General features: G+C 45.6%; 1 protein-coding gene across 3 annotated transcripts; it reads left to right on the top strand.

Moving 5' to 3' along the window:
- The first annotated feature begins 11,310 nt into the window (after positions 1 to 11,310).
- Positions 11,311 to 58,696, top strand: LOC138303594 (olfactory receptor 5V1-like). 3 transcript variants are annotated; one of them, XM_069242871.1, is made up of 3 exons: positions 11,311 to 11,665; positions 26,841 to 26,932; positions 57,668 to 58,696. In XM_069242871.1, exon 3 carries the CDS (start codon positions 57,701 to 57,703, stop codon positions 58,625 to 58,627), a length of 927 nt encoding a protein of 308 aa, XP_069098972.1. In that variant the 5' UTR covers positions 11,311 to 11,665; positions 26,841 to 26,932; positions 57,668 to 57,700; the 3' UTR covers positions 58,628 to 58,696. The 3 variants fall into 3 exon arrangements, 2 of the variants coding, with proteins under 2 accessions (XP_069098972.1, XP_069098971.1); XR_011205420.1 differs by lacking the exons at positions 26,841 to 26,932; positions 57,668 to 58,696 and adding an exon at positions 12,214 to 12,357; XM_069242870.1 differs by lacking the exons at positions 11,311 to 11,665; positions 26,841 to 26,932 and adding an exon at positions 55,633 to 55,845.
- The last annotated feature ends 13,393 nt before the right edge of the window (positions 58,697 to 72,089 follow it).

Consider the following 72,089-nt stretch of genomic DNA (forward strand, 5'->3'; position numbering starts at 1 on the left):
GCACTACCCCTCCTTTCCTATCATTCTCTATGTCCCCACCCCTATAGAAATAAAACGTTAGTAAACATAGTTTATTGTTTTATTTTTAAAGGTTTGCAGCTGCTGTTTCTGGCTGGAGGGGCAACGCTCCTCCTCTATGGCGGAGGATGCGCCACACTGTGTGGGTTAATCCCTGGATAGGTCAGATAAGCAGAGATAAAATCAGTCTTATATGTGAGTGCCACCGCTCCAGTCTAAAGCCTTTCCAGGTGTAGCCTGATGTGAAATATAGATTGGTGAATTAAACAACCTTCTACAAAAACATAGAGCCCTCATTAGGTGCCTGATTAATAAAGATATGTATGCTAACCTCTGTTACCAACAAATTGTTTTTATGAGTTGTGGTATAAGCAATGCCGGGTCCAACCTACCTGGGGAGAAATAGTCGGTATTTACTGGAAAATTGCAGCAAATTTCAATACAGTAGAGTCTGCCTTTATCAAGTGTGATAAATATCACACCGATTACCAGGCCAATCATACTAAGAGCGTTAATATAGAGAACCCAAGTTGTGGTCTTGATAAGATATTGTATTAATTTATTGTCCCTGCTTTGGAGGTATGTAACTTTAATTTCAATAGTTTGAACCTCAAATGACCGAGTAGAACGGCTGCTTTACAAGATTCTCTCAGTTACAAAGAAAATCTAGATAAATCATTAAGGGCGAACAGGACTGCGTTTCATCTCTCAGAACTGACTATTATTGGTGGCTTCATCCAGGCAGCTGAAGCTTTTTGTGATTTTGTGTGCTGTAATCTAAGGTCTATGAAGGATAAAGACAATAAGAGGCATATTTCCAAGCCCCTTGCACCGCTTAGCGCCACAAATAGCGTAATTGTTTTGAAGCTAAGGTGGTGCTAAGGTGGCCTTTCCCCCACACCAGATTTACAAAGTGGCAAAAGGCATGCGTTGCTCCACTTTGCAACTCCTTGTGCCACATTATGCCTGCACCAGGCATAATGTATGCAAGGGGGGCGTTTACCCACAGGGAGGCCCGAATAAATGGTGCAGTGAAATTCACTAGATTTCACTGTGCCATTTTTAGCATTATTTTTAAAGCCTACTCAAAGCAGGCGTTAAAACAACACACCCATTATAATCAATAGGACTCCTTGTGCGTTGCTGCACTAGAGTCAACATTTTTAAAGTTAATGCTGCAAAGCGCTACAAAAGCATCGAAAATTCTGACGCTATTTTGCTAACGACTGCTATGGTGCACCGAAATGAAAATATGGCGCAACCATGGTGTTGTTAGGTGGAGCAAGAGGGTTACAAGAAAAGTAGCGCATAAGGACCGATGCACCACTTTCTTGTAAATATGCACCTCAATGTGATTAGGTTTTAATTGGATTTATTGGCTCCTTTGAAAATATTCCTCTATTTTTAGAAAAACATTTCTATTTATGACACAAGAATTGCTGTTTCGATATCCTTTGCAACTGATATATTGAACAGCAAATAATTGATGAATATATGTGGAACTATGAACTCTAGATGTGACAGATCATATATCACGTGTTAAGCATGTACAAGTATTCCTCCTGCTTCCTGTCAGAATCTCATAGAATGTTACATGTAGATCCAAGTTCAAAAGCAGTAATAAGGACACTAAACCACACTGCTGTCTTCAAACGTTTGTGTAACTGCTTGTGACTGTGATAGTCGAATGAAGACATCAAGCTGCTAGGACTACTTAGGAGGAAATCCAGCTAAAAAACATAATGGAATTTAAGTCTCCAATGCAAACTTCCCTAATTATCAAGTTGTTGAATAGCCAACAGGTAACTTTCCTATGGCTATGAGGCAAGACAAGTAAAGGTCATATCACCAAGCTTAGAGCACTTGTTGAAGCATAAGAGCAGTAACAAAACGTACAGAGCTTGACCTGAGTTTGGGGGGAGGAAGGAAGTGATGTCAAGAACACCTGGCATGAAAACATTTAGGACTCTGCTCATAAAAGGCTGATCAGCTACCCAATAGGAAGCTGGAAAACATCAGAGGCCCATTGAAACTTATGAAGGCTAAAATATCAACCTAAGCATAATATTATATGTCGGCTGCAATCTCTGAATCACATCAGAAGGTGAGCCCCAAGTAGAAAGCATCAACTTAGTTAGGTATTAGTAGAATTGCAGCTCCAACCAGAAGAGCAAGCAGATGTTGAGGAATGAAGAGAAGGATCTTTTGGAATAGTCATGTCTGCTGGAGACATGCAGAGGTCATAGGCGGCATGTGTTCCCTAAAGCCAGCAACATATCAAAGCAAGATCCAAGGTTTGTTTGTTAATTCTTTAAAGTTTGATGCCTCTGGAATCACAATTTTAAATTCTCACTGATGGTGACGTTGAATCTTAAATTGCAATTCTGAAAATGTAACTTTTCGAAAGTTGTCATTTCTTTGCCTTAGACATTTGGTGCCTGCAGCCCGTCTCTGGTCACATGACTAGATGTAGTTGGCAGTTGGTTTTGTATATTCCTACTAGACACCCACACACAATGGGAGTTTAGGTGTGACTAGATGGGCCATCTGGGGCAGAATGGGAAAGAGTAGCTGGACACAATTATGCCTGAATAGGCTGTGTCCTGTCCAGATACAAAGGGCCTAATAACCCTTTATTTTCATTTCAGCCAGCTTGGAGCCACGACAGAGGGAAGCAGAGAATTATCTTGCACTTCAAAGCTACTGCCTAGAAGTTTTTACCACTTTCTAGAAAAAGAACACCAACCTCTAAATACAGGACATCTGATGCCACCACTTGATCACACTTCTGGACCTTTGGATACTCTACTGGGAAGAAAGGCTGCTGTGCTACTTGATGACTGCCACTCTCCCTAACTGCACTCTGCTGAACTCCTCCTTTGCTGACCTGGAGCCTGCTGCCTGAAGACTCTTTTACCCTTTCTGTTGGGCAGTGGCCATACAGTTATTTGAAAGGAAGTCACTTCTATATTATGATCTCACCATCACATTCCAAGTCCTTGGCAGTGGAATAATGGCTGTCACACTTCTTTACAGAACCCTTGTACGTGTAGCAGAACCTGTGGCTCTCACACATCTGTACCAACCCACAAATACCAACCACAGTGTTTAACTGCCCTGACACCTTGTAGCAGAAGACCACTCACTTCTGTGCTATATTGTCAATATCTGGTTCTGCTTTTCTCCCTTCCAATCAGGCTCCTGCAGCAAAGAAAACTATCCTGATGCTGCACCGCAAAACTCTTCTGGCTCCACTTGCAGGCTCCCAGCCTGCCCTGTGGCCAATCCTAATGCTGCTCTCATTATGTTGGCAGCATGAAAGCAGGGTTGGGATTGGCCGGAGCAACGTTGTTTTGGCGTTCCCAGGCAGACTGGGTGCCTGGGCCTGCTGTCGCAAACCCGGCAGCACAGTGCCGGGTTGGGGAGAGCTCAGTGCGCATGTGTGTTTGGCCGGCCCAAGATGGCTGGCCAAACACACATGTACACTGAGGGGAGTGCACAGCACTACCCCTCCTTTCCTATCATTCTCTATGTCCCCACCCCTATAGAAATAAAACGTTAGTAAACATAGTTTATTGTTTTATTTTTAAAGGTTTGCAGCTGCTGTTTCTGGCTGGAGGGGCAACGCTCCTCCTCCATGGCGGAGGATGCATCGCACTGAGTAGGTTAATCCCTGGATAGGTCAGATAAGCAGGGATAAAATCAGTCTTATATTTGAGTAGCACCGCTCCAGTCTAAAGCCTTTCCAGGGGTAGCCTGATGTGAAATATATACTGGTGAATTAAACAACCTTATACAAAAACCATTACATAGAGCCCTCATTAGGTACATGATTAATAAAGATATGTATGCTAACCTCTGTTACCAACAAATTGTTTTTACGAGTTGTGGTGTAAGCAATGCCGGGTCCAACCTACCTGGGGGGAAATAGTCGGTATTTACTGGAAAACTGCAGCAAATTTCAATACAGTAGAGTCTGCCTTTATCAAGTGTGATAAATATCCCACCGATAACCAGGCCAATCATACTAAGAGCGTTAATATAGAGAACCCAAGTTGTGGTCTTGATAAGATATTGTATTAATTTATTGTCCCTGCTTTGGAGGTACATAACTTTAATTTCAATAGTTTGAACCTCAAATGACCGAGTAGAACGGCTGCTTTACAAGATTCTCTCAGTTAAAAAGATAATCTAGATAAATCATTAAGGGCGAACAGGACTGCGTTTCATCTCTTAGAACTGACTATTATTTGTGGCTTCATCCAGGCAGCTGAAGCTTTTTGTGATTTTGTGTGCTGTAACCTAAGGTCTACGAAGGATAAAGACAATAAGAGGCATATTTCCAAACCCCTTGCACCGCTTAGGACCACAAATAGCGTAATTGTTTTGAAGCTAAAGTGGTGCTAAGGTGGCCTTTCCCCCACACCAGATTTACAAAGTGGCAAAAGGCATGCATTGCTCCACTTTGCAACTCCTTGCGCCACATTATGCCTGCACCAGGCATAATGTATGCAAAGGGGGCGTTTCCCCACAGGGAGGCCCGAAAAAATGGTGCAGTGAAATTTACTAGATTTCGCTCTGCCATTTTTAGCATCATTTTTAAAGCCTGCTCAAGGCAGGCGTTAAAACAACACACCCATAATAATCAATAGTACTCCCTGTGCCTTGCTGCACTTGAGTCAACATTTTTGATGCTAATGCAGCAAAGCGCTACAACAGCCTCGAAAACTCTAACGCTATTTTGCTAACGACCGCCATCGTGCACCGAAATGAAAATACGGTGCAACCATGGTGTTGTTAGGTGGAGCAAGAGGGGTACAAGAAAAGTAGCGCATAAGAACCGATTCACCACTTTCTTGTAAATATGCACCTAAATGTGATTAGTTTTTAATTGCATTTATTGACTCCTTTGAAAATATGCCTCTGTTTTTTTAAAAACATTTATGTTTATGACACAAGAATTGGTGTTTTGATATCCTTTGCAACTGATATATTGAACAGCAAATAATTGATGAACATATGTGAAACTATGAACTCTAGATGTAACAGATAATAAATCATGTGTTAAGCATGTACAAGTATTCCTCCTGCTTCCTGTCAGAACCTCATAGAATGGTACATGTAATCCAAGTTAGAAAGCAGGAATAAGGACACTAAACCACACTGGTGTCTTCAAACGTTTGTGTAACTGTTTGTGACTGTGTGTAACTGTTTGTGACTGTGATAGTCGAATGAAGACATCAAGCTGCTAGGACTACTTAGGAGGAAATGCTAAAAAACACAATGGAATTTAAGTCCCCAATGCAAACTTCCCTAATTATCAAGTTGTTGAATAGCCAACAGGTAACTTTCCTAAAGCTCAGGGGCAAGAAGAGTAAAGGTCATATCACCAAGCTTAGAGCACTTGTTGAAACATAAGAGCAGGAACAAAACGCACAGAGCTTGACCTGAGTTTGGGGGGAGGAAGGAAGTGATGTCAAGAAAGTCTGGCATGAAAACACTTAGGACTCTGCTCATAAAAGGCTACTGATCAGCTGCCCAATAGGAAGCTGGGCAACATCAGAGGCCCATTGAAACTTATGAAGGCTACAATATCAACCTAAGCATAATATTATATGTCGGCTGCAATCTCTGAATCATCTCAGAAGGTGAGCCCCAAGTAGAAAGCATCAACTTAGTTAGGTGTTAGTAGAATTGCTGCTCCAACCAGAAGAGCAAGCAGATGTTGAGGAATGAAGAGAAAGATCTTTTGGAATAGTCACGTCTGCTGAAGACAAGCAGAGGTCACAGAGGGCACGTGTTCCCTAAAGGCAGCAACATATCAAAGCAAGATCCAAGGTTTGTTAACTTTGGGACTGATGAAAAAGAACTACTGATCTTATTGGACAAAATTCCTGGTTTCACAGCCTTTTCTGGCCAAAAATCATACCTCGATCTTGTTACCACTGAGCTTCTATAGGTTACTACTCATTCACACCGGATTTACAGAAAGGCAGGAGTGGAGAAAGTATTGAAAACAGACAGAGGCCAGTCAAAGCATAGGATATGCTGAGTGTTATCAGCAAAGGGGGGGGTCATGCTTAAAGATGTGATAAAAACTCTCAGATGTTGAATTTAGACATTAGATGAGATGGTAGGAAGAGAAGAGCCAGTAGAACCTGCAAAGAGAACAGTGACTGTTTGCAATGTAATGGTGGGAGCACCGATACAGTCTCTGACTAGAAAGACAACCGAGGCAGAGCCACCTTATGTAGGCCTACTGACACCACACTGTGAATAAAAATGGAATGACCCTTGATGTCACTTGATTGATAGAATGGCACAGCTCTGCATTAAGCCTATTTTTTTCAAATCACTTTATTGGAGATATACAAAACTGAAGTGTGGTAAAAACACATTGGGCCTCATTCTGACCCTGGCGGACGGCGGAGGCCGTCCGCCAGGGTACCGCCGCTGAATGACCGCACCGCGGTCAAAAGACCGTGGCGGCCATTCAGACATTTCCTCTGGGCCGGCGGGCGCTCTCCAAAAGAGCGCCCGCCGGCCCAGAGGAAATGCCCCTGCAACGAGGACGCCGGCTCAGAATTGAGCCGGCGTAGTTGCAGGGGTGCGACGGGTGCAGTTGCACCTGTCGCGTATTTCAGTGTCTGCTTAGCAGACACTGAAATACTTTTCGGGGCCCTCTTACGGGGGCCCCTGCCGTGCCCATGCCACTGGCATGGGCACGGCAGGGGCCCCCAGGGGCCCCGCGGCACCCCCTACCGCCACCCTGTTCCTGGCGGGCGAACCGCCTGCAACAGGATGGCGGTAGGGGGGGTCAGAATCCCCCATGGCGGCGCAGCAAGCTGCGCCGCCATGGGGGATTCTAAGGGCAGCGGTAAACCGGCGGGAGACCGCCGGTTTGCCTCTTCTGACCGCGGCCGAACCGCCGCGATCAGAATGCCCTGCGGGGCACCGCCGGCCTGTCGGCGGTGCTCCCGCCGACCCTGGCCCCGGCGGTCTTAGACCGCCGGGGTCAGAATGACCCCCATTATGTCTGGGATGAAGCCCCCACATTATCAACTGTGCTGGAGCCACAAATGATGGGGCAGAACACTCCTATGGGCAGAGGTCCTACTTCAACTTTCAGTACAGAAAGATAACCAGAGCATATGGGATTCGAATCTGCCTGACTTCGGACTGGAACTTGGCGCCAGTTGCCAGCATCCCGTGTGGGTAGATAAATCTCTTTCTCGCAGCTGACGGGAGTCATCAGCTTGCAGACCCTAGAAAGATGAAGCTGTAAATAGTTTCTCACACGGTGAAGTATTTGTTTTGCTTTGCATTCAATATCTTATAAATATAACCTGCTGTGTACATTGCAACTGTGTTTTAATTGAACGTGTGCTTGAAATCTATTGATTCGTCTCTTACAAAATTGCGGTTGGGGAAGAATTAACAACAATGAAAGTCTTCTTTGAACTCAGAAGTGCATTCTAGATATGTTATGTAAGTGCTGAAAACGAGATAAGTAACAGAAGCACTACAACTTCTCAACAAGGTCACTATACTTTTAATGACTTATCACCTGTACTTTGTATCAGGCCTAGTATAATTTTAGTTGGACACTAGAAACAACGCTCAATAGAGCTACAATATGTACCATTAAATGGTACTGGCCTTTCTTTGCTGGGTTGTCATATGTGTATTATGCAATGCAGTGATGCTGAAAGGTCTACTTTACATTTTATTAAACATTACAGGTGATTTGCAACAGGACTGTTATACTTTATTGGAACAGTCACAACACAGCTCCACACAGCTGGCTTCAATGGGACATTGCAGGGAACTATTAGGCAATGGGACACTTTCAATGGAACAGTATCAATACTTACCTGAAGCAACCATATTCAGCAGGACATTTCTACCTCAAATAGAACAGTGTAACTCTATCACAGTGGAATTGTCTGACTACTTCTAAGCAGGGGATTTCATACATTTAATAGGAGATGGCTGAGACCTCCTAAGAGAGTGTATATTCTCCTCAGTAGTTTTTTCATTTTTCTCAGGTAAAGGCAATCAGAATTTCTGCAATGGATATTTCCTGGAGACTCAGCATTTCTTGTGAACAGATAACTCTATGCTGGGCTTTGTCCCTAAACGGTGTTGGCTGCATTTGCTGTAGTGGACATCTTTCCAGGGTAAGGAGTGGTTGCCTAGTAGAAGCCGTCCCTGCCATTTGATTTTCCTGGATAAAGAAGTGTTACATACTTCAGTCTGTCCTCGTCAGCCACTGTTGGTCGTACTACCTCTTTTAGATAAACAGAGCCAGTGTTGCTGTTTTTGTTCTTTTCAAGTATCATTTTCTACTTAGCAAAGTGAGGAGTAAAAGGTGATCACACACCATTTTCTAACTTCTACAATTTATGAGTCATCTTCATCGATACCTGATCACACTCTCATAAGACATCTCAAGAATGATGAATCTTTTAAAAGCTGCTAAATTGCTAAATATCGCCTTCTGTTTTAGCCAGTGTGTGTCGGCTGAACCAATTATTATGTATCATGCTATGATTTCTATTTACATCTAATGATTTTAATTAATCGAACAATAATTAAATACATATTCATAAGGCATCGATAACGTATTTCTCTGACCCGTACTGTGTAGGAGAAGAATGTAGACTGAATGTAGACTGAGCTCCAATGAAATGTTGTCTTGCTGTGTGCTTACATGAAGTTAAGGGTTAAGGTGTTTCCGACCTGGTGTGCTCTTTCCAATTACATTGATTTTGTTGTACTTTATATCAGTCACAAACTCTGACAGCTAAAATGTTTCTGAAGTAAAATTCAGAAGCGTGAGAGTACAGGTGAGGACTATTAGGAGGAGAGGGGCATGTGGAGAGAGAAAGAAGGGACGAGGGGGCTAGTGGGAGAAGAAGGAGAATGAGTGAGTCGGAGAGACAAATGAGAGGCAGGTGATTCTAAGAAAACACAGAGACTTGAAAGGGAAAGAAGACAAAAGGAAAGAAAGCAAGTGAAGGATAAATTGAGACAGGAAGATAGCAACGTTCTAGAGAGAGAGTAAAGGAGTAAGAGAAAAAGAAGGTAGGCATAAGGAAGAAGGAAATAGATAACATAAACATATATTTGGAACCGAAGAAAAGAGAGAGGACGCAGCTGGTGAAGTATGGGGGAGTGTACGTGATGTAGTAGAAGGAGAGAAACAAATTATGATGGAAAGCGTTGGAGAGTGAATGGGAGGAAAGAGAGATAGAATGAGAGATAGAATGAAAGAAAATTAATTACATGAGGGAGAGCAGGAGAAACTGAAAGGGAAAGAGAGGCATTTGCAGTGGAAAGCAGAGAGGATTAGCTTCATGAGGGACCCTCCGCCCCCTCGTATTACCTTTGGCAGTCTTGCTACGAAGTATTGGTGTTGTCGCTGAAAAGTAAACCTGATATGTTGAGAAATAGTGGTCCTATAATAATGGATGTCTAATTTGGATTAGAACTTGGCATCATACTGCCTCACACCATGACTTCTGATCATGGCCTTCACAGTTCACACGTCTCATCTTGGTAGTCAGTTTCACCATGCAAAAATGTATGTGTCCCTCCAAGCACAGTTTGCTGCCTAAGGGATACCTCCTTGAAGGATCTGATGGATTCCAGCTCGAGGGGTCTTTGCAAGGAGCCAGTTGTTTAAGAATGAGAGCGGGGTCTAGTTTGGTGGTAGCGAGATCCTTTTCCAAATACAAGCAGCAGTAAAGTGATGGTGAGAACTAGCATACAGCAAGATCCTGGATCATAACTGTGGATGTCCTACTCAATAGCTCAGTCTCTGGACAGGGATTCTGCCTGGCCACTTCTGTTCCATGCCTGGAGATGAAACTAGTGTCCCTGCCCATGCCACAAACCTCAAACAGACCCGTTCCAGGCTCTCACAGTGACATACCCCTATCATGTTTAACTAGTTTGCTGCTAGCTGCCCAGGAAGGTCTCATGTTGTGCAGCCTCCTATTACACAAGCTCCTTGTAACTAATGGGACATGCCTATGTTGACTATGTGCCCTTTTTTCAAACCAGCATGTAAAATGCGAGTCAGGAACCTTCACTCATCGCTAATGTGGCAGAAACTTCCCAGACCATGCCCAGGCTGACGTTTATGCCATACAGTCCTCAGCCGGTGGTGATTTGCCTCTGCCGAATTCCCACACGCAGATGGAAAGAATTCCTCCACCACAAGACCATTGAATGCTGAAGGCAAGTAACCACCACCTCGGATGAGCTTTTGGTTTGGTTTGGTTTAGGTGATGGTGGAGGCATCAAGGAACAGCTGTAGAGTGGTTTAAGTCAGCTGCTTAACTTGCAGCCCTGAACAACTTCAGGAATATTTTCCCACTACTAAAAGCATTGCTCAACATTTCTTTTTACTAAGAAATACAAGAAACCTATCAGCAAAGAATGTACACAAAGGTGCGAGACAGACGACTTCACAGCTTTACACACCTCCAGTTTAAAATCATCATATTGTGTATACATTTTAATAGACTGCTTCATAAGGTAGAATTATTGAAAAAGGCCTTATCATTTCCTCTGACTAGAGTAGGACCAATAATTTGTAGTGTGCTTTAAGGTCTAAACATGTTGACCTATTCTCTCCACAAATATCATTGTAATAATCTGCTCCTATTATTCTTTTTTAGTCCTGTCATTACCTTTTTTGCCTTGTCATTACTTGGGGCCAATCCCTCCTGAAAACTACACTCCTAACTACAGGCCTATTGGACAACTGGCACCTTTGATCAACACCACTAAAATTCCTTGTCAAAGGGTGTGTCAATTCAGAGTTGAGACTAGTGAGTGTGTGTGTGTGTCCTCTTAACCTCCTATTAGCTACGTCACCAACAGCAACTCCGGCCACTTCTTAGATTGGTCTAGTAGCTTTTAGATGTTTGCTCACTTGGTCAGAAAAAGTAAAGATGTTCTTAGACAGTTGATCAACACCTGGTTAGCTAGAACTAAAGGGAAAACTAATATTGGCCAGTGTGAAACTTCACTAAAATATTTTGGGTTGTATCATCTTGCAAATGTTCTTTTTAGCTGGCTACATCCCATTTACTTGTAGGATGCTTGGACGTTATCAAGAAAACGGTACAAAAAATAATTCAATAGGTGTCTTGAAAGAAATACTATACCTCTGACTGTCTGCAGTTTTAAAAAATATATTTTAAATATCTCTTAGTCCTGTGATATTCACAATTCAGACATGTGACGGGCTGGCCATATCCCGCCCGCACATGAGCCTGACTTGTGCTGACATTGCCGGGGCTGCACAGGAACATCCCAGCGTCACCACCAAGGAGCGGCAAGCTTCCGACACGTCGCAGGAAGGAGGAAAGTTAAAAGGGTCGGTGTCAGCGGAGGTAGAGGAGGAGGAAGACTGCGCGATAGAGGACTGGAGGAACGAAGGACGAGACGGCGAAAGGACGGAGGACGAGGAGACCCATCGAGACGAGAGGATTTGGATGCCGGGAGAGCGGTTCCTTCCCAACCGACGGGAAGTGATCAACCCAGCGGCAGACAGAGGTTCAAACACCGCGGTAGCCCAGGAAGACGGAGCGCTGGGTCCCGCCATGCTTCTGGAGAAGCGTGGCATTTCCAGGTGTCTGGGGAAACTGGCCTGAGGGTCGGGAGGACGGGAGGGGGAAAGACTAAAGGGGATGCACAATATTTTCACGAGGAAAGGTTGGGTGGCATAAGGAAAAGAGCACTTATTTGCACAAGAGAAGTGTCTAAGCACCGCATAAGGAAAAGAGCACTTATTTGCACAAGAGAAGTAAGAAGGCACTGTGTAAGAAAAGAGCCTGTATTGGAATAAGAGAAGTGACAAAGTTGCGAGTAATAGATAGGGAAAGCACACCCTTAAAAGACAGAGAGTAGAAGCAAAAGAGAGATCAGAAAGAAGAAAGGTAGGAAAAGACCGTGACAGAATCACTGGCAGAAAGGGGAAGAAAAGAGAAAAGCCTGCAGTCCAAGAAAAACACAGGAAAAGAAGGGAAAAGACATCAGGAAAGAAAAAGAACGAAGCATAAAGAAGGAAAGTCAGGAGGAGATAGAAAAGGGAAATACAAAACGAGTGAATTAAAGAAAAAATCACTTACCGCTATCCCTCTGTTTCTTTTCGCGTGCGCTTCCCGGCAAACCTATGAGACGGAGGGAAAGAAGAAGAAGAGTGAGACCCAGAAACCTGCATAACATCATCAAACGAAATCCGGAAGAAACAAAGAGGAGAAAACACAAACCGCAAGAGCACAATTCCAATTTATATACAATAAATACCACTTATATACCTGACGACCGACTCCTGCGTGATTAATGCCCTTCAGTATCGCTACAAGACACAAAAAGGAGTTTATGCCCAAATTAAAAGTACACCATGAAGCAAACTGAATGATCTTATCGCCAACCGCCCCCTCCCACCCCCAACAATTTATGCCACATAAAACTTGGCAGAATTTGTGAGAATTTCAATCTTTTTACCTCAGAGCGTCAGAAAGCCCATGATATAACCACACTAAAACAGGGGACTCTAAGAATGATTAGTAGGTATCCCCAATATCAAGACATACATGGGCTCACATCCAAACCTTCTGTAATCATCAATTGTCATTGATTTTGTTGATCGGTAAATATGCCTAATACGCCTCCTGCCAGAGAGAGTGCCAGATGTCCTTTCTTCTGAAGAGCAAATGTTCCCATGTTTACATTGTAATACTCCCCGCCATTGCCTCTCTGATAAGCACTGGTATTATAAATGTTTCTTTTTTGAACACTGACATTTTTATTGATCCCATAAGGTGATGTCATGTCTATCCTTTTCTGGTGCTATGGATGGAAGATGTACGTCTCAGTATGAACAATCGCCTAGTTTTTTTCATTCCTTCTTCTTTCCAAAGTTCTCAAGTTGTGCAGGTCAATGAGTGAGTAGCTCACAAAGCCCAGAGATTTTGCTTTGCATCCTTGGACTTGTAGTTCTGATTTTACTATTGGACAAAAGCACAATGCAAGTCCCCAGAATGCATTGGAAAACCCTTGCCTGGATAAGCTACTCATGCATGGACTTGGAAAACTTAAAAGCTCTGGCTTGCCATTTTGCTAAACCACGAAATAAATGAACACGCTATAAGGAATTAGCACATGCATCGTCATGTGCACTAAACCAGTCTTCATTTTAAATTTCTTCATAGCATACATTTAATTTTGAGATTTTCCTGAGGACTTTGTAAAGTTTTTATTGCTGAACGAAGTCTCAATCTATGATCATTGGCCTACCAATGGTTCATCGAGTTTCCCGCTTTTTCTAGGCCTAACATCAATCAATCAAAACCAATCAATCAGCTATTTCTAGAGCGCACTACTCACCCCTAGGTTCTCATGGCGCTAGGGACACTCTCTTAGTTTAAGATACCCGTTCATTCTTTTTTCTCCTAGAAAACCTGCCTTTTTTAATATGTTTTTTGATTTATTTGTAAAGCACTTGGCACTGCTGAGTCACTGCTGAGTCACTTTTCAGAACTGTGGGCATCTCTTGGTGATCTGCATCCCACATGGCCCCTGTTTCAACCCTTTTAAAGTGGTATTGTCCACAGGCTTAATTTGTTTGACATTCCAAGATGCCACTGTGTTCAGAAATGATGTGTGGCCATATTGTAATGGTAAAACAATGACAGATCCCAGACATTACATGCTGAAAAATAAGTTGCAGACTCCATACATTGGTAGTTGGTTTCTTTCTAATTAGATAAGTCGCCTTTCTATAGTATGTACAGATTGCTCCGTTCATCCCCCCATCAGTTTCCAAGCTGTTAACAGCTTCCAAAGATCCACCAAGTCATTTTAACACAAAGAATCTGAAAAGTATAAAGGTTAACAAATACATTGTTAGGGGTGTTTTAATCTCATAACGTTTGGAATTAATAAGTGACAACTTTTTTAAAGTTAGAGTTTATTGAGGACAGCAAGAAACAACAATTCAATAATTATTGTATGGTATAAGAACAAGAAATAACACAAAAGTACTAGGCATAAATACAATTTGTGAAAGTAAAATTGTTAAGAATAAATATAAGTAGTTGTACATTTAAGCTGCATGAAACTATCGTAACGTATGAGGTGTGGGGGGTGGGGAAATAAGGGGAAGGAAAAAATACATAGCTGAACCGTGTAAGTTAAAAAAAAAATAGTAATAAAACTGTAGACACTGTGAAGTGGAGAAAAAAGTAAAAGAGTACATATGCATTATGCTGACATTATTTAAATCATCTATTAATATAAGTATAAATATACAATACAAATAGACAGAGGGAATTGGAGGAATTGAAGGTGGTCCCTCACTTCATCAGACACAGTAATACTTGTATTCATGAGGATAAACGTGTAGTTAGTGGAAGCCTTAAAGGAACTCTCTTGATGGCTAAGGAAATGGATATAGGAGAAACACAGTTGGTGTCTAGTCTATGAAGAAAACAAATGGCATTCCACCAGGACTTAAAAGTAAAAACGTTACGTTAGGTGCCTGTTTACAGTTTGATGTTTGTAGGAAAGTGAAGTGTTATGTGGTGTGGGGGTTAGTTCTCACCATGTAAAACTCTCACAATACCCTAGAAATGGTCCTAACATTAACACTAGTAATTTCTTATCTCAGTCCTGGTAAGGTGGCAGAGGGCAGTCAGGCTTTACTTAGAGGACCGTGCTAAGCATTGCACAGCAAAAACATGAACTACAAGTAATTGACACCAATCGAAAAAAATCTGATACCAGTTTCTAAAAATATAACTTATTTTATGTAAATTTAGACACCAAAACAAACAGTATGGTACAGTAGAACTGGATATATCAATTTTAGAAGCAATAGAAATCCATTGAAGAAATGGCTTTTAAATGTTGCACTGAAGACAGTGGCAAAAAGTCAAGCGTTTCGAAAATGCAATTAAAGATGAGTTGTGATCCGTCCCTGGGACATGATCACAACAGTGTCTAGGTGCAGAGCTGTCCTGGCTGTCCATGGTGCAGAACGGGACTCGCATTGAAGACAATGGCAGGGATGCCACTGGTGAGAAATGACCACTTGTAGGTCGAGCTACAGGGAACTTTGCAGGCTTAAGGTGCTGCAGGCCCTGGGACAAGGCCACAACAGTCAGTTCACGTCTACCAGGTCCGTGGGGTCCGGGCGCAGAGTTGTCCTGGCTGTCCGTGGTGCTGAACGGGTTTGTGCTGGTGCTGATTTTACCACTGGCACAAGGACTCTGACAAGGAGATGCAAAATCTCAGCTGGGACTGGATTGCTGATTTTGGATGCAGGTTGCACGCTATGCCCTGCACCTGCAGCATCGAGTGAAGGGTTTAGTTACCAAGCTGGCAACCAACAAGTCTTGGCAGCAGTAAAGGTGCAGGAATGCTTTGGGAAGTTACCAGGTGCAAAGGTGGGGAAGTAGCCACCTGAGATTTGGAGGCAGACTGGACTATGACTCCCAGAAGACCACCTGGTTTTTGATAATCCCATAGCAGGCCCAATTGTCGGTGAAACTTCGGATCCTGCAGTTGTTTTTACCTACAGTTTGCAGGGGACTGATGCTACCAGTCCAGGGGAGACTGAAGGTGCTTCTGGCATCCAAAGTTGTCCCTCTGGTTGGAAGTGATGAGTATCAGCCAAGGACAAAGGTCTATCAGGCAATTCCCAGTCTGTTACCTGAGGGATAGAATTTCCCCCTTTGGTTTTGAGCAGTGGGCAGAGTCCGTTTATCGCTGGTATAGAGCTTCTTCTTTGAGGTTGATCGATCAGATCTGAGGGTCTGATGTCAGAGGCATCCCTTAAATCCTGGATTAAGGGGAGTTTGGGGTGTGGAGACCAATGGGAAGTTAGCTCCTACAGCTAATCCACCCCTGAGGTGACTACATACTATGTGACAGGTCACCTTTAGCTACCCAGAACCCTCAATTCTGCTACTCCTAATACAGCAGAAATTATAACTTAGTGCACAGACAGGGTAGCTCACCCTGGAGCTGTGGCCAGCCTGCTTGGGATGTGCACAGTTCCTGCATGCCTAATTTCCTGCCTGTTCATGAGCAAATGTGCCTGGGGCAGCGGGAGGGCTGTTTCCTCACTGGAGGACAGCACAGATGGCTATCAGGGGTGATGTAGCCTTTGAAGCTCATCGCTCTCTGGCTCTATCCACTGGCCCAGCTGAGGGGTGTGTGGTGTGACTTCATGCCGGCCTAATCCTTTAGTTTCTCTCCTCTGGGAGCACCCAGGCTGTCTGGTAGGAGGTCAGAAACCTGTATTGGTGGCAGCAAGCACACAGGCTGCTTAGCCAAAGCACAAAGGAGGGTGGCAAACATGTGGAAACCTCTAGCGTGCCACCTGGGTGCACGCCAGCTGATCCTCGACAAAAGATTGATGTTGGAAGAGAGGGCAAGTTGTTTGACAACAAACTCGACATATCTAGACAGTACCATAATGGAGATAGTGGCCCTGGTCAGTCGGGGCTTAAGTCCCATGTTATCCTACTGACCGGCCTGCACTTATAGCATATCTTAATGGAAAGGACACTAAAGAGACATAGACGCTTATGCTTATATGTCTTCACCTTAAATGTAAAGCACCCTGCCTTCTGAGTTGCAGAGGCCTACCTTAGGGGTGTCTGACATATATATGTGTGGCAGTGCATGGGACTGTACCACTCTCAGTGTGGGCACAGCCAAACCTGATCAGTTTGCAGCTCTCTGGCAGTCTGCAATGGCAGGCCTGCCACTAGTACTTTGGGAGGATCACCCAGGGTTGCACAAACTCATGTTGCAGCCCATGGGGGCCCTTTTACCACCTATGACCTGGGTGCCATCTACTGGGGCCTTATAAGGGGGTAAAGTCTTGTCAATCAGGAAATCATCATGTCAACATAACAATCTAGGGAGAGAGCACATGCACTGGGTTCCTGGATAGAAGACTTCCTGTGCACTAACAGAGTCATGCACATCAGCACTGGTGGCAAAAAGTGTGGGCGGGTGCCCATTCATGAAGGGGCAATTCCCTGCAGTGTTATTAAATGAAAAACAACAGCCACAAACAAATCTATATTTATTGCCAGAGCTTAAATCAAACCATTGAGGAGCCAAACTCTCTAGAAAAAAATGAGCTATGAAGAAAGGGATAGCAACCTTAAGTATCTTGTTGATTTGATGCTCAACCAGTTTCCAAAACTGGAGAATTGAAGGACAATCAAATAAAATATGTTTTAAATCAGCATTTGAGCATGAACATGACTAACAAGATGAATTTGCAGTTGGTGAAAAGGAGTTTAGAGTCAGGGGGCTAAATAGCAAACAGTGATAAACAAAATGAAGGGTTGGCATAGTGTTTACAGCCTGTGTTGTATTATTAAACTGTATAAGAGAAAACATTTAAGGGAATCTTATGAGCGCAACCAAGTCTACTTTGATAGTTAACATGGTTTCCAATAACTGATTGCATATCAAACATTTCTAAAAACTTCAAACCTTTTTATGTTAATTTCTCAGGTGAAATCAAAAATAAGACACACACTCCTGGCAGACTTACTTACATAGGGATGCTTCTGTTCTTCTCATTTTGAGATCTACGATTAAAAAACATTTGAATCATTGGGCTGTACTTTATCACAAGCTGTTCCCACTTGTTCCGACCTCCAAATTGCCCCTTGAGTTCCCACTTTGACATCTGAAGCTCCACAGAGCTTGTAGGGGGGTGTACGACAGGTGGTAGGTAGAACCTTTCTTCCCCGTGTGTGGCCCAGACCATTTCTGTCCGCAGTACAGCCAGGCCCCGTATTCATCCACAAAATAATCCCAGGAGTGGTAACACTGGGCCACTTGGAATCAGCCTACCAAATCCTGCTTCAGCCAACTAATAATGGGGGTGTAACCTTCAGTCAATGTATGTCTGTTAATCAAATCAAATCACAATTACAAGGCAAAACAAATATTGATTTTCCACAAATCATTGCAAGTCAACTTTGTCTTACATGGAGAACTGATCATTTTCTGATATCACCAATATATATTGGTTTAAATGAAGGGCCTTATTTAGAGTTTAATGGAAGGGTGTCCTGCAAATCTCACAATCAGGCCCTAAAAGCCTGAAAAACAAACACATTATTGTGATGTGGAACATTGTGAATATAAAACACCATTTTTTGTTATGAAAGCTCATCATTGCTGTTTAACTAAGAGGAAGATTTAACCTTCGCTTCCTAGAAACATGAGAAGAAAGAAAGAAATGTAAGTTTAATGGAGCAAAAACCCAGATTAACAAATGTAAATTACAATTTGAAGAGATTTACACTTTGAGTAATTTGACTACTTTTGGCTATTTACAAATCCGAGTATAAGTTGCATCTAAAATAAAAAAAGGTAAGTGTAGCACCGCACATGGCCAACCACTGGTACTTCAACACCCAGCCAAAGAAAGTAAGGTAGGGAGGGAATTAAATTAAAACATTCTTAGAAATAATGTGAAAATAGATTACATTTTTTAAAAGACTTAAAATTGAAAATACATATTATTTAATGTTACAAAATTGAAAAATAGTAAATAATTAATGTTTAATTCTGAAAAATATTTTAATGTCCTATTTTGATTTTAAACACCAGTATAACAATAATGGTTATTAACATATAGCACCATGTTTGATTTCTACACATCACCTTTAATGATTAATAATGTAAAGTACATTTATTTCTTAAGCTGTTAATTTATTTTTTAATTTAAACTTTTAAAAAACGTATTTAATTTAACATACGTAAATTAATTAAAGAATTAACTGAAAATAATGGTGATAGAGCTGCAGAATTTTTCCTTTGTTCTACATTAAATATAAATACATAAAATGATTGTACATTAATAGTTGATATAAAATATTTTTAATGATGGTTTTCCTTTTCCCTATATTAATGTCGGTGCGGAGATCTTAGTATGATAAAGAGTAGGGGAAAAAGTGTTTTACCTAGAACAACAGTATTAAAAATAGTTTTATGTTAAATATTAATTTAAATTAATTTTACATATTTATTTGAAGTAGCACTATTGCCTGTATTTTAAGTTAATTCTTTAATTAATTTACATATAATAAAAAAAAGTTAAAACCATTTTTCTAAGTTGCAAATCAGCTTAGAGCCTGCTCCAATAGGAACAGTCCATCATGAACCGTCAGGCCAATTTCCTCTGAACTGAAACACAAAACTCCAGACCAGTTTCACCCTATTTAGGCCTGTCAGTAGAGGGCAGCTTAGTTTGAAAGGCAAAAAAATGTAAAAACTATTGATTGGAATGCAGCCTTTAGTAATTACGAGTAATGTCAATGTTCGATCAAAGGGGACATTAGTTGATTTGATGTTTTATAGTTGCCAAATACGTAGCCCTGGATATTAGCTAAAAGTATGTCAGACTATCAATATTATGACTGGAACACCCAGACTGTTTCGTTTGGCCTAACTCCTATCCAACAATGTATTGATGCATCAATGAACGTATCATGTCCAACTGTATCACTGACTTTTCTTTCAGTCTCTCTTCTCCTGAATATGGCACTTATTTGTTTGTTGAGATTGCTTTAGTGAGTTGTTCTCACACCTCCACCCCTGTTTTGATATGTTTATTTAACATTATATTGATGGTCCTCTGTTCCATTACATGGTACTGCATACTGTGTTTTATGTTCCCAATGAGTATTGTGTATTTTTTTCCTTCTATACTTTCCGCTTCAAGGGATAAGTACACATTTAGAGAATTGTTAAAAAAAATTAAATATTGACCTATAACCAAACGCTGCAAAAGAAAGCTGGGTGGGCTCAAGTGGGAATGACCCAGGGTTCACTTATATTACAGGAGGGTGATTGTCAGTTATTCATGGTAGGGTACAATAGCAGTAGGAGACTTCTGAAAGTGGTGAGGCATATGACCAAACCATGAATTAGAAAAGGTGAGCGAGTACGACTCCACTTAGGATCATTCTCAAGTAGGGAATGATGGTGACACAGGGGAAGTATCGGATTATGTGTTTACCAGCACAATTTGCTTAATAACCTGATCTAAATTTAATAGTTTTTACTTTTTAGAGGCATTTTCCAAGGATGGGATAGAGGATAGCAAGAAAAGGAAGCCAGGAGAGGAGAGGTCCGAAGGGATATGTTATGATTTTTTAACTGGACAGGGCCTGTCAGAAACCAGTTTGGTCGCTAACATCAGCAGCGGTGGCCCATTGTCGTTTTCTATTTACCCACCGGGGACTACAGATGTGACTTATTTGCAATAAGCCTGGTGTGGCCAGACATTAAAAGTTATCAACAGATATAAATGGAGCACCACTGATTCTGTCTGGCACAAATTCTCACACGGCTCACACGTTGTTCCTTGACAGGTTTGGTATTACAGTAGGAGCCTTCAGAATTAAATACTTGTGGTCTGGTTTGAATGCCTGGGTTCATTCCTCTCTATAACTTGTGACCTGATGCAAAAATTTACTTCTCTCCTGAGCTGCCTGTTCCATAGCTATACGTCCGTCAGACAAATGTCTAATTTTCTTGCTTCTTCATGCCCTTCCAATGTTCCCCGCATCTCATATGACACTTATCCTATGGCGGTCCATTGTCTTCATCCAATCAGAGGCCTTGGATGATAGTGCAAACAGGTGACTTTGCCCTTCTGAATTGGCCTGCAGTTTAGGAGGGTATATTAAGAAATATCTAATATCTCATTGCCACAGTGCCTGTTTGACATATGTTACTGAATGTCACAGTCTCTGCACATGGGTGGTGTAATATGAGAATATAAAGACTCTTGCATTATCCATGGTCTAAGGTCTGTGTTCTATTGCCTGCAGAAGGAAGAAATATTGATTCTGGAATTTAAATAATCTGGCAACCATTGGCCTGGATGGCTCTGCCACTGTTGGCAAGTGACCTTAGATTCCACATACCCGTTCCATCTCGAAGAACCGTGATGGAGGTCAGCCATGTACGTTAACCAGTCCTCTAGGAATTGCATTTTTCAGGGACACCCACCAGCCGCATATTTTTTCATTGTAACACCCTTCTGTATCCTCCGCCCAGTTGCCTAGAAATTCAACAGGCCCTTTACAATAGTCTGAAGCTTCTCCACTGTAGGTCGCATCGAGGACTGCACAGATTCATTCTGTTTTGCCCTTTCCGTTATCTGTGTATGATGAGCATATAAGAGGTTAACAATTACCACTGCAACTACTTCAATTTTCTGTGCTGATTTGGTGTCAGGATTTGCTGGCTCAATGTCGTTGAACTTTTCGGTGCCGCATCCAATAGTAGACTCTACTGATTTGAGCATGCCATCTAAGCCACATCATCATGGATAACAGTCGCAGATGATGGATACAGGCTCACTAGGTTACTCAGTTTATCAATGTGGAGGACCACCCAGCCCAGCGCCCATGCTGCTAGTCTTTCTGGGGTTGATGCCAACTATGCAGCGCTGCCCCAGTATGTATGATCCCGGGGTGATCAAATCTATAGGCTTAACATTTTTAACTGTGTGTGGAATGTGGGATAATCAGTTTGCATTTTGTGACCATTCGTGCCCTATAAGTGCCTGATTTAGGGTCACTTATCCAACCAACAATGATAAGGTGGTCTTCATCTTCAACCAAGAGTTCAGGGCAGACCCAGTCTCTCAGCTCCATCACTCAGCCAGCCCTTGGAAGACCACCCTGTTGAGTCACAGTTTGTCTTCTCCCTGGGCTTCCACTCCTGGCAGTGCACCTCCCTACAAATATGTCCTACTGTGCCACCGGAGGTGTTCCTCCATAGACACACCTCATTGTATGCCATGGGCCCAGCCTTTGTGACATCGGGCAAGCCACTTCCCTTCCTCAGCTTTCCTGTGTGGTGACGCCATGTTATTAAAAGGCAGCCACCCAGCGCAGCTGTGCCAAGTCATTTTATTTCTCCACTCGGCACTCAGCCACATGTGCAGCCCAGGCCTCCAATAGTTGGCAGAAGTATCCTAAAGTACTTGGCTGGTCTTCTTGCTGGGAGAGCTTGCCACATGGCGAAAACCACCGTCGCCGTCTTGCTTCGTCATGGCCCAATCAGGAATCAGCTCTCAATTGCCCAGCTACTGCTCACTTCATATCTGCCCTCCGCCTATCACAAGAGTGAGGGCAACGGAGGGTGAGCGCCAGCATCGTGGCTTGTCTAACATTTTACTCAAGTGAATGTAGACTGTAGACTGGGGGTGCCCAGAGTAGCCCAGAAAGAGAGAGTCCTACCACATCTCACGTTTAGACAAACACCCAACACACTGGTAGTCTTCTTTACACACATGCCAATAGACCCGACTCAGGCGGGAGACTCCCGATTTGTGAAGCAAAAAATTGCTTTATTTTGGCTGTCTCCCACCTGAAATTACCTCTTCTTCAACATATGTCAATGGAGAAGATACATTCTCTCGAATTTTTTTTTTTTTTAATCTTACTTTCCTCTTTTTAAATGTCGGGCATGTGTGTCTTTATCAATTTTTTGGGAGGGTTTATACTTTTGTAACACGAAATGTAGGAGGCGATCTCTCATTATCATAACCTCACAACTTCACAGAGTATTTCAGTTGGAGTGTGCAATTTGTTTTTTTTTTCTCACAAGCAAAGTCTTTCATAGATTGGGATTTTTGGCTGCCCCTCGATTGCATAATCCCTCCGTTTTTTAAAGTCTAAGAACTAAAATAAGTTTTAGGAGAAGTATAGAAAGCCCGAGAGTAAAAAATAAAATAACATAATGATTCACTGATAGGGCCTGTCCCAAGAGACTCCAAAGTGTGTGTGTTGCTGCATCAGAAACATGGCATCCTGGGACCAGGCTCACAGCCTTTAATCAGCAGGCAACACTTTATGCCTTTTGCTCATTGAGCCCTGCCTGGCTTGGAGCTCCCTGCCCCTGGGGAATGTCTGCTGCCATTAAATGTCAGTGCTGGCGAAGGTGGGCTGGAGAGGAGACATTCCATGCTTGAAGATGCTCCAGGGCTTCTGTGCTGTTTCTGCTGAGTCCTGTGTTTTCCTGCTTGCCCCTGGTCAGTCACTACAGGTTTCAGTCTAATCCAGTTACTGCAGAAGGTAAGATCTCCTGGAATTAGCTTTACTATCGCATTTTACATTTCATTTATGTTTCCCCTCCCTCTCTAGGCTCTGTAGCCCATGAGTGTAATGCATGTCACATTTTGAGCGCCTTTAACATGACTCCCGTCACTAAGGCGCTTTGCTGCACCTCCCCACCTGTTGGTCCTGCATGCATGCTGCTGCCATCTTCAGTCCCAGCGGGGCAGCCCCTGAGACATGCCTGTCATAGGTCTGCATCATTCTGGAGTCTGCAGTGCCTGTCTGTGTGCCTTCAGTCTGCAGAGGGTTAATTCCTTATCCCAATCTACGCCATCAAATTTACCTGAAAGGGGAACTTGCATCTTCCTGATGTCAACCAGTGGTGGAGGTCCACGCTTCAGAAGATGACGACTTGGAGGCAGAGCTTTATCAGTCCCTGGACCATCATTCTGGAAGAAATTACCACTCTGCACTCATTCTCTGTATGATCATTTGCATTCTACAAAGGTAATGAACCTGTCAGTTAAACGCTCACCGCTGACATCACCAGAGTCTGCAGGTGCTAAGTTTCAGCCCTGACCAGGATGACCCAACCTTACACCCTCCCGAGATTGACATTGGAGTATCAGGGCACTGGGTAGAAATAGCGCTCTCATGTTCAATGTTGAGAGATGCTGAAGCTCTTTATCACAAGTGTAGTTAATATAACCCACTGGTTCACACTTGAGGCCTCCAGTGTGCAACGAGCTACCAACCAGGACCCAGTGCCAGAAGCCCTCGGGGGTGGGAGAGAGGTGTGGAGGGGTCTGTGCATGAAGAGCTGACATAGAAACATAAACCAGATACATGGAATATTCACATTGACCCTCACTGAAGTGCTCGCTGCGTGTAGTGCCTGAAAGGTGGGTTGGTCCTGCATGATTCTAACATGTGACCTGCAATTAATGTACAAATAGCTGCAGTGATCGCTCAACCCCCTGAGCTATGTTGGAATGTTGAATGTCTTTACTTATATTATGTATTTGAGAAGAGTGAAGCAGATGCCACCCATAGGAAGAATGCTGCCCTTGCATACATTACTGCATTGCACCATCTCTTGCTGGGAGCCTTTCCAGTGGATGCCAGCAATGAACTTTGCATACATGGAACTTCTACATTCAACAGGTATTCATGGCTGCACAGAGAGTGACAGTGGTTAACACCCTCTGAAAAGGGCATTAATGATCATTATTCAACCGCCCACCAGTTACGCTTTTGAGATGAAGACCAGGGTGTGTAATAGGTTTAAGGTTCACCAACAGCTGTTAATGCCTGACAGTAGCACCTCTCCTCTTAACTTCACTAAAGAAATAGTCAAATACACACCCACTCTCTATGGCCAATGTCCCTACACTGAACTTAAAATGCAGACTAACAACAGTCCTCCATTCCACTCTCTGAAGCATCCTCCTTGCGGACCCATTCCAGCATTCTAACAATTTGATAATAATAATAAGTGAGGCCGGCATCTTATGTAGCTCAGGGACTGCACTACATGAGTCGCCGAGAGGGATGCTGATATTTTTGTGATCTGTGCTTATGTTGACTCCAGGTCTGTGTAAACCCCGCAAGTATGTGTGCATTCTGCAGCAAACACAGAAAGAGGAAAAAGCCTCCCAGGACTGATTTTCTGCAGGAAGGTGCAACTTCCTGCACAAAAGCAACTCTGCTGACAACGCAGACACTTTGCAACATGACTGCAGGATGCCTGCGTTGGTGCTAGGCTGCCAGAACATGTCCGGCTTGGTTGGAGGGGACAGGAATACCCGCATTGCATAGATACAGCACGTTCCTGCCATTTCCTTTTGACGCAGGGAAGCAACCCTGAGACGAATTCTCATAAATATGGCTCCAAATATGTAATGTGGATGAAATACCAATGGCAGAAATAAGACCGTACATAAAAATAGCATCCTTCTCAGACATGAAACATTTTAAGATGGGAGAGAGATTCGGGGGCCCCCAGAGAGCGGGATTTTATATTTCGTCTTCTGCTAGGTTACATGCCTTTAGGGTTTTATATGGTAAATGCTTTCTGACTAGGCGGATATATTTCAGAAATGAATGTGTCTGATACAATGCCACTTTGAACCCTCAGGCTGAGACCCGAAAGGCAAGCCTGAGGAAGAGATGTGCTTCACTTGCACTCACGTGACCTGGCGCCTGTAGCCGACATGCACTGTTGTCTAGCATAGCATAAATGTAAATATGTAGTTCACTGATTCTTTTTTTTTTTTTTTGGAAGCAATCTGTCTTTCTACCACAATATTGAGTTTTAAATATTAGCCTGGAGAAATATCACATCCATAATATGAACAACAGTAATATTGTGAAGAAAAGTGCATAGATTTACTACACAGAACTCCACATATATGTACATTGGTTGATAGATTTATCTTCAGTGTTTACTTTGAGTCTGTGGTTGCGGTGGTGCTCACCGGCACTCATTCCTGGGGACTGACGCTGATGGGCTGCGATAGGTGCTATGCTCCTTTCAGATACTTTGAATCTTTTTGTATATAATTGATTCAAGTATTAATCATTTTGTAAAATGTTTTTCGTGTGTTGTACTGCCTCCTATGAAGTGCTTCTCTTATAAAGTATTAGGTGCAGTGTTTTAGGAGCAGCAGCTGGCAGGGACTTGTTGGTGATGATAGTAATATTTTTTTAAAGAATGCTTATCCCACCCAAGGCAACACATTGTGCGAGTAAGCCAGTGCTCACTTGAAGTCTGTGTAAAGTAAGTAGGTGAATGCATTACAATAGTTGTCAAAATGTTATTCTTCAACACAGTGTTGTTTTAGCAAAAACAGAACCGAAAAATAAAATGCAAAATAAACTTGTTTTTTAATCTAGGCGCTTGGATTGGAGTTTGGCAGATGGGCTGCTCCATCATAAAGGTGACGGATATTCAGTCCGCTGCATTAGACGTCCATGATACCCTATGGTACTTATAAGGCTGATGGAATAGCCGTCACATCGTGACAGAGTAATCCATCCGCCAAACTCTAAAACAGGCCCTAACATCTGACAATTCTTACAGTGGTTAACACACCTATTTACATGATATTTCCGGTCTGTGAACCTTGTTTACTTTTCCAATGTCTCTTGTATTCAGCCAATATAACCACCACAGTAAATAAACTTTGCACCGCACTTTCCTTATGCTCATTTTGTTATTGTTTCCATTTTCTTTGTGAGACGTACTCCTGCCTACCCATCAGCGATGGAGCTGTACTCAGGCCGCGAAGGGAAAGACAGGAGTAACTGCACTTTGGTGATCTATGGATGTGGTACTCACACTGTGGTGTTTATTTCTAACAAACTCCAAATATCTCCTTAATTTATTTGTATTTTTTGTACTTGTAAGTAACAGAGGAAAGGAAAAAAAGTATTGTTCTAACCTGTGAGCCCATGCAGGGTTTCTGACCTCAATGGGGATTGTAGTCCTACTTCTCTTTATGTCAGTGTGGCTCCCCAGGAAGCTCAGGAAGGGGCAAGGAAAGCTGTCTTGATGAAAAGTCAGAGTTCCTTCTCAGCTTCAGAACTCATTAGGAATTGCATCTTTACTTCAATTTAACTGTTTTACTTTTATGAGTAATGGAGGAAAGGGTAACAAAGGATACTGTGAATGTGTTTTTTACTTAGCAGAAAAACATCGATTGAAGTAGCCCTTTTACAGAAGTTCGACATGATACCCGTACCCTCGAAAAGGCGCGCACAGGTCCTGATAAGGAGAGGTAAGTTTGTTTTGGTTTTCCTCAGATCTTAATGACTTTGTGAATGTGTTGATCTAAGGAAATGGAGTCTGATCAAAATAAATCTGTTGGGAATCTGGCTGGTGGGCAGTACCCCAACACATTGGTGCTGAAAATGTTTCACAATGGGGGTGCTGCCATTAAAGTTAGATCACTGAAGTCATAGGCATTGCAAAAAATCCAAGGGTCAGACAAAAATATTAAAAGCAGCATATGTGCCACATCCATGGAACATGAGAGTGGTAAGGCTGTGTGGTATGTTGCCGGTGGAGTATTTTGAAACACTTGTGCGGCAGTGCACTGTCATTTACAGGCAGCACATTTTCCAATGAAATGGCCACTAAATTTGCACAGAAATACAGTTTTAATGGTAAAAAATATATTGCACACAAACAATGTGTGGATATTGTATTTAAGCACATTTATTATTTGTAAAGTAAAGTGTCTTGATTTGTTTTGATTCTAGTAAAATCTTCTTTCCATCACACTTCAGAATTACCATCTAATGTACTTCATTTGTGTTTCGTTACTGCTGATATATTTTGAAATATGTGTATAGTAACGGTATTTAAATTTAGCTGTTTGCTAATGAAAACCTGACATCAAAGAGCCATTCCTTTCACTTTCTGTGCCCCAGCAAGATTGTCATCTACGTCAATTATGCAAATTCCTCTCACTTATAAATAAAAGTAACCAACCGTTTCTGAATAAGAAGCAATTAAACAGAAGACACAGCCTGACATTTAACCTTTGTCTTTGGAGCACAGCGAATGTGACAAGATTAACACAAAATTAAACGGCACCGTTGTTGCTCATTCACCTTCTGAACTTCAGCAGCGGCCCCTGCACCCCTACTTCCAGCGCCTGCGACCCAGCAGTGGCCCCTGCACCCCTCCTTCCAGCGCCTGTGACCCAGCATCCTGCAAACGCCTCTCTCACATTAGCATGCCAAGGGGTACTGATAGAGAATTAGAACATTGGAACGTTGGCAGCTCCATTGAAAACAATGGAGTGCTGCGGGCTTTTACTGGCCGGTAAAAGCCCGCAGCGCCAACATTCCAATGTTCGCTTTGTTCACAGCAGCAGCTGTGAACAAAGCCTCACGGAGCCCGAGGGGATTTTAATCCCCTCGGGCTCCGTGAGCAATTTTTTTTTTTAAATAGAACATTCTGCCCTGAGTGGCAGAATGTTCTAATAGCCTTAGAACCCGCCGAAGCGGGCTCTACCGGCTATTAAAGTCCCTCTTCCTTGTTAAATGCCCGAGCCTTCGGCTCGGGCATTTAACGCAGGGAGCGGGCCTTTGATAGCCGGTAGAGCCCGCTACGGCAGGTTCTAAGGCTATATTACAACCTCGGGAGCTTCAAACACTGAAATCATGTTTCAACAGCAATGATTTTCACATTTCTGAAATGCAAACCATCCCATGCTGTTAAATAATATTTATTGTGTGTTTTAGTGTCATTTTCTGTTTTTCATGGAAATGACAATCAAAAAATTAAATTAAAAAAAATGCTTTTGTAACGTTTTCACTTTTGACATGCTTAAGTATTGGCACTTCCACAACAGAACGCTTTAGATGTGCACCTTAAGGAAAGAAGCCTGTTAAAAATGGGGTTTCTGGTTGGCTAGGGCATGCACCTAAGCTAGGCAGAACCTGCCCACTCTAGTCAGGGCAAGGGAGTTACACGTCCAAGATAACCCCTGTTCACCCCCTTGGTTGCTTGGCTCAAGCAGTCATGCTTATCCCAGAGGCAATGTGTAAAGCGTTTGCACAACACACACAACACATGTGATGCACTATCCCCACCACAAAGGAAACACAACACCAAGTCATATAAAAATAAACTGTATTGTACACAACTTAATTAGGCCAAACATAATATGTCAGTAATACCTGATACCCAGCAGTTGTCAGAACATTACACCATAGTTCCTATGCAGAAACCAGCAGTATTCACATATACCACACAGGTTACTTATTATTCTGCAACATAAGCAGCAGTCAGGAATCACATTACTAAAGAAATGCACATACCATAATTGCCCATATCAGGGACATTAGAAAGCATATGGCAAGTCATAAAAAACATATTAGCATAGAATGCCCATAAAAGGAACATCAGCACATATATGACACATCAACAAAAGAGACAGGTTAACATATCAGTCCCAGCATGCCTATAAAAGGAACAGGGGCAAAGTATATGTCCATTAAAAGTACCTGTGGTTCATGAAAGGGCACCTCTTGTGCCACCGAGCACACAAGGGGGCCCCTGCACCCCTTTCATACAACGGGGCCTTGTGGTTTGTTAGGAGAAGGGGAGGGCACGCACCCCCTCTGGTTTTTATATGGAGCCACTCCTGTGGCCCGTTATCTCTGGGGACACCCCCCGGACCGCAATTGGCCCTCTAGTATGTGGGGGGGGGCAAAGCCAGAACAACAATGGGGGGCAAACAGAAGGACTAAGCGGTGCAGGGAGCATCCAGCGAGGCTTTCAACCCGTCTGCGTCCTTCAAAGGGCAATCAGGGGCCCGGTGGGGCGAGGAGCCTCCAATCTGGCTTCCTTCCCCACCCAACCTCTACAACACACACAAAGGGCTCTGGCAGAGTAGGGAGCCTCCGATGTGGCTTCCTTTCCCGCCCGCATCCTAAATGAAGAGCAGAGCCCACCCGGATCTCAGCGGTGAGCAGGCACCAAAGTGGGTGCCTGCTTGTGCCCTGGAGGCACTACTCGGAGCATGCTTCACCCCAGGAAATACTAGGGGTGCGCTTGCTTCTTTTTCCACTTCAATGGTGCCCCAGAGGTCCCAGGGGCAGGCGTCTCCAGCGTGCTTAAACTTGACAACACCCGGGTCGCGGAGGTGATGTCAGGCAGCAGCAAAGCTCTTCACAAGCACAGGGGGGCAATTTCTGGCATCAGAACGTGTTTCCACAGCGAGAGATAAATCAAGACAAAATCGCTTCTAAGGCGCTATGAGGTGTCCAAATGAAACGCTCCTCCTGCGCTTTCTCAGATGATGGCAGGGGTCAAGGGCCACAGCACCCATCCCCTGGGGGACAACAGCAAAATAGAGCACAGAAAGGGCCCAGCAGCAGGCCAGCACAAAGGGTTGCAGGCAGTGGCAGTTCCTCCAAGTGACCAAACATGTCAGCACAGCAGCAGCAGTCCAAGGCGGTTCCTGGTGAGTCCCTCCAGCAGCATTCTGTGTCCAGTTACAAATATGTTTCAGTTCCAAAATGTCTCCAAATTGTGGGGAAAAAATCCCCTGTACTTATACTCAGTTTTGCAGTGTGGTAACAAAGAAGGGGAGAGGAGGTTCCAACCTGTTACAACTGGTTCTGGGAGTGCCACCACTCTCCTCCAGCAGAGGCTCCAAACATCAGTTGGGGGTAAACAACACTTTTGTGTGAGGCCAGGGCACAGCCTTTAGAAATGCAGGTGTGCCCCACCTCCCTCTTCTCTCAGCCTAGGAAGACTATTCAATATGCAGATGCACCTCCGTGACACCTCCACCCTCCCTGTGTACAGGCTGTTGGAAAAGTATGCACAAAGCCCAAATGTCACTCTGCCAAGACGTGGATTGTAGTCAAGCTGCAAGACACCAGAGTCATAAGCACAGGTAAATGCTCCCTTTCTAGAAGTGGCATTTCTGTGATAGTAATAAAAAATCCACTCACACCAGTGAGCAGCATTTCCCACTACCATTACAACAATACCAAACATGCCTACGCCACCCCTCATAAATCAGACAATACCCCCTACACATAAGGAAGGCATTTCCAATGCAAACGTACGAGAAGGCAGCACTCACACTAGTGAGAAACCAAATAGGCTGTATGTCACTACCAGGATAGGCCACGCTACCAGGCACACGTCCTGTCTTCTATACGAAGCACCCTGCCCTTAGGGCTAGCTAGGGCCTATCTTAGGGGTGCCCTACATGTAGTAAAAGGGGAGTTCTGGACCTAGCAAGTAAATTTAGATGCCAGGTCCCTGTGGCAGCAAACTGTGCGTGCAGGGCCTGTACTAGCAGGCCTCAGACAGGTTTGAAAGGCTACTTCAGTGGCTGGCCCAAGCATAGTAGTAGCATTTCATTTACAGGCCCTGGGCATAGAGATACCACTGTACAAGGAACTTACAGGTAAATTAAATATGCCAATTAGGTATAAGCCAATCATACGAACTTTAAAAGGAAGAACACCTGCACTTTAGCACTGACCAGCAGTGATAAAATGCTCAGAGTCCTAGAGCCAACAGCAAGAGCAGAAAATATAGGGAGAGGGAAGCAAACAGTCAGGGATGAACCTGCCAAAAGGGCCAGGTCCATCAAAGCCCTTCTTTTTTCTAATAAGGTAAGTCAAAGAAACTTTGCATAGAATGTTTTATAAGGAGACATAACATATCATAGTTGTATTATTTGATTTACGTCAATAAGGACACTCTTAAGATACAAAACACTGTTTCGACATATACCAAGCTGCTTGAATGAAATAGACATAATAGATATAAAAGAAGACTGTGGGAAAGTAGTACACAATGTACTCAGAGAGATTTAAAAATATACAATCAATCAACTTGAATATAAAGAATATCATATTTGCACGTCATAAGGGTTACTATAATTTATTAATAAAAAAAGAAAGTGACATATGCCTATTTTTCTATAGTTTAAGTAATAAAGTGCATTCATCATAAAAATGCTTACACAAAACATCCATAATTGCTTTCAATTTTTTTGAGGATCCCATTCTAATTGCATATATCCCTTCATGTTTCCTAAGTTTAAAAAGTGTATTCTACCATTACATATTGTAATCAGAGATCTTACTCTTATCATAGCTATAAAAATATGATGTTTCTCTTAGGGAGAGAGACTCACCAGTTCCTCTGACTATCCTATCAACATTTCCATTTGATCCCACGTAATTGCCCTACCCAACTTTTCCTCCATATAGAAAAGAAATCTCTGTCCAGAATGGTAATATTTTTCGACATAGCCCTATGATATGATTCCAACTCCCCATATACGTCCTATACCTTAAATATTGGGAACCTATATTCTTGTTGATTTTATTTTGAAATATGGGGGTTCTGTATAGTAAACTTTTTGAAAAAAAAAGCTGTACCTGTCTAAAAGTTCCTCCCACTGAACAATTCTAAAGTTCAGATCATTTACATCTTTCCATAAATTAGATAATTTCATCTATGTCTTCTTCTCCCATTTAGTGGTTATTTTGTTGAAAATATCCTCCCCTAATGCTTCTAATAGCTACTTATACCATTGACTATTATAACTTTTGCTACATTCTCCACTAACCCATTTACTATGCCATTGCTATTGGCAAAATATTTTCTATCCAAATTACATAACAGGATACTTATCTTAGTGTATAAACGCTAAAGTTCCTTAACTGATTTTTCATTTAATCTCTATCATTAAATCATTTAATTTACTTACACCTACCGTATCCTAACAATCTCTCCCTCTCTATTAGGAGACATTGGCCCTCATCACAACCCTGGGGGTCGGTGTTAAAGCGGCGCTAATCCCATCAACAGGCCGGCAGTAACAAAAATGGAATCATGACCACGGCGGAAACCGCCAACACAGACAGACACTTTAACACTCAGGCCACCACGGCAGTAGCAACAAACACCGCAGCAGTAACCGCCAACAGTCAGGAAGACAATGTATTGCACACAGAATTACAACCTGCCCATCAGCTAGCTTTTCCGGGGTGGTACCAACGCCATCAAAAGCACAGCGGAAACAGTACACAGATGGGAAACCACTCACCTCTCGACACTCAAGGAAGAACCAGGACGCCATGGAGCCCAAGCTGCAGGTCCTCCCCATGCTGGTGTATCTGCTCAAATACCAGGAGCACTAACGCTGGCGACAACGTCCACAGTGAGTACTGCACCTAGCACACAAGGGAGGGGGGTGGAAAAAGAGAGTCACACACACACATGCAACACGCAACACCCCCACCCCCACCCTCACCCCCAACACCATACACACAAACATATGCAACAATATTACATATAACCCTCTGGAATAACGCAAGGACAAAAGGAATGGAGTCAAATGAGTGTAATATTAGAAATACTTAGAAATATGTACATACAAAAAATGAACAGTATGTACAATATATACAATATATACAAAATGAGGGACAATGTCCACACAAAAATAGTCCGTGGCCCACTGGGCCATAGGCCAAGTCCACACTTGACTCCTGCCTCAAAACGGAGAGAACACTGCAGGGGGATCAGGTCGAAAACACACAGGCACCTCAGGGGGACGGGGAAGGGGGAGCACCTCAGCTGGAAGATGGTAGTATGGCACTGCTCCTGGAGGGGGCTCCATGCCCACTGCTTGTTCCTGGGGACTGGAAAGACACAGGGGCTCATTCCTACCCTGGCAGTCATAGACCGCCAGGGCAGGTGACGGAGGAAGCACCGCCAACAGGCTGGCGGTGCTTCCGGGGGCATTCTGACCACGGCAGTAATGCCGCGGTCAGAAACGGGAAACCGGCGGTGTCCCGCCGGTTTCCCGCTGCCCCAGGGAATCCTCCACCGCGGCGCTGCTTGCAGCGCCGCCATGGGGATTCCGCCCCCCTTACCGCCATCCTGTTCCTGGCGGTTTTCACCGCCAGGAACAGGATGGTGGTAACGGGTGTCGTGGGGCCCCTGGGGGGCCCTGCACTGCCCATTCCACTGGCATGGGCAGTGCAGTGGCCCCCTAACAGGGCCCCATAAAGATTTTCAGTGTCTGCTTTGCAGACACTGAAAATCGCAACGGGTGCAGCTGCACCCGTCGCACCCATTCGACTCCGCCGGCTCCATTCGGAGCTTGCATCCTCGTAGAAGGAGGTTTCCCGCTGGGCCGGCGGGTGGCCTTCTGGCGGGAAAGCCAGAATGGCCGCCGGGGTCTTTTGACCGCGGTGCAGTCATTCGGCGGTTCCCGCTTGGCGGGCGGCGTCTCTCAAGTGGGTGGTTTGCCCACTGCTTGGTCCTGGGGAGTGCAAGGCCACCGTCTCTCAAGTGGGTGGTTTGTCCACTGCTTGGTCCTGGGAGCACAAGGCCACAGTCTCTCAAGTGGGTGGTTTGCCCACTGCTTGGTCCTGGGGAGTGCAAAGCCACAGTCTCTCAAATGGGTGGCTCCTCCTCTGGTTCTGGAGGGGGCCTTGTGCCCAGTGTGCTTCATCCTGCCAAGGATAGGGTGAGTGGATGCCTTCTTCCACTGGTTCTGGAGGGGGCATTGTGCCCAGTGAGATTCATCCTGCCAAGGATAGGGTGAGTGGATGCCTTCTTCCACTGGTTCTGGAGGGGGAATTGTGCCCAGTGTGCTTCATCCTGCCAAGGTAGAGTGATTGGATGCCTTCTTCCACTGGTTCTGGAGGGGGATTTATGCCCAGTGATGCAGCACTTGGGGGAGCCCTCACCTGGGTGTCAGACACACGAGATTTGCAGTGGCCAGGATGCATGATACTCCATGGAGGCAGGGCTACAGTCCATCCGCCGGTGGCTACGGCTGCTCAGTGGTGGTAGTGCCGGTGCTGGTCGGGGTGCTGCCAGTGGTGGGCGTAGGCTCCAGCTCTTCCCCTGCAGCCTCTGACGGCTGCCCACTGGGGCTGCTGCTACTGGCAGTGTTGCTACTTTTAGTGGTGCTGGCTGCGGTGCAGGTGCTGGTGTTGCCAGTGGTGGGGGGGAGGCTCAAGCCCTTCCCCTGCAGCCTAGGATGGCTGCCCACTGGGGCTGCTGCTGCTGACAGTAGTGGTGCTTGCTGTGGTGCAGGTGGCAGTGCAGGTGGCGGTGCTTGCGGCGGTGCATGTGGCGGTGCAGGTGGCGGTGCTGGCCGCAGTGCAGGTGGTGGTGCTGGCAGTTGTGCTGGTAGCCGCCAGGCCTTCACCTGCAGACTCGGATGGCTGAAGTGCCTTGGTTGGTGTTCTGTGCCCCTTCCTGCCCTTGGCAGATGGTAGTGTCACCTTGGGTCTGGCAGCTGGAGGCTTTGACGTGGCCTTGCTGGGTGGCTGTGGCTCCTTCTCCTTGCTGGATGCTGTCCCCTTCTTGACCTTGCCAGGTGGCGGAATCTTCTTGGCCTTGGCAGGGGTTGGTGGCACACTGGCTGGGCTGACGGGTGCCCCCTTAGAGCCTCTGACAGCTGTAGAAACCACAGTGGACGTGGACTTGGTGGCTGAGGTGTTGGGCTAGTGGGTTCTGACGGGGGGTAGGGAAGAGGTCAACGTTGGCTAGGAAAAGCTTTTTAGGGACATTGGGAGGGGAAGAGGGTGAAGGTTTGGGAGTGGAGGAAGAGGGAGTGGTTGTAGGTGGTGTCAGTCTGCTGTGTTTGGTTGCATGAGCTGGATGCTGTTGTGAGGTAGATGGCTGTTGGGTGTGTGTGTGTTTGCGTTTGCGTACTTTGGGAGGAGAGGTGACAGACACAGTGGGAGAGGACACAGGGGACGTGTGCATGGAAGTGGGGTTGGTGACTGCCAGTGAGGGGTGTGTAGTGATGGGAGTGCTGGTGATGGAGGTAGTGGATGAGGATGTGCATGCACATGTGAGTGAAGACACTACTGGGAGGGAGGTGGACGATGAGGAGGAGGGAAACACAGTGGAGGCAGTGGATGTTGGTGTGTCTGAATGGGGATGGTGCTTATGTGAGTGCCTGTGTGTTGATTTGGGTGCATGCTGGTCTGAAGGTGCGCTTGGGATAGGCTGGGGTTGAGGGGATTGGGACTGGGTAGAGGAAGTTGGAGGGGGAGGCTGGAGACAGGGACAATGGCTGCCATCAGTGCGGATGCCAGAGCCTTAAATGCTCTCTGTTGGGCCACCACGCCAGAGTGAATTCCCTCCAGGTATGCATTTGTTTGTTGCAAATGCCTCTCTACACCCTGGATGGCATTCAGTCTGGTTGACTGCCCAACAGTGAAGGATTTCAGGAGTCAATAGCCTCCTCACTGAGGGCAGCAGGGCTGACTGGGGCAGGGCCTGAGGTGCCTGGGGTGAAGGAGATGCCCACCCTCCTGGGTGAGCGGGCGCAGGAAACACTCTGAGGGGCTGCAGGGAGGGAGGTGCTGGTAGGGGTCGTGGCGGCTGTACCTGTTGTTGGGGTGGGCACAGAGGTGTCCGCCACCGCAGGGAGCTTCCATCGGAGGAGGAGTCTGTAGTGTCCCCTCCTGTCTCCGTCATGGTGCTCCCCTCGCCCTCCGTCCCCCGGGTGCCAGATGATGCTAATGCACACAATGACAGGGTGACAAAATAAAAAGGGGGGAGAGACAGAGGATACACTTGATCAATGCCAGCAACAACACTACCGTTAGCGTACACAACACACAGGGGGCAGCCCTATGCACTAAGCCATGCACTACCAGTTACAAAGATAGTCACCAGCCCATGGGGTACATAGCATAACGCCATCAGCTGAACACCTGAAACAAACAGGGCCCTGCCCAGTAGTAGATGCCCACTAACACCATTGGGGTTGGAGTGCTTCAGAGCCTGACCAACAAGGGACCTACCCTGCCATGTTCGCTCTGGCCTATGGGCACCCACAGTCCACATCCCCCACCAAGGTAAAACGCACGCAAAGTCATGATTCTGAATCTGTACTCACCCCCTTATGGCTGCTGTGATGCCCTCAAGGGCCCATCCACCTCCAGATAGGCCACCGCCAGGATGCAGAACATCTGGGGGGTCAGGGTACGACGGGCACCCCTTCCTCTTTGGGAGGCCAGTCCCAGCTGGGCCTCCGCCGTCTTCCTTGCGCAGCGACGCAGGTCCTCCCACCGTTTGCAGCAATGGGTGCTCCACCTGTCAAAGACCCCCAGGTTCTGCACCTCCTTGGAGATGGCATGCCAAATATCCTTTTTCTGATGGGCGCTGACCTGCAGGAAAAAGACAGCAGAAAAGTAATTAGTCATACCGTCCGAACTGTCATACTAATGGCCCACCATATCCCTCCCATCCCCTTACGCACATACATTGATCACCATACTTGCAGCACTCTGCCCAGGACCCCTCAGCTCCCCCCCACATGTGGCTTACACACACAGCACTCCATATATTCATAGCCCACACATCATGCTCACAGTGTACTCACCCGTTTTCTGGAGGACCATAGAGTAAAGTGTACTGGGGTAGGACCCCATCCACCAGTCTCTCCAACTCCTCCGAAGTGAAGGCAGGGGTCCTTTCCTCAGACACATTAGCCATTGTCGCTTCCAGACACAGGTCACAGCAGAACTTGCAGTGTAGGTCTTCTCCTGTTGAAGATCAGTTAGCAAGCGAGTGAACAGTTAAAAAATGGCGGTCGCATCTGAGGCGGTGCGTACCGTCACAGCCGGCGTACATCGCCATTGGCTTCTGGAACCATTAGGTCCTAATGTTAACCAATGCGAAGTGGGATCCTTCACTTTCTTCCCTCCACGACTAGGAGGTGCCTCCACTATCCCCATGGACTGTTTGGCTGAGGTGCTGGGATGGGTTGTTGTGACCCTGCTCTTATGGTCAGGACGGGGGGGGTTGGAGGTGGATGTAAAAGGTCAAGTTGGGCAAGGGAAAGCTTCTTAGGGGCGGTGGGGTGGCATAAAGGAGGAGGGGTGGGAGTGGAGGTTTTGGGAGTAGTTGTTGGAGGAGTATGTCTGCTTGACATGGGTGCAGGTGCATGGGCAGTGTGCTGATGTGAGGTGGATGGCTGTTGGTTGTCTGAGTGCGTGCGTTCAATGTCCCTTAGGAGTGGGGGGGACAGACAGTGTCGGAGAGGCCCAGGTGATACGTGGATGGATGTTGTGGAGGTGTCTGCAAGTGAGGTGTGTGTGCTGCTTGGTGTGCTGATGGTGGTGGTAGCTGTTGAAGCAGTGCATGCAGGTGTGAGGAAGGATGGGACTGTGAGGAAGGATGAGGAGGGGGAGACGGTGGAGGCAGTGGATGTGGTTTTGTGTGCAACTGTCTGGTGTTTGTGTGAGTGCTTGTGGCCTGAAGTGTGCTGTCTGTATTTGCTAGTGCTACTCTTTTGTTGGGGTTGAGGAGACTGGGACTGGGAAGTGGTAGTTGGAGGGGGGACGGTAGAAAGAGGGACAATGGCTGTCATCAGAGAGGAGGCTAGAGCCTGAAATGATCTCTGTTGGACCGCCATTCCACTGTGGATGCCGTCCAGGTATGCATTGCATTGCTGCATCTGGGATGCCAGCCCCTGGATGGCATTCACAATGGTTGACTGCCCAACAGACATAGATCTGAGGAGGTCAATAGAATCCTCACTCGGGACAGCAGAACTGACTGTGGCAGGGCCTAAGGTGCCTGGGGCAAAGGAGATGCCCATGCTCCTGGGTAAGCATGCACGGGCAATTCGTTGAGGGGCTACTGGGAGGGTGGTGCTGGTATGGGTTTGGCGGATGTACCTGTAGCTGGGGTGGTCACAGTGGTGTCTGCCACCACCGGGGAGCTTCCATCGGAGGAGGAATAAGAGCCAGTGTTGTCACCTCCTGTCTCTGCCCTTTTGCTCCCCTCGCCCTCTGTCCCACTGGTTCCCTCGGCGTCGGTGGACTCTGCCTCCTGGGTCCTGTGGGATGCAGCTCCCTCTGTTGCCGGTGCCCTTGCTCCTCCGCCAGATAATGCTAATGCACACATGGAAAGGATAACAGAAGAAACAAAAGTGGGGGAGAGAGAGGCAGCACTGGGTCAATTGCAGCACCAACACCACAGATGGCATACACATTGCCGTCACACACAGGGATCAGGATTGAGCACTATGGACCACACTGGCATTCAATTGGCTAGGTGCCACAGCAAGATGAGGGCTAACCACCGCCAATTTGACCCCTCCTGGGTCCCACTAAGCCCTGTCTGACATGGAATGCAACCTAGCTAGATTACCTGAATTTACTATACACCCACTACCCATGAGCAGGATCACGCTGCAATGTCTGACTTGGCATTAAGGGGCACCCACTAACTCACACCCACCACCCGGATCCCACGTCACCTACCAATTATTGTAGTAACGCCCACTGTACTCACCCCCTTGTGGCTGCTGTGATTTCTTCAAGTACCCATCCAGCTCTGGGTAGGCCACCACCAGTATGCAGGCCATCAGGGGAGTCAGGTTCTGATGGACACCCCTTCCTCATTGGGAGGCCATCCCCAGCTGGGCCTCCGTGGTCTTCCGTGCCCAGCATCTAAGTTCCTCCCACCTTTTCCTACAGTGGGTGATCTGCCTGTGGTAGACCCCCATGGTCCTCACGTCTTTGCCAATGGCATGCCACAATCCCTTCTTCTGATGGGCGCTGACCTGCAGAGGTAATACAGACAGGAGGACACTATTACACATACAATCCAGCTTGTCACACAAATGGCCCACAAATCCCATTTCCATCTCCATTGTCACACATATCGCCCGGCGCCCACTATGTACACTACCACCAGACATACCACACCCCCCAAATGACACAATGCTTGCACACACATCTCCATGCGAACTGCCACATGCATCATGCCCAGAGTGTACTCACCTGTTGGTCTGGAGGCCCCTACAGCGCTCCAACTCCTCCGAAGTGAAGGCAGAGGCCCTTTCCCCGGTCATCCAGACACAGGTCACAGCAGCACACGCAGTGTAGGTGTTGTCCTGTGGAAAGTCAAGAATCAAGTAAGCATTTAGATAGAAAATGGTGGTCACGTCTGTGGCGGTGTACACCGTCGCCTCCAATCCCCATTGGCCACTGTACTCCATAGAGCCCCATATTAGCCAATGAAGAATTGCACAGCAGTGCAAGACTGCCTTCCGTCATGACGCCCAACTTCGGCGAAGTTACCTCACATCCACCTGTCCCTAGATACAGGACAGGCGGTCGCCATTTAATGGTGGTGTAAACAACATTCAGATAATCCATAACTGCGTCATTGCTACAATTTGCACGTACATTGCCAGTCCCATTGTCCCATCACATCAATGCTCAAAGTACACTGAGGTGGTGATGCCATTGTTCAAATTGTGACAGCCAACTCACTCATGTATCCCTTAGATACCTACCACTGCAGATGAATAGGAGGAGGAGACAAGCCCCCGTGTACAGACCCCTTCTGGACTTGGCTACACTGGGGGACAGGCACATTATACTCACCTATAGACTGGACAGGGGCACAATCACAGAGCTGTGTGCCCAATTGGAGCATGATCTGATATCAGCTATCCATCATCCCACTGGGATCCCCCCTCTTGTGCAGGTTCTAGCAGTGCTCTATTTCCTGGCAACTGATTCTTTCCAAGTGACTGTGTGCTTGGCAGCAGGAATGTCAGAGCCAATGCTCTCAATCGTGCAAGGGTTTTGTCTGCCTTGGGCAAACACATGTGCATCTACATTGCTTTCCCCCAGGTGGATGATTTGGCCACTGTGAAGGCAGGATTCTATGAAATGGGACATATACCCAAAATACTGGGGCGATTGACGGAACCCATATTGCCTTTGTCCGCCCCTGCCAGAAGGAACAGGTGTTCAGGAATCAGAAGAGTTTCCACTCACTCAATGTGCAAATGGTTGTGTTGCTTCACCCTTCAAAATAACAGAACTATGCACTTCAGGATAGTTTAGAGCACAAGGTGAAACAATCACGCTCACACACCTTAGTAGGTAGAATAATTAGGTTTATTTATGGGGCAAGCTCTCATATAGCAAAACTGACCACGCTAATATATCATGAAAAATAACATGAGAATAAACACTCTGTGATATCATGACGAATAACACGAAAATGGCTGCAAGAATAAGTGCATATTACACACGCACACACACACAATATACTTCAGTGCTTATAAATTGAAAAGCTTCACCGAAAAGAGCGTCTGCATCCCTCCGCCTTACACAAAGCCGGGGAACCCAAATCGGCTGGCACAGGGAGCCTCCTTGGGGACAATCAGTTCTCCTGGCGTTGCGTCCAACCCAGAAGAGAGTTCCTAAACCAGTCCATCCAGGCCCCTGACCTTTATAGTATTTACTAATGCCCAGGAGTCTTTTCTAGAAAAAGACCCCCTCCTTTACAAATTGTGCAATCGGCGGTACCTTGTTCACCCTTCGAGACGTCTCCTTGGAACGGGCCAAGTTCCCAGAAGAGGGCTCCAAGGTGAAGCTTGCATTCCTCCTTGAGTACAGGCGAATCCCCCTGTTGTCCTAACTGATAGCTCGTGGAATGTAAATATTACTCTTCGTATCAGGCAGATGGAGCGAAGTTGAGCAGAAAAACACCCCACCCTGCAGCTTGCCGAAGCTTGTGGAAAAACACAGAACAGTGCCTTACGCACAGAACCAGACTCAACAAAATGGAGTCGTGAACCAAAATGGAAGCAGAGGCCAATGGTCCACACCCTGCACCATTGTTTACCTTGCATGTAGTGCATGTAGCAATACAATGGTGTGCCTGGCGGACCAGTACATCTCCCACGTCACTGCCAAGTATCCTGGGTTGGTGCATGGCGCCTTCGTCCTGAGGAATAGCAGCATCCCAAATATGATGGCACAACTACAGGGGCACAGGTTGTGGCTAATAGGTGAGCCTGACACACCACCCAAAGAATGTCTGTGTATGCCTTCTGGTGTTAACCCCATACCATTGTGTAAGGCTAACGTTTGTCCCTCAGTGCTTGCAGGTGACTCTGACTACCCAAACCTATTGTGGCTCCTGACCCCTGACCCCTGTCAGGAATGCCAGGACAGGGGCTGAGAATTGTTACAATGATGCACATGGGTGAACCAGGAGAACTGTTGAAAGGACCTTTGGCCTCCTGAATGCCAGGTGCAGATGCCTCCATCTGACAGGTGGATCCCTACTCACCCGAGAAGGTCTGCCAGATAGTAGTTGCATGCTGCATGTTGCACAACCTGCCCCTCAGATGACATGTGCCTTATCTGCAGGAGGAGGAGACTGGAAATGCCCCTGTGGCAGCAGTGGACCCTGAGGTCAGTGAGGATGAGGAGGCAGAGGATGGGGATGTGGACAACAGGACATCAGTTATAGTTCAATACTTCCAATGACACATGGGTGAGACAGTGGAACTGACCAATCCTCTAAATATTGATGTTTTCTGTGTGGCTGTAGCAGGATGGCATTCACTTCCTTTGCATCCCAACTTACTGTCACCTAGGGATTCTCATTTTGCAGGTGTTGGTAATATAACAACTGTGTACTGATTTGATGACTACAGACAGCTACAGGTCATTAATTGTATGCTATCCCAATGTTTAGATCATTGGCACAAGTTGTGACTGTTTCCATAAATGCGCATTTTCATCACATATAACACTATCACTCAAGTTGTCTTCAAGTGTGGTTATTGTAGTGCAAATAATTGACAGAAAAGTGCAATGGAATGGGGTGATGGTAGAGGAAAGTCCAGGGTATTGCTCCAGTCTGTTAGTAGCACAGGTCCAGTGTCCAAGAGGCCATAGGAAGGGGAGCGAAGGCAGTTCAAAGTGGACAAGGTGACAGGGTGAGACACAAGGGGGACATTCAGGAGGGTCTCATTTCCTGGCAGTGGTCATGGTCTTGGCAAGTGTATCTGGCTTCTGCCTGGGTCGCAGGGGACATGTGCAGGGTGGTTCACCTTCTGTAGGGGGAATGGTACTAGTGGCCTGTGGGTCCTGTGGCAGGGCCTCCTGCCCACTAGCTGCAGCAGAAGTGGAGTGCTGGTCAGTAGACTGGCTAGTAGTAGGGGCCCACTGGTGTGCTGTCTATTTCCTCATGATGTTGGCCATATCTGTCAGCAGCCCTGCTTTCGAGACCATGGTGGTGTTGAGGGCATGCAAATCTTCCCTGATCTCCTGATGGTGTTTCTCCTGCAGCCGCTTGTTCTCCTGCATGTTGGTAAAGATCTGGCCCATCTTGTCCTGGTTTTGTTGGTAAGCCCCCAGGACATTGGTGAGTGCCTCCTGGAGAGTCAGTTCCCTGGGCCTGTCCTCTGCTGGAGTACAGCGATCCTCCCAATGTCCCTGTTCCCCTGAGCCTCTGTCCCCTGAACGGGGTACCCACTGCCACTGACCACAGGTTCCTGATTATCTTGGGGGTGAGGTGTGGATCATTGCCCCCCTTCTATTTTTTGTCACCGGAATTAATAAACGTCAAAGAATTTTATTTTTTTGGCAGCTGCTGAGGTGCTTTTTTTTAAGTTGCTGGCCAGTGCATGAGGGTGGAGTTGCGACTAACTTGAATAACACAACCAAGTAGGGTCTTTGAAGTGTGCATGTCAGGCTGGACAGGTGTCTTCCTGTGACCAGACCAACATGCACAGTGTTGGACCTGTCCTTTTTTGCAGGGTTACCCCCAAACTTTTTGCCTTCTTTCACCTTTTTTTCCTGACCTCGTTTTGTTGGCCTTAGGACTCCCAGCACTTTACCACTGCTAACAAGTGCTAAAGTGCATATGTTCTCTGTCTAAAATGCATTGGTGATTGGTTTATCCGTGACTGGCATATTTGATTTACTAGTAAGTTCCTAGTACAGTGCACAGTGTGTGCCCAGAGCTTGTAAATCAAATGTTACTAGTGGGCCTGCAGCATTGACTGTGCCACCCACATGAGTAGCCATGTAAATACGGCTCAGGCCTGCTATTTCAGCATCTGTGAGGTGAGTTTTAAACTGCTGTATTGACATGAAAAGTGCACCCACTAGCCAGGCCCAAACCTTCCCTTTTACTACATGTATGTCACCCCTAGACTAGGCCCAGGGCAGCCTAATAGGTAGGGTGCAGCGTATTCAAAAGTTAGGACTTGTACTGGAGTGTTTTACATGACCTGATAGTGAAATACTGCTAAATTCGTTTTTCACTATTGCAAGGCCTATCTCTCCTATAGGGTAACTTAGGGATTACCTTGAAATGTCTTTTTACTGTAATTTCGCACTGAGAGCAGATAGAGATATGCAGTTTCTGAACTCACAATTTAAAAATAAATCTTTTGGTGAAGTTGGTTTGGAAGGTGAAAATTGTCATTTTCTTTCTTAACCATTCTGTGCCTCCATCTGTCTACTCAATACACGTCTGAGTCAGGATGACAGTTGAGCTGTTTGTGTATTCACTCTTGACAGTCACACAAAGGGAGTGGAGGTGTGCCTGCATATCCTGATAGCCCATCACCAGGCTGATGGATCTTCCTGAGAAAGAGTGGTGGAAGGAGCTGGCACTTGCACACAAATCAGCCTGGGCCCAAGGCAGGGAAAGGCAGGGTCTTGTAAACTACAAAGATTTTTCTTTGAAGTTTGCCCACTTCAAAGGCAGAAATAAGTACTGGACTCCTGACCCCACAAAGTTAGAATTCTTCTGGACTGAGGACATTGTGCCAGGAAGAAGAGCTGGATGCTGTAGAAAGGACTGCCTGTAGCTTTGTTGTGCTGGTATGCTCTTCTGTCCTGAAAGGAATGAAAGAACTGGACTTTGTTTTCTACATCCTGCTTCCAAAGGTTCTCTAAGGGCCTGAACTGAGTGTGCCTCCTGCTGAGAGTCCTGACTTGCCAAGTGGTGCGAACTCCAGTCTCTAGGCCCTTGGAACTGTAAGCTGGTGACCTGAAGAAGAAAATTAACCAGCAACGCACCGCGGCAGAAAAATCCACGCAGCACCTGTCTTGCAGCTGCAGAACTGATGCAGCGCCAGTTCCTGTGCAGCTCCATTCACACAGGGCATCAGAATTTCCCACGCATTGTCCCCGGGGTGTAAATTTTTCATCAACCCTGCACCATAGTAACAACCAAGGCTGGGTATCTGAAAATCAACGCATAGCCTTTAATGTGAGGAAAGAATCAACGCATCACCTCCCCCGCCAGTAAGGAACTGACACATCGCCTCCCCTGAGAGTAAAAAATCAACCCATCCCCTGCACATTAAGGAACCAATGCACTGCTTTGATTTTCGGTGCCTCCTCTACCCTGTTGCCTGCATTGTCTATGTTTTTGATGCATCCCAAGTACTTTGTGCTAAAAAGACCCATTTTTACTTGTGTATGTTGGATTTTTGTCGTTTTAGTCTTGTTTTACTCAGATAATTAATGGCTATTTTCCTAAACTGGTGTGGAGTACTTTTGTGGTGTTTTCACTGTGTGTGTGTTTGTGTGTGTGTGTGTGTGTGTGTGTACACATTGCCTCTCGGATAAGCCTGACTGCTTGAGCCAAGCTATCAAGGGGGTGAGCAGGGGTTATCTTAGCTGTGTGACTCCCTTACCCTGACTAGAGTGAGGGAGACCCCATTTCTACCAAACACTTAGGCCTCTTCTACCTGCGCTATGTCAGTGAGTCTGAGGAGGATCAAAGTCAAATCCCCACGGTCTCCTAAGGAGTGCAGAGTTTGCCTTCCTTAGCCAATCGTGGCTCTGCTCTTAAACACTCTGCAAATAGAGCCATCAAGGGAGAGGCATTTCAATTGGCTCAGGATAAGAGATGCAGGTAGGCTGGTCTCTAATCCCAACTCCTACACACGAGGCAGCGTGAGGGTGGAGGTTTACAGAACATAGCCAATCACTGTATGGCTTTATTTTAAAGCCATGCAGTGCTTGGCAATTTCTGTCCCTTGATCACTTCTCTTCATGGGCAGAGCCAGTAACGGTGTTGCACATGTGAAAAGTTGCTGAAGTTATTGTTTGACTACTACTTCCCACATCAGAGTGAGCACCGGAGCACGTGTGTGGCCTTGAAGGTAGTGGAGCCAAGACCTGGCCAAGCCTACGTTCATCATCTGTCAGCATCAGTATTGGTAAATACTGAGTAGCATCATGAAAACAAAACATGTTAATTTATGATTCTTACAGCACTTAGAATGGTATAAGGGTGTGCGACTACAACTGAATACGATTTTGGTATCCTAACTTTCTTAGGCCATCATAAATCTTTAAGGTGTTGTTCCACATACAGCAGTTCCAGGCAGTGCTTAAAAGTCATTCTGAAGCAAAGGGACCCAGGGTTATAACCGAACTGTGCAGTGAAATAAAGCCTCAGGGCACGAAGAAGCCCATAGGAATGTTAAAATATGTATTATCCAAATTTGGTGCAGAAAGTACAAGATTTGTGTTGTCCAGATTCTGGGCTCACAATGCGGTGATGCAAGATAATGCACAAGCCAAGGCTGGCCATTGAGGATGGGGAGATTGTCGGTACAGCGCCAAGAGCTGCCCAGTATGTGAATTATGATGTGGGCAAAAAGATCAGAGGGCAGATCAACAACATCTGCAGTAGAAGTCACTTATTTCATTGCTTAGGATCCCTTGCATCTGCTTAAAGAGAGGTATTGGCAAAGATGGTCACAACTAGACTTGCACATTCATGTCTCGTTATTGAGAAACCGTGGACTGAATGGAACAAGCTGAGGTATTTTTTCCTTCCCATGCACTCTATATAGACACTCCTAGACAATGCCATGTGAAGGCCTAAGGCCTGTAGACAGACACATCGTGAATATATCCTACATTGACATGTTAATATATAAATGTATTTAGCTCAGTGAGCAGAGACTTGAAGTATGTACTCACAGGCGCATGCATAAGCATGCATACGCACATGGGCATTCACAGATAATCCACAAAGGTAAGGTGTATGCAGAAAGTAGACACATGCATTGCACGATGGATGCATACTGTAGCCGCACTGTATACTATGAATCAACCTACCAGGTACTTTCCATCAATTGGCTGATATTATTGTGCTGGCAGGAGTCGGGGTGACCAGGGTACTGTGCCTTTATTTCTCTGCAGGGGAGAACGGTCTCATGATGTTCAAGCAGAAGAATGTGTAGTTTGTCATATATGATGAGCAAAACCAGAAGGTACTGCAGTGTTTGCCACACCTACTCCTGGGGTAGGTGCTGACGGTAGCTACGATTTCCCAACAAATTTGCTGATGACTATATCGGCGTGATTACGTATGCTCTCTGCGTTTTCCGTTGAAGCCCGTTCTTTAATATGAGTATGGTTCCTGTTATTATAGTTGTGAGGACTAGGTAGGTTTAAATCTAGGTCCTGACGAATCGCACCCAGATCTTTTCAGACGTATTTTGAGCGATAAACATGTTGACCTTTCTATTTTGGTAGTATTGGGATTTCCAATCCTGCCGCACACATAACTGACCCCTAGATTATAGGGCTCATCAATACTCAATCCAATTTTTGTATAGGGGGAGACAGACATTTCTCTTTCCTCCCCGCACATTGTTGTTTTTAATCTTGACAGAGGCCCATATCTTCATTAAACATTTTACTACATTGTCCTTTTAGTCAATGTTAAGTTTTCATACACCAGTCCCACATTATTTGCATTCACTCTCTGCAATTTTTCTACAAAAGATCTCCAGTAAAGAGTCCCCACCAGGGGCCCGTCAGATATTGCAGTGCCTGTCTGACGAGGAGCAGAGCCCGAAGATGAAGCATGTCACCTATAGGTGAGTGAGGGCATTTTTTTCCTGTTTCAGGCTATTCACAGGAACCATAGTTTGAATTAGGGTGAAATTACTATTAGTTTAATCACTATGGAACTGTGCATTCATTGCTTCTTGACTTATATGGGAGTATATGCACAGTACCAACTCTTCCCAAATCTCCACCATTTTGAACCCTTCCATTTTGTTTTGGATATATTTGTTTTTCAGCACCGGTGGGTGAGATTAAGAGATTTGCCCAGAATAATGGGATGGTCAGCCACCATAGAGACTCAAACCTGGGGGCATATATGAAATGAATATGCGTAGAGCAACTCCGCAAGTTATTTTGCTGCTCTGCCCTACGCCAATTAGAAAAGGCAGTAATGCACTGTGTTCAGGAGATACAGTGCATTCCTACTCTTTCAGCTGGTGCCCAATTTGCTGCCTAGTGCCAACACAGGCACCCTTGCACCATTGTGGAAGCGTGTCTGCATTGTTGGCAGAATTGTTTTTGTGCAGGATGGGAAACATTCCTGCACAAAAACAATCCATGGAGTCTTTTTCCTCGTTCTATGTGTGTTGCAGAATGCAGCTCACATAGCAAAAAAAATGAGAAGTAAGATAGGGGATGCATACAGTTTTTACATATTCCCAGATTTACAGAACGTTGTCAATCTGGGAATACATCAAAACTCATGGGTGTTACATGGGAGCACCCACCACAACACACAAGGAACACCTCCCTGACGCACTGTAAGGCACCCCAGTGACTTGAGCTGTGTTGACTTAAACCATATCTACAAGCTCATGAAAAGCCACTCAAAGTGGCTTTTAGCTATGGGCCAGCATACTGTGAACGCCAGAGCATCAGAAAAAATAGTGCACCATTGTGCAAGGGGCTTGAGGATATGCCCCCGGTTTCCCAATTCCAAAGTTGCTAGCTCTGCCCTTAATGCCACAGACATCAGCACAGGTTTCTGTTGGTGACACTAGATGGAATATTGCACTAGACAGGCCCCTTAAAAATGCAGGGACCCTTTGTGTGAGGTAGGTGGTGCACCTCCTGGAAGGCAGATTCTCCTGTAACCAGCTGCAAAAGTGAGCTGGAGCGTCTACCTGCTACCTCCCTTACGGAACAGGAGCAGACAAGCTGTATAACTCAGAGCGCTAGCACACAATCAAACACAGAGGCCCCTGAGGCACCACAAACTCTTGTTAAATCTCTGATCTACAGCCAGAATGGACAGTGGACAGCCTGCCACAGTCCGAGAAGTCTCGAAAAGCAATTAATTTTTGGGCCAAATGTTCAAAGTCCTTTTGCATTTTTTAACGGTCCGAATCAGTAATTCGGGCCATTGAGAAATGCAAAATGGCTTTTTCTTATGTTCAAAGGCCGTGAAGAAATCACAAATTGCAATTTCTACCCTTTAGAAATCGCAATGTGCGAATCCCAGAATATGAAATTGGAAATAGGGATTTCCTATTTGTGATTCCTATTCTGATGTATAAAGCATTTCCTAAATGCAACTTCGGCATTTAGGAGACACAATTGCCACCGACTTGAAGTCGGTGGTAACCTCGTGCAATTTTAAAAAAGCACCACAAGGTGCTTTTTTTTAATTGCAGTAGTGCACACACATGCCCCTTAGCTATTCCTTAATACCGATTTCCTAATAGCAATTCCTACTTTAAAGAAATCGCTATTAAGAAATCGGTATCTCTGTGCATAGCATTTTGCATTTCTTAAATAGCAATTTCTAAAGTCGCTATGTAAGAAATAATTGCATTTTTGTACATCTGGCCTATAGTTTCTACAAATGGTTGGGAAGGTGACAGGTGCTGCCATTTATCTGAATCTCCGTTGTCGTCACAACTGAAAACCTTGTAAATTACTGGTTTTATGGTTGGGAAGACATACATTTTGAGCTGGAATGTTTCCTCCCTGGTAGCTCCTGCCTGTTGGATTGGGTTGGAAATGGCCTTTCTGCAGGATCACCCCCAAACTTTTTGCCTTCCTCGTCCTCTTTTTCTGACCTCATTTTTGCTGGCTTTAGGACTCTGTGCACTTTACCACTGCTAATCAGTGCTAAAGTGCATATGCTCTCTCTTTAAAATTGTGCCATTGGCCTATACCCAACTGGCTTATTTAATTTACTTGTAAGTCTCTAGAAAAGTGCACTACATGTGCCCAGGGCCTGTAAATTAAATGCTACTAGTGGGCTGCAGCACTGGTTGTGCCACCCACATAAGTATCCCCCTAACCATGTCTCAGTCCTGCCATTGCAGGGCCTGTGTGTGCAGTTTCACTGCCACTTCATGCTGTGAGGCCTGCTCCTTTCATTAGAAAGCATTAGGGTACCTTCATATGCTGTTTGAGTGGTAGATCCTGATCTGAAAGGAGAAGCCAGGTCATATTTAGTATGGCCAGAATGGCAATAGAAAGTCCTGCCTATTGGCATAGTTGGATTTTATATTACCATGTTAGAAATGCTACTTTTAGAAAGTGAACATTCCTCTACATTTAAATCCTTCTGTGCCTTCCAAACCACCTCTGGCTAGGTTTAGTTGACAGCTACCTCGTGCATTCACTCAGACAACCCCAAACACAGGATGCTCAATCACACTTGCACACATTTGCATACTGAATGGGTCTTCCTGGGTTGGGAGGGTGGAGGGCCTGACACTTACATGTCAAAGGACAGTAGCCTGACCTCACACAATGGACTGTCACACCCCCTACTGGGTCCTTGGGAGACAGAATGGAACTGAAAGGGGACCTTGTGCACTTCTAAGCCACTCTTTGAAGTCTCCCCCACTGCAAAGGCACATGTGGGTATTTAAGCAGGGTCCCTGACCCTACCAAGTTAGACTCTTCTGAAGTTAGACACTTCTGGACAAGATGCCACTGGAGAAGAATCCCCAAACCCAAACCTGCAACCTCCCAAGAGGAACTGCCTGGCTGCCCAAAGGACTCATGTGACTGCTTTTCTGCAAAGGACTGCTGTTCTGCTGTTGCCCTGCTGCCTTGCTACCCTCTGGCTCTGCCGAGAAGGGCTTGGATAGAGCTTGCCTCCTGTTCCTTGAAGTCTCAGGACCAAAAAGACTTAATCTCTGCAAAAGAACTCCTTGTGCAGCGAAAATGTATGCAGAGCCTGCAAGAAAAGACGCACAGCCTGCACCGCGGTGAGAAAATCACTGCACGCCGAACCGGAACGATGCAGCCCAGCTCCCAGAGAGGAACTCGACGCAGCACCAGCTGTGCGATCAGAAATTTGATGCACAGCCCACTGGATAGATGCAAAGCCGAACCGGAATGACACAACCCGACTTCCTGCGAGAAGAATCGACCCAGCGCCTGCCGTGCAATAGAATTTTCCATATATCACCCACCGTATCGACGCAGCACCTGTGACTTTGTCCTGCACGCCCAGGATTTCTCCGCATCATCCCAGGGGCGTCCGAAAACCCCGCAACCCAAAGAGGATCCCAGTCTACACAACGGAAATCTACACAAAGCCTGCCCTGCATGAAAACTCAAAGACGCATCGTCTGTGTGCGCTGGAAAAATCGACGTACACCTCCCCGGTCCCTTGCAGAGAATTTGAATGTAAACCATGTACTTTGTGCTTGCAAGAGACATTTGTTTCTTTTTAAAGACTAAAGACTTCTTTTATCATTTCCTACAGTGATAATTCAAAGTGAACTTCTCAAACCTTAATCGTTTTGACCTGCATTTAATCAGATAAATATTATATATTTTTCTAAACACTGTGTGGTGTATTTTTGTGGTGTTATACTGTATTATTATTATATGATTTATTGCAAAAATACTTCACACATTGCCTTCTAAGTTAAGCCTGACTGTTCAGTGCCAAGCTACCAGAGGGTGGGCACAGTATAATTTGGATTGTGGGTGACTTACCCTGACTAGAGTGAGGGTCCTTGTTTGGACAGGAGGTAACCTGACTGCCAACCAAAGACCCCATTTTTAACAGATTGTGTAGAGCAAAGGTAAACATAAATAATGCCACAGAGTCTAGAAGTGAAAGCTGTCCAGAATTTTGGACTGTGATATTCACATTTGAGGCAATTGAATTTGCCTTCTGAGGTTTTTCATATTGCTTATGTGTGACATTTCTATAGTTTCAGTATACTTATGTTATGCTGTACAATTTGCACACTACAGCAACTGTTGCACATATTTAATGCTAATGTAAGATATGGGGCAGATTTTAATACTTTTTAATATTTCAACACTACTCATTCACAATTGCTTTATAAACATCTTTCCTTTCTAAAATTTGCTTTACAATGCTTCATTTGGTACTGTTTCTTTAAGACTTTCTGTGTGGGAGAACCCCTAAACATCCTTTCTGCAGGTCAGATTTGCAAGCTTCTCACACTTGCAACATAACACTCATACCACGCTGCATATAACATCATTTCCACGGGTGGGACTGTCCCATTTGTAAACCTATCGAAAGTATCTATTAAGTAGTTTGTGTTGGTAAATAGTTGTCACCCTTCTAAGGATCCATTTTCGTCTTTAAGGACGTTAGACTTTGAGCGCATACTCCTTCTATTTGCTATTTATTATGTAATTATCTTACAATCCACATTCAATATCATAATCATGTGATAGGATGGGTCCTTCCCTTGCTTTAGTAGATAAACTATGATAGCCAAATTAAAATGTAATGGAATCATTCCTCCCCTTAGTATTTGATTGCCTACTCCAAATAACAGATTCAAGAGTAACCCCTTGAATTGTTTATACATTTAATCTGGGAAACCACCACATCCACAGGCCTTTCCATTACACGTTATATCTACTACCTCCAGAATCTCTTCTATTTTACAGAGCCACACAATTATTTCCTATTTTATCTTATACCAACCTGGTTATCGGAAAAAGTTGCCAAACGTTTTCAGCTGTTACATGTTCATCCACTGTTGTTTAGAATAGATCTTCTCATAATGTATAAAATGTTTTAAAAATATCCTGCATTTCTTCGGGTCTGAACACTTTAGCGGCGGTCAGACCGCACTTTTTGACCATGGTGAAAGTGCCATGGTCAGACCGCCAGCACAGCCAGTTTCCCGCCAAGGGAGGGGCTGGCAGTGCCAGCGTTCCTAATCTGCCTTGGCAGCGCTGCTTGCAGTGCCACCCTGGGAATTACGACTCCCCTCCCTGCCAGCTTTAACATGGCGGTAGGAGACGGGGAGACAGGGTACAGGGGGCCACATGGGGGCCCATGCACTTGGCATAGGCCCTCATGGACGGTCCCATTGTGCTTTTTTCTGTCTGCTTAGCAGACAGCGAAAAGCGCAACTGGTGCTGTTACACCCTACGCACCTCAATATTGACGCCAGCTCGCTTGCAAGCTGGTGTCAATGTTGTGAGCTGTTTCCCGCTGACCCAGTGGGATCGGCAAACTCGAAATGAGGGCCTTTGTCTTTCTTTATTGGATTTTTCAAAAAAGTAATTTATTTTCTTTAATCTTTCGCTTGCTTGCCATGCCAGGAGCCTCGCAGAATATTCATTTCCCACCCGATATCATTTTTTAAGGTAAGAATTTTTGTTTTGTTTAACTGAATTTTTCAGTATGTTTTTACAATACATGTCTTTAATCTCTTTCCTTGCTCCCTACTCCCCATTAAGATTGTTAATCCTCAAGGGCAACTAGAGTAATTTGTAAACCTCCTAAATAAAGATCAATTTTTTTCTTCTAGCAACTATTTCTTTCTACTTTTACTGTTCTATACTCTCATTTGATGACGTGCTTATGAGGTTATCCAGCCTCTCCAAATTGATTTAAAGGCATCCAAAATCATAACTTGGTCCGTCACACCCTTACTTACAGAGAAAATTCCTCCAAAAAACATCTCACTGCTTGTACCCATTTGTAGCCTGAGCTTACTGAAGGACTGAATTGTCCTGCCATCCTTTAAGGCAACATCTGTTTATAACTCAATTGCCAGATTGCCTGAGGAACCAGTAGACAACAAATGTTGTTTTATGAGTTTAAATCAAGTTTATACAATGATAATCACTGCCATTTCCTCACTTTGCTTAAGGACTAAAATAGACTTGATTCTATCAACAGCAGGAATCTGATTTTGTGCCATATGATTGAGATGATTGTCTCTGCATGTCTTATGATCCAAACAATTGCCTCTTTTTGTTATATTTATCCTATTATCTTTTTATTGCTCGTAATGGAGCATTTTTTTTGCATGACTTATTTTGACTTTTTATTTGTGACATGGAAAGTTTTTGTCTCATGAAACAAATTTTGCATGTTTGTGTATTTTCCCAATTTTTCTGCTGCTACACCTTTGTGCAGTTTTCTACTCATGCTTGAAACATTTCCTCATAAATGATTGCACTGAAAATAGATACCCCATTTTCTGGACATTTAACTTTGAAACTCTTTTTCTTCTAACATTAAAAGTGGACGTTTTTAGTTTTTTTAAATAAAAGAGTCAGGAAAGACCACATTTTAATGTCATAACCACACGCAGAGAACTTCATGGGGAAGAGATAGTAATCATACTATTTGCAAGAATTAAGGACACTTTGAAAAAGCAAAACTTCACAACTTCATATGAGTTTAAAAAGTAATCAACCAGTGAAAACCTATACTAATCATGGGATCCTAAATCAGGGTTTACTTCAGATTTGTTTTAACAATTATGTTTTAATACTTTCTCTGATATTTAGTAGAATTGATATTGTAATAGGTAAAAGATTATGGGCCATATGTACAAACACATTTTCCCATAGACACAGAATGGGTAAAACCCTTTGCTACATCTGGCCCTATAACCCTTATAGTTTAGCAGACAGGATACTCTGTCACAAACACAACAGTGCATTGTAGCCTATGGTACTTGTGATTTGCTGGAAAGGATATCCATCACATTTTGACCCCAAACTCAAAGTGAGGCACTCGGACTGTATAATTGACCCAAAGGTGACTGAAGGAACAATATTTTATTTTTTAATTGTTGTACTTGCACAAATGGGGAAGTGGATTTTGGGATGACTTGTGGTAACGCTAATTTGATGTTAAAGTTAAGAATGAGTGACAGTGCTTACTTTGAGCCTGTGGTTTCCGGTGGGAAGCACCTGTACTTATTTTTGAGGGCAGGCACTTATTTTTCTGCATGAGGCATTTACCGTGCGCAAAAGACACATATGGGAAAGAAAGCAGAAAGCTGGAAGAGTCAGTTGATGGGGCAGGGAGTGGATGTAAATTGACTGAAGTGGCCGGAGATGGCTCCAGGATTACGCTGCCTCAGTATTCTGTGCTAGCATATTTAATTGCAGCAACCGCGTGTTTCAAAGGAGAGCTTTTGGCACCAGCACATTTTTTTTTTTACAAATTATGCACTGATGAGTGGGTTAATGAAATCAGGAGCAGTGCTTTGAAACACATTTTCACTCTGACAGAGAGCACGACAAGGACACTTTTAGCCAACTGTTGAGCCTGGAAATGGACCTTTGCTATGCTTCTCCATATAACATTTAATTTAAGGTATTAAGGGGCATATTTACAAGCCCCTAGCACCACTGGAGCATCACTTTTTGTAACACTCCAGTAGCACTGTACAGTATTTATAAGGTGGCGTTAAGCCACTTTTTATGTCCTCTTCACACGAAGCACTTTGCGTGGAAGGGACGTGCAATGAGAGTTGCTGTGGGTGTTCCACAGCATCACCCTTTGCATTTTGATGCTGCCCCAGATTTACAAGAAATCATAAATCTGTGGAAGCACCAACGTCTAACACCATCCCAGTGGTGGCATTAGCATGGAGCAACGAGGAGCGATGCTTTCATTTCTCCTTGTTTTTTGCTCTTTCTTTGTGTGCTGCATTCTGCAGCACACATAGAAAGAGCAAATTCCAATTGAAGATTGTTTTTGTGCAGGAAGGTATCCTTCTTGCACAAAAACAATCCTCCCCTCAATGCAGCCATCCTTGCACCAGGGTGCAAAAGTGGGTGCGTCAGCACTAGGCAGCTAATTTAGCGTTGGCGGAGGGATGCGCTGTATTTTTGTAACTACTGCCCATCTCTGCATTTCAGAACTGATGTAGCGTTGCAAGTTTTGGGGGAGCATTGCACCAGTTGTTTGTAAATATGCCCCTTATTATCTATGCCTGAACCAAATAACAACGGAACACATTCCAGGAGTCACAATCTCACAATGTACAGAGGGATCTTAAGAAAATAAGACAAATTTGTTATTTAAGTAGGAGGTGAGCAAAACTGTGTTACCCTTTTCTTGTAGGAGAGGAGGAGGACACTGGGGAATGTGAAGATTCAGTGCTGTGAGGAAGACTTTATTTAAGGTTTTTAATGCCAAGAAAGTGTTTGCTTCCGGTCTGCCTGATGCCTGTGCTTGTCGGTGAACTAATATGGTTGCTTCAATGGAACTGCTTTTTGTGCCATGCGGAAAATTTTGAAAATGACCAAGTTTGAGAGCAGTAACCATTCAAGGGTGAGTAATGCAGAGTAACTGTGATGGTATTACTTTCTTAGTAGAACAGTCAAGCTGCAACAGATCGATGAATGGAGACTTCCAACTCCGACACAATGACTCTCGACAACTGCACAAAATCATTGAACATCATAGGTGAGGTGAGAGAGCCCTGAGAACGTTGAGTAATTCGAAACTCAGGCATTAGAATCCAGGCATTAGAAACTCCAGGCATGAGAGAGATGTGCTTAAGGTTTCAATTAGTACAAATTGGGATCTTCCTGAATGAAAGTAAGACCACTAATGAAAGATCTTCTGTCTGCAACTTATCTGGGCTTGCACTCTTCATAGGAGAATCTCATGGATGGTGATCTCAACGGTTGCTATGAGGATTCAGAGTGTGGTTCTGATATTTAGGCTGCAGCAAGTTCTAATCAGTGATATGGTTACAATTTTCTCCTGGTTCTGCTGTTCCAGGCCTTCAACTTGTACGTCCTTACTTACAGAATTTAGGACCCAATTAGTTTTTGTAGATAGGTACTCCATCACAGACATGATGAATATCCAGCCTGCTTTATTACAGGTGCATTATATCCTCATCCACTTGCAATAATAAAGGCGGTATATCCGTCATGTTTGTGATGGCGTACCCATTCGACAACTTCTAAATAAGGTGCTTAGATCTTTTATTGTGACTACATTTTGTGTAGAAGCCTGGCATGTTTTGGTGTGCACTCACTCACTGGTTGTTGTCCCCTTAAAAAGGAATAATCCCGAATGCCTGTTTTACACTCAAGTGCAGTTCAACTTTGATTACAACACCTGTGATACATGTCCCAACCCTCATCCTTTGATGCTGTAAAGGGGGAAACTGAACACCATCAACTCCTGCTTTCGGTAGAAATCATGTCAGTGGCTGAATGTTAACTCAGAACTGCTCTGTGGTATCAGGTCTGCTCAAAATGTAGCTTCCAACATGTCATGAGTAAAAGATTATTCTTTTAATAAAAGGGTACTTCATTACTTTACTTGTAAGATTTCAGTTCAACTCTTGAACAAGCTCATCCATCATTGAAACTATGCTTTGCAGCTCGCACTATCCACTCACGCCCAACACAGAAGAGACTACACTCCCCCATATTTATAAAATTGTATATAGTGACCACACTTCCTTTGGTGTACCTTGCTCCATTCCTCCAAAGTTATGGCGGAGTATATGAATGCCAACACTCACCAATCTCAATTATACTGCAGTACCATGTGTCACTTCTGCCATCACATCAAGGATTCTCCACTTAATTTACCTAAATGTAAACAACATCTAAGGCTCAAGTAGGCAACATCCATTAGGCAGACAGAATACCGTGTGAATAAATGTGCAACTGTTTCAAATTAGTTGTGTCTAGGGCTCATTTAAATATGCCTGTGTGTTCTTTAAACATAATTATTTTACTGTAGAAATGTGTATGATCAACTGCTACAGACTAACTAATAATATATTTGATGAATTAATGTGTAACTATTTTCAAGAGGTTAGTGGCAGATGGTTTGATTGTTCAAGATAGGATTAAAACGCAAAAAGTGCAACATAACATCTAAAAAATAAATATGTCCATTTCAAATATAAATCATGTATATCTAATCACCTGGTGCCTAACAAAGTATGACGGAATCACAGCATAGATTCAATTGCATTGTATAACAAGGGTCTAGGAGCGTTTGTCAATTGATAATTCAACACTTGTTCTCTTCCAGAAATGTAACTTGTGTCTATCATTTACCCAATCCTCTCAGCACCATGTGTTGATATTCACAAGATGTCTCTGTTTTCTGCTTATACTAGGATAACAACCTGGAGGGACTCCAACACCAACAAATGAAAGAAGATAATGAAACCTGGACAAACACATTTTTTATTCTGGGATTTGGGGGTTGTCAAGAGCTGCAAATTCTTTTTTTTTGTTGCTTTCTGCTGATTTACCTTGTAGCTCTGACTGGAAACCTTCTTATTGTAGCCATTGTCTGTTTGAATACACACTTGCACACACCTATGTATTTCTTCCTCACAAATTTGTCATGTCTAGACATAATTTGCACAACACTTGTTTTCCCAAGAATGCTGACCAGCTTTTTTTTGGGTGGCTCATATGTTTCTCGCTCAGAATGCCTGCTGCAAATGTATTGCTTCCATAGCATGCTGTCTACAGAATGCATCCTGCTTGCAGTCATGGCTTTTGATCGCTATGTGGCCATTTGCAATCCACTACGCTACTCAACCATCATGAATACAAATATGTGCATCTTGTTGGCTGCAGGAACATGGTTAGTTGGACTTCTAGAAGTAATGCCATATACTGTACTCATTTCTAGATTTTCCTTCTGTGGGTCCCACACAATCAACCACTTCCTATGTGACATGACACCTTTATTGAAACTTTCATGTACAAGTACTCAAACTATTATTACCCTTACCTACATCCTTGGTCCTTTAGGAGGGGTGGTGCCTTTTGGTCTCATTGCTGTATCTTACATCAAGATCATCTCTTCCATCTTAAAAATACAGTCTACAGAAGGAAGGCAAAAGGCTTTCTCCACATGTGCTTCTCACCTCACTGTGGTTATTTTATACTATGTATCCCTCTGTTTTACATACATGCGACCAGCATCAACATACTCAAAGTACAATGACAAACTCATGTCTTTGTTATATATTGCTGTTACTCCTCTGTGTAACCCCATCATATACAGTCTGAAAAACAAAGAGTTTAAAAAAGCCATAAGAAAAAGTAAAATTATGGCATAAAATGTAAAACCTGAAAAATATCTGTTTCATTTTTTATGGTCAGAAGAGTTGAAGAATGTTAATAATAAATGGTAGTTACTAAAGAGAATTTGACATGCTTTAATATTGATCTCAGTTTGATTGGCATACCTTGAATAAGATTCCATGTTTATCTTCAAAATAAGATTTTGTTTTCAGAATGGAGCTACGTTACCAATTTTCGTTCTCAAGCCTGCAATGTAAGTATTAAGGGGCTAATACGAGGCTGGCGGGCCTACCGCCAGCCCGCCAGCCCGCCAGCCCCATGAGGAGGAGACCACCGCAAAACTGGCATTCTTCACCCGGCCCTCTTACGATGCTTCCACTGGGCTGACCAATGAAAACTTCCATATTAGGAGGTTTCCGCCGGTCAGCCCAGTTGAAATAGTGAAGCAACATTGGCCTTGCCTCCTCATAGAGCTGAGGCCAATGCCGTCACACAGAGGGGGCCCCCAGCGTCCTCGGAATGGGCACTGTCTGTGATATCAGACAGTAAGCATTCCAAGGGTGTGAGGCAGGGAGGCCCCTGCACTACCCACACCCCCACTGTGATTGATTGCATAATTTATAATGTGCATAGTTACCGACATGGTTTCCCAGCGCTAACCAGAATTACAGGTAGCAGTGTACAAGCACCTTCAAGAACAGGGATTTATAAACCTGCATGTTGGAACAGGTACGTTTTCAGCAATTTCCGGAATGCTGAAAGAGAATTACATTCTTTCAAGGTTCATGGGAGATCATTCCAAAGTTTAGGTCCTGGAAAACAGAAGGACCGGTCTCCTTGGTGAACTTCCTTTATTCTAGGCATGACAGATAAATTCTGATGGCTTGACCTAAGAGTTTGCACAGCGAATAGTTGGCAACTAAAGACCTCATATAAACACTGCTGGCCCCCAGCAGTGCCTTTCCGCCAGCCTTTTCATGGCAGGGACCCTTCTCTTTATGAGAGGAGTCAAAAAGAGTCTCTGGAATGCACTTCTTAGTCTAACAACGACATTTATTATATCATTTCGCAAGGCTTGTGAAGGAAGGTCAGTATAACCGAAAGTGCACTTTTAAAATGGGCAACAATAAAGTGAGAACATGTACAAAGAATCTTCAACCTATATACAGCAAATATATGCATGCAAAGATACAAACACCTATATTGATATATATATATTCATACACAATGCAAAGCAAATAATTAGTAAAAATTAATCACTGTGGGACCTATCTGGTGCTTCATCCTTCTCCTGCCAGCAAGTTGTTGACCCTGGTGCGACTGCAACGAGAAAGTGAGAAATCTACCCTCACAGAAAATGTATCAGGCATTCGATGTCTCAATCCTGATTGAGTTATCTAAATCTCTCACTGTTGAACTGGGTCTCTTATATACCTTAGATACCTTAAACAAGCGAGGAAGGAGATTTCTAGAAAGCCCCTCCCGCTCCACAAGAAGATTTAAAAAATGCTGGCTACTTTAGGTCAGTTTTGAAAGAAACCGGTTGGAACTGGCCAGTTTCCCAAGGTGTCTCTCCCAAAACTAAACCATTCCCTGCTGTACCATAAACATAATTCTAGTACATCCTTATCTTGCTGACTGACTCCTCCACATTATGTCCTAGCCCTTTGGTGAGAAAAAAACACGCAGACACGCAGAATAGAAAACACATTGCATAACATGTTTTGTATGGAAAAACGTGGCGGTGAAGCTAAGGCTAAGCTAAATAAAAAATGGAGTCTGTAACTTCTGGCTGCTAATGTGACAGTGGACAGCTAAGCCAAGTGCAAAGTGGTGCGACACGGAGTCAGTGGTCAAAACACAAATATCACTACACTCCGTCCTTTGACCACTGACTCGTGTAGTCTATAGGTTTAAAATCAACTTTTTTCAATCTAAACATTGCAAGCAGATTAGGAATACATTGTACACAGCAACATAATGATATAATAAGATCTAATACCACGAAAATTCCACCCAAAACATTACGTAATTGTCTCAAATCAGGTAACCACTGAAACAACCAGTTCCACCATCCCTGATCCACATCCTGTTTTACCCCTTTCACTAATGCATGTAGTATATAAATGTGGGCCTGGATAGATTTAGAGTGGTCAGAAAGGTTAAAACAACAAATGCCTTCAATTTCTGTACAACCATGATTATGTTTCAACAAAAGATAGTCTATAGCAGCCCTGTTTTGTAATGCAGCTTTTTTAGTACCAGGCACATCTAATAAAAATTTAGAAAAGCAATAGAAGTATGGTTAATGTTTTTAACCATTAGACATGCTAACTTATTAATCATTCTAGTATTGTATACATCTAAACCAGGGATACCTACAATAGAAAGACTTAGGCCCTCATTACAACCCTGGCAGTCGGTTTTAAGGCAGCGGTAATACCACCAACAAGCCAGTGGAGAACAAAATGGAATCAAGGCCATGGCGGAAACCGCCAACATAGACAGCCACTTTAACACTCCAACCGCCACGGCGGTAGAATCAAACACCGCGGCAGTATCCGCCAACAGACAGGCAGAAGACAAGGTTCTGCCCACTGTATTACAACACGCCTATCCGCCACCTTTTCCGGGGCAGTACCAATGCCTTTAAAAGCATGGCGGAAACAAAACTTGGAATGGAAACCCCTCACCTTTCGACATTTTACGAACAACCAGGATGCCATGGAGCCCGAACTAAAGGTCCTGCCCATGCTGGTCTACCTCCTCTTGTATCAGGAGCAGCAAAGACGCCGGCAACGACCACAGTGAGTACTGCACCTAGCACACAGGGCAGGGGGGAGGGAAAAGAGAGTGACACACACACGCAACACGCAACACCCCCACCCCTCACCAACACCATACACACATACACATGCAGCAACATCACATATACACCCCGTCACTCCCTGGAAGAATGCAAGGAGCAAAGGAAATGATTGTAACGAGTGTAATCAATAAAAATCAGATAGGCCAAATTCAAAAATCTGTATATACAAATATGTACACCAACTACACAAGTCCGGATAGTAATGAATTCATTGTCTGTGGATAAGTGTCCCAAAATGCATGGGCTAAACTCGAAACGGAGAGAACACTGCAGGGGCATCAGATGGAAAATCAACAGGCACCTCAGGGGGAGGGGGGCACCTCAGCCTGATGAATGGACGACGCCACTGCTCCACGAGGGGGCTCCATGCCCACTGATTGGTCCTGGGGAGTGCAAAGCCACAGTCTCTCAAGTCTCTCCAGTGAGTGATTTGCCCACTGCTGTATCCTGGGGAGTGCAAAGCCACAGTCTCTCAAGTCTCTCCAGTGGGTGGTTTGCCCACTGCTGTATCCTGGGGTGTGCAAAGCCACAGTCTCTCAAATGGATAACAGTCTCCACTGGTTCTGGAGGGGGCTTGGTGCCCAGAGTGCTTCATCCTGCCAAGGACTGGGGTAGTGGATGTGATTCTCCACTGGTTCTGGAGGGGGCTTGGTGCCCAGAGTGCTTCATCCTGCCAAGGACTGAGGTAGTGGATGTGAATCTCCACTGGTTCAGGAGAGGGCTTGGTGCCCAGAGTGCTTCATCCTGCCAAGGACTGGGGTAGTGGATGTGAATCTCCACTGGTTCTGGAGGGGGCTTGCTGCTCAGAGTGCTTCATCCTGCCAAGGATTGGGGTAGTGGATGTGAATCTCCACTGGTTCTGGAGGGGGCTTGCTGCTCAGAGTGCTTCATCCTGCCAAGGACTGGGGTAGTGGATGTGAATCTCCACTGGTTCTGGAGGGGGATTGCTGCTCAGAGTGCTTCATCCTGCCAAGGACTGGGGTAGTGGATGTGAATCTCCACTGGTTCTGGAGGGGGCTTGCTGCTCAGAGGGCTTCATCCTGCCAAGGACTGGGGTAGTGGATGTGAATCTCCACTGGTTCTGGAGGGGGCTTGGTGCCCAGAATGCTTCATCCTGCCAAGGACTGGGGTAGTGTGTGTGAATCTCCACTGGTTCTGGAGGGGGCCTGGTGCCCAGAGTGCTTCACATGCAGTGTGACAGGTCCCATTCCCTCACCTGGGTGTGTGTGCCACGGGATTGCCTAGGAACAGGTAGCATGATACTCCATGGAGGCAGAGACACACTCCACCCTGCTGCGACTTCGCCTTCCAACTGCTGGTACAAACAGTGCTGGGAGTCATGCCTCATGTACGCTTGGCAGGGTCCAGGATATCTCCTGCAGCCCACTGGGGATGATTGCCATGTCAGCTCTGGTGGCACTGTCTGAGCACATCGTGGGTCTGAGGGCGGTGGTTGCGGTGGTGTCTGTGGCAGAGGTGCTGGCGGTGGTGCATGTGTCTGCACCAGTTGAGGGATACAGCAGGACATCTCCTGCAGCCTCGGATGGCTGCCCACTGGGGATGATGCTGGGGACTGTTGGTGAGGCAGCAGACGTGCAGGTGGCGGTGCAGGTGGCGGTGTCCACCGCTGTCCTGGTTGATGTTGTGGTTGACAGAAGGGATGACTCTGGTCCCTTAGCTGGAGCTTCCTTGCCATATCCTGACCTGCTCTTCAGGTAGTTTCCCTTCCCCACCTTTGATGTCGCTGCTGGTGCCTTGCCACTGTCCCCTTTTAGCTTTGTGGAGCCCTTTCTAGCTGGTAGGTGCGGCTTCTCCCTCCGGCATGTGGGCACCTTCTTCACCTTGGCAGGTGGCGGAATGGCCTGCTCCTTGGCCTCGCTAGGTGGCACACTGGCAGCCCTGATGGGTGGCACCCGCGATGTGGCCAGACTTGCTGTCACCACTGGGCTGGAGTATTTGGTTGCTGAGGTGCTGGGCTGGGCCCTGGACAGCCTTGCCATAGGGGAAAGACGGGGGGAGGTGTAGGGAAGAGGTCAAAGTTAGCCAGGAAGAGTTTCTTAGACACACTGGGAAGGGGAGATGGAGGGTGGTTTGGGAGTGGAGGAAGAGGTAGTGGTTGTAGGAGGAGTACATTTGCCGATTTTGGGTGAAAGTGCATGGGCCGGCGGCTGTTGTGAGGTGGATGGCGGTTGGGTGGGTGTGTGCCTGCGTTTGTGTAGTTTGGGAGGAGGGCTCATAGACACACTGGGAGAGGACACAGGGGATGTGTGAATGGTAGTGGGGGTGGTGATTGCACGTGAGCGGTGTGTGGTGATGGGCGTGCTGGTGATGGAGGTAGTGGCTGAGGATGTAGTGTATGCAGGTGTGAGTGGAGATGAGACAGGGAGGGAGGAGGAGGACGTGGAGGAGAGGGACACAGTGGAGGCAGTGGATGTTGGTGTGTCTGCATGGCGATGGTGCTTGTGTGAGTGCCGGTGGGATGTGTGGTGCTTATGTTTGCCATGTCCACTTTTGTGTGTTGATGAGTGTGCATGCTGGTCTGATGGTATTCTTGGGATAGGCTGAGGTACAGGGGATTGGGTCTGGGTGGAGGAAGTTGGAGAGGGGAGGCTGGACACAGGGACAATGGCTGTCATCAGTGCGGAGGCCAGAGCCTGAAATGCTCTCTGTTGCCCTCCAGGTAAGCATTTGTTTGCTGCTAATGCCTCTCAACACCCTGGATGGCATTCAAAATGGTAGATTTCCCAACACTGAGGGATCTCAGGAGGTCAATAGCCTTCTCACTGAGGGCAGCAGGGCTGAATGGGGCAGGGGCTGAGGTGCCTGAGGGCGAAGGAGATGCCCACCCTCCTGGGTGAGGGGGCACTGGAAACTCGATGAGGGGCTGCTGGGAGGGCGGTGCTGGTAGGGGGGGTGGCGGTTGTACCTGTTGATGCAGTGGGCACAGAGGTGCCAGCCACCACAAGGGAGCTCCCATCAGAGGAGGAGTCGCTGGTTTCTTCTCTTGTCCCCGTCGTGGAGCTCCCCTCACCCTCTGTCCCACTGGTGCCTTCAAACTCTGTTATTTCACCCTCCAGGGCCATGTGGGATGCAGCTCCCTCCTGCTCCAGTGCCACTGCTCCTCCACCAGATGATGCTAATGCACGCAAGGACAGGGTGACAAAACAAAAAGGGGGGGAAGACAGAAGAGACATATGGTCAATGCATGCAACACCACTACCGTTGGCAGACACAACACACAGGGTGCAGCCCTTTGCACTAAGCCATGCACTGACAGGGCAGGGGAAAAGCACATGCCCATAGGGGACACTGTTGAGAACCATATTATGCACAGCTGGAAGCCATAGGAGCCTAACTAGGTGTAGAGGGCAAATGCCACCTTTGGGTTTGGACAGGGAATGAGGCTGCAAATCTATGGATCTACCTTTGGGCGTCTACCCTGGCCTAGGGGAACCCACAGCCCACCTCCCCCACCCAGACACCTCATAATGTGCGCAGAGTCAGCTGAATGAGAGTGTACTCACCCCCTTGTGGCTGCTGTGATGCCCTAAAGCGCCCATCCAACTCTGGATATGCCACTGCCATGATGCGACCGGTCATGATGCGACGGGCACCCCTTCCGCGTTAGGAGGCCATCCCCAGCTGGGCCTCCACCATCTTCTTGGTTCAGCGGCGCAGGTCCTCCCATCTTTTCCAGCAGTGGGTGCTCCGTCTATGGTAGACCCCCAGCGTCCACACTTCCTTGGCGATGGCATGCCAAATCCCGTTCTTCAGGTGGGCGCTGACCTAGAGGAAAAGTGAAGTTATAATGGATGTTACTCTCCCGTACAGTTATTCTCACACATTGGCCACAAACCTCCCACCCTGGCCCAGACATACATACACACACCATCCTCACATCTGGCCTGTCCCCCCCTTCTCTTCCATCCACGACACTTCACACAATCATGTGCCATCCACCATGCACACAGTTTACTCACCTGTTTGTCTGGAGGACCGTACAGTTGCGTGTACGGGGGAGGACCCCATCCACCAGTTTCTCCAACTCCTCCGCAGTGAAGGCAGGGGCCCTTTCTCCAGTCACTCGTGTCATTGTCGCTTCCAGACACAGGTCACAGCAGCACTTGCAGTGTAGGTCCTCTCCTGTTGAAGCTCAGGTATCAAGTGAGGGAACTGATGGAAAATGTCAGTCACGTCCGCAGTGGTGAGTACCGTCACCGCCGGTGTACATCGTCATTGGCTCCTGGAACCCATAGGGCCCAATGATAACCAATGCTGAATTGCACCACGGTCTTCGACCGCCTACTGCGACGTTGTACAACGCCAGCGCAGTTAACTCGTTTCCCCTTGTCCCAACTTCACTAATGTGCTAAACAGCCTTGTGAAACCTATGTGTTGTATGACCCTCTGCTCACCGTTCTCCTCCATAGGGCCCGTCTGCTGGGGCGGGTGATGAGATGGTGGCATCCTCCGGTGTACAGACCCCTGGTGGACCTGTTGACAATGGAAGACAGACACATAATTATCACTTACAGACTTGATTGTGCAACAATCCAGGAACTGTGTGCCCAGTTGGAGCCTGATCTGATGTCAGCTATCCGCATTCCCACAGGAATACCTCCTCTAGTGCAAGTCCTGTCAGTACTCCATTTCCTGGCCAGTGGGTCTTTTCAAACAACAGTAGACATGGCATTAGGGATGTCCTAGCCAATGTTCTCAGACGTGTTGTCCAGAGTGTTATCTGCACTGCTGAAACACATGCGCAGCTACATCGTTTTCCCTCAGGTGGAGGATTTAGGCACAGTGAAAGGTAACTTCTATGCCCTGGGACATATCCCCAACAGCATTGGTGCCATTGATGGTACACATGTGGCATTTGTCCCCCCTGCAGGAATGAACAGGTGTACAGAAACTGTAAAAGCTACCATTCTATGAATGTGCAGATGGTGTGTTTGGCAGATCAGTACATCTCCCATGTGAATGCCAAGGATCCTGGCTCAGTGCATGATGCCTACATTTTGAGGAATAGCAGCATCCCTTATGTGATAGGGCAACTCCAGAGGCACTGGGTGTGGCTAATAGGTGAGCCTAAAGTCCTCACACAGTTTAATTTGCTGTCTGGGTATGTGAGATTCCTTAATGTTTGGAGGATGTCTAACAGTTGTCCCTCGATATTTGCAGGCGACTCTGGTTACCCCAACCTGTCATGGCTACTGACCCCAGTGAGGAATCCCAGGACAAGGGCAGAGGAACGCTACAATGAGGCACATGGGCGAACTAGGAGGATAATAGAGTGCACCTTCGGCCTCCTGAAGGCCAGATTCCGGTGCCTCCATCTGACAGGAGGATCCCTATACTACTCACCGAAGAAGGTTTGCTAGATCATCGTGGCCTGCTGTATGTTGCACAACCTGGTATTGCGACGCCAGGTGCCTTTTCTGCAGGAGGATGGGCCGGATGGTGGTCTTGTGGCAGCGTGGAGCCTGTGGACAGTGAAGAAGAGGAGGCAGAAGAAGAAGATGTGGACAACCAAAACAACATCATCATGCAATACTTCCAGTGAGACACAGGTAAGAGGATGGACCTAGCATAAATCTGCCTTTTTACCTCTGTGTATGGATCCTGACTTGTCACTTTTCCTTTACATTTCACAGATCTGGGTCCCAATTTGTGCCCTCTGCTATGTTAATGGCTGGCCTACAGCTGTGTAACATTGGTATGTGAACAAGTACATTGACATTGCTATATTTCAAAAATGTTGCAATTACATATTTGTGAAAGCACAGACTGACTCCAGATTGTTTTATGATTCAAGGGTATTTAGTTATGTGCTAATAAGTGGGGGGGGGGTGCAATGGGCTGGAGTGATGGTGGAGGAATGTCCATGGCAGAGTCCAGTCTCTTGGTCTAACAGGTGCATTGTCCAATGGGGCGTAGGAAGGGGAGCAATAGCAGTTTAAGGTGGACAGGGTGACAGAGTGGGATAGAAGGGTGACATTCAGGAGGGTCTTATTTCCTGGTGGGGGTCTTGGCAATGTTCTCTGTCTTGTTCCTGGATCTCAGGGACCGTTTGTGGGGTGGTTCTCCTTCTGCAGGGGGTGGGGTGCTGGTGGCCTGTTGTTCCTGTGGTGGTGCCTCCTGTCCACTAGTGCTGACTGAGTTGGAGGGCTGTTCATCCTCCAGGCTGGTGGCAGGGGCCAGTTTGTGTCCCACTGTGTCCCTCATGGTGTTAACAAGGTCTGCCAGCACCCCTGCAATGGTGACCAGGGTGGTGTTAATGGACTTCAAGTCCTCCCTGATCCCCAGGTAGTGTTCCTCCTGCAGCCGCTGGATCTCCTGAAACTTGGGCAGTACCGTGCCCATGGTCTCCTGGGAATGGTGGTATGCTCCCATGATGCTGGAGAGTGCCTCGTGGAATGTCGGTTCCCTGGGCCTGTCCTCCCCCTGTCACACAGCAGTCCTCCCAGCTTCCCTGTTATCCTGTGTCTTTGTCCCTTGAACCGTGTGCCCACTGCCACTGACCCCAGGTCCCTGATTTTCTTGGGTTGGTGGGTTTGCCTGGGTTCCCTGTAGTGGCAGACACACTGCTGATTGACGTGTCCTGGGGACAAAGGGAGTTGCCCGCTGGGTGGGTGCTGTGGTGGTGTTTCCTGAGGGGGGAGGGTCTGTGGTGGGTTGGGATGGTGGCAGGGGAACCGACTGTCCAGAGGTCCCTGATGGGCCGGGCTGGTCATCTTGATCCAGGCGTGCAGAGCAGCTATCATCACTGTGGGCCTCTTCTGTGGGGGGACTGGATATGTCTGGCACCTCCTGTCCGGTGACGTTGAGTATGGGTCCTGTTGGGGGTATACATGCATAGTTTTAGTATCTGTATGTGTCATCTTGGGCATTGGGTGAGGTACCCTCTACTCCTGTGCTTGCATCATTGTGTTTGCCCTTTTGTGATAGTTGGTTTGGGGTCTGCGTGGGTATCTGTACTGGACATGCTTTGGTGATGGTGGTCCACGCATAGGTGTTGCATGCAGGGCCTTGGTATAGAGATGTGTGGGTTGTGATAGTGGGACATATGTGAGATGATGGAGTGATGGGAGTGAGGGTAAGGGTAGAGGTATGTGATGGCATGCAGGTGGGGTGGGGGGGATATGGTAATAAAGATTTGCCTTACCAGAGTCCAGTCCTCCTGCTACTTTTGCGAGGCCCTCAGTATGCAGTGTTGCCAAGACTTGCTCCTCCCATGTTGTTAGTTGTGGGGGAGGAGGTAGGCGTCCACCGCCAGTCCTCTGTACAGCAATCTGGTGTCTTGATACGACAGAACGCACCTTCCCCCATATGTCATTCCACCTCATCCCGTGTTCTTGGATGATGTCCCACTGCGTCGACGATTCTCCGCCATAGCTCCATCTTCCTTGCAATGGAGGTGTGCTGCACCTGTGATCCGAAAAGCTGTGGCTCTACCCGGATGATTTCCTCCACCATTACCCTGAGCTCCTCCTCTGAAAACCTGGGGTGTCCCTGAGGTGCCATGAAGTGGTGTGGGTGATGTGTGAGGTGCTGTCTGTTGTGATGTGTGAGGGGATGTGTTGGTGTGTATTGTTTGAGGTGCGTGGATGTTGCATGGGTGAATGTGTTGTGTGTCTGTGGATGCTGGTGTTGTGTTTGTTAATCTCTCTCTCTGGGCTCCTTCCAAATTTGTTCATTGTAAGGGTTTATGGTTAATGTGGGTGGGTGTTTTGTAGTGTTGTGGGTGTGTGTGTGTGTATGTGTCCCAGGTGTGTGTATTTTGAATTGTCCAATGTGGTTGTGTTTTGTAAATGTGTGTGTAGTTTGAGCACGGTGGTGTGTACCGCCTATGGATTAACGCGGTTGACAGACCTCTGCGTTGATTCATGGGTCGTGATAGTGTGGGCGTACTTTTGTTGGCGTAACGGTGTAGGTTTTGGTATCTCCAGTCTATCACTGACCTTTGGTGTGGCGGACTTCTGTGGATGTCTGTATTGTGGCGGATTCCAAGATGTGGGTTGTAATACCTGTAGCAGAATTTACTGCCAGGGTTGTAATGAGGGCCTCAAGCTTAGATATTCTGATTGGGATAATAATTTAATATCTGAATCATAATCTTCACTTAATTGCATAGTGTCTCTAGGATAACAAGTATGTTTAGAATTGGATGGAAACATCATGAGTCCCAGGCGTGTAAAAGTACACGGTCCGCCTGTTACATTAGCTGCAATGTAGGTAAAAGTGAGTTTTCCACAAGAGAACAGCCAGCCAACTGCCAACTTAACATGTTTAATGTGACTGGCAGCAGTCTCTAGATGATGACAAGCCATGTGATTTGTCATGTTTTTACAATGTCGGTCCATTCGGTAAAAGCACAAAACTCGGTGTTCCCACGGTATGTTTTGAGAAGTTGATGTTTTCTTTTCTAAACGCAATTGAATGCATTTTCCACGTCACAGGAATTGCAGGACATGTAGTAACACACAGCACCGGTAGTAATATTGTATGTAATTATCTGAGTGAGATTGTCCCACGTCTCATTGGTTGTTTCCCGACAGTCCCTGCAATACTCTTAGGGACTGAAGTGGGTTTTCATATGTTCTTGCACATCTGTATACTGGTTAGTGGCATTGAAAATTCCTAACAAAATGCTTGTTGTTGTTGGTATGGCGATCAAACATGTTGACAAAACATCCACAGTGCTTCTCATGGCGCCCATGCAGAAATCAGATCTGTTGAGCACTGTTTGAGCCAAATGAATCCAAATATTGTCATTCAGATGCAGTAAAGGTGTTGCGTGATGTGGTCGATCAATCAGGTCAAAGTTTGGGGTGTTAGGTCTTTCCCGACCCCACACGCACACACACAAAAGGAGACCACATAGCACACTCACGGCAAAGACAAGCTGTAGTATGATCTGTAAAAGAAACAAGTGTGATCATTCTCGCAAATAATATTTATCAGCTGGAAGATGTTCACATTTTTCCTTTCCTGGTCAGCAGGACATTATTGGGGCCTATGCTATAATTTTGACAGGTTCTAGAGGGCCATTTGGGGATTCCACCCACACTATAGCACCTGGGTTTTTGTCAGTTGAACCAAAACCTCCCTCCCCACGTACAGTAAGAAGGGCTGGGGCAGTCCCCTTCTTCACCAATCTTCCATACACTGGAATTATGAGAAGTTGGGCAATTCTGTTTCCGATTTGTATGAATAAATCAGTGATTTCTCCTTGGTAATCTGCATCAATCACTCCCCATAAAATCTGAATACCTTTGAGGGGTGACCCAGATCTGGGAGCAATCAATCCAAACTCCTCCAGGGGAATCTGTACTCCAACACCTGTTTGACACAGTGCTATGTCTCGTGGTTTCAGCCTGTAAGCTTGTAAAGCATTTAACGCAAGACCTGCAGATTCAGGTGTGGTTCTGTAAGGAGCTAGCGCTCCAGGTTTTATTTCCCAGTACGTGATGGTATTGGTGGCCACATGTGGTTGTATTTGCAAAGCTGGAGTTAACATTCACATCAGGGGTGTTTCAGCATTTGTTAATGCTCTGTTATTCAGAATCTGGAGGGCTTCATGTAAATGCTCTCTCCAGTTTTGCCCAACACATAAGTTTCGCAACTGAGCCTTCAATAAGCCATGCATTCTCTTAAACAGTCCTGAGGCTTGTGGATAATAGGGGATATGATATATCCACTCAATATTGTGTTGAGAACAGTAGTTGTGCACCAATTTGCCTTTGAAGTGTGACCCATTGTCACTCTGGACCTGGAGTGGTACTCTGTAGTACAACATTAACAAGTCCAAAGTTCTGATAGTGTTGTGATGAGTAGCACGTTTCCAAGGGACAGCAATCAGGTACCCAGAGTAAGTGTCCACTACGGTGTAGGCGTATTGACACCTGCGACTAATCAGTAGTGGTCCAATGTAATCAATTTGCCATTACTGTCCTGGTAACTTTCCTCTCCCCAAATGACCTTTGACTGGTTGTGGGATAGATCTCTGTTGTGTGTGCTGAAAAATAGGACATTGCTAAATCACAGTTTTAAACAAATCTAGGGGAACGTGCATCCCTCTAATCTCTGCCCACCTCTAAGTGGGTTTTTCTCCCAGGTGTCCACATTTTTGGTGCACCCATTTAGCCATCTCCACCAAGTCAGAATCCTGTATTGCCACTTTTGTCTCTGAGATTTTGGCTTTGTTGTATGCAAGGGAATTGAACCAGCCCTCTAATGAGTCAATGGGACAATGAGCATCCACATGATAAACAATAACTGCACTGTGTGCTAGCATTTCCCTAATTTCTTGCTACAACTCTTTGCCCCACACCTCCTTTGAGTGGATAAACCAGATATGTGCATGCCATGTGGGAAGCCAAGTGGCTAACCCATTGGCAGTGGACTTAGAATCAGTGTAAAAATGACAAGTCCCAGGCAGCTGTTGCTTTATAGCCTGATACACAGGCTCTGCATATTGGCTACTTTTCCCTTCTCTTGTAGTGGTTATCAACGTTTTGGTAACTGGATTATATGACACCACTTTCCAATGTCTTTTGGTACCCACGTATTTGGATGAACCATCAGTAAACCATACATGCTTCCTATCCTCAGGGGACAAGGATTCA

This window comes from Pleurodeles waltl, chromosome 7, assembly GCF_031143425.1.
Source record: "Pleurodeles waltl isolate 20211129_DDA chromosome 7, aPleWal1.hap1.20221129, whole genome shotgun sequence".
Taxonomy (NCBI): Eukaryota; Metazoa; Chordata; class Amphibia; order Caudata; family Salamandridae; genus Pleurodeles; species Pleurodeles waltl.

What these genes read in the sequence shown, in the direction of transcription:
- LOC138303594 (XM_069242870.1), top strand. Translation starts at nt 55,795, where the DNA reads ATGCGGAAAATTTTGAAAATGACCAAGTTTGAGAGCAGTAACCATTCA. An exon ending in AGAGCAGTAACCATTCAAGG is followed by an intron (nt 55,846 to 57,667) that starts GTGAGTAATGCA and finishes TGCTTATACTAG; the next exon opens with GATAACAACCTGGAGGGACT.